The 72,089-nt window shown below is 36.4% G+C and overlaps 5 protein-coding genes and 1 long non-coding RNA gene across 6 annotated transcripts; 2 read left to right on the top strand and 4 right to left on the bottom strand.

Moving 5' to 3' along the window:
- Positions 1-4,829: 4,829 nt before the first annotated feature.
- Positions 4,830-6,817, top strand: LOC127854658 (uncharacterized). Its single transcript, XM_052389751.1, has 3 exons — positions 4,830-4,901; positions 5,147-5,273; positions 5,630-6,817. Exons 1-3 carry the CDS (start codon positions 4,894-4,896, stop codon positions 6,815-6,817), a joined length of 1,323 nt encoding a protein of 440 aa, XP_052245711.1. The 5' UTR covers positions 4,830-4,893.
- A 3,236-nt stretch (positions 6,818-10,053) lies between these two features.
- LOC127867258 (uncharacterized) lies at positions 10,054-11,770 on the bottom strand. Its single transcript, XM_052408281.1, has 2 exons — positions 11,553-11,770; positions 10,054-11,352 (listed from the first exon to the last, which is right to left on the bottom strand). Exons 1-2 carry the CDS (start codon positions 11,734-11,736, stop codon positions 10,760-10,762), a joined length of 777 nt encoding a protein of 258 aa, XP_052264241.1. The 5' UTR covers positions 11,737-11,770; the 3' UTR covers positions 10,054-10,759.
- A 6,343-nt stretch (positions 11,771-18,113) lies between these two features.
- LOC127851855 (hemagglutinin/amebocyte aggregation factor-like) lies at positions 18,114-23,716 on the top strand. The gene is made up of 5 exons (XM_052385813.1): positions 18,114-18,387; positions 19,693-19,930; positions 20,184-20,315; positions 21,339-21,462; positions 23,449-23,716. Exons 2-5 carry the CDS (start codon positions 19,702-19,704, stop codon positions 23,495-23,497), a joined length of 534 nt encoding a protein of 177 aa, XP_052241773.1. The 5' UTR covers positions 18,114-18,387; positions 19,693-19,701; the 3' UTR covers positions 23,498-23,716.
- A 2,414-nt stretch (positions 23,717-26,130) lies between these two features.
- On the bottom strand, positions 26,131-29,434 carry LOC127868054 (serine protease inhibitor Cvsi-2-like). Its single transcript, XM_052409636.1, has 3 exons — positions 29,302-29,434; positions 27,828-27,938; positions 26,131-26,308 (listed from the first exon to the last, which is right to left on the bottom strand). Exons 1-3 carry the CDS (start codon positions 29,339-29,341, stop codon positions 26,202-26,204), a joined length of 258 nt encoding a protein of 85 aa, XP_052265596.1. The 5' UTR covers positions 29,342-29,434; the 3' UTR covers positions 26,131-26,201.
- A 13,249-nt stretch (positions 29,435-42,683) lies between these two features.
- Positions 42,684-50,996, bottom strand: LOC127868114 (uncharacterized). The gene is made up of 2 exons (XR_008043889.1): positions 50,909-50,996; positions 42,684-42,863 (listed from the first exon to the last, which is right to left on the bottom strand). It is a non-coding gene; the product is annotated as an uncharacterized LOC127868114 (long non-coding RNA).
- Positions 50,997-66,612: 15,616 nt separating this feature from the next.
- LOC127851843 (serine protease inhibitor Cvsi-2-like) lies at positions 66,613-70,804 on the bottom strand. Its single transcript, XM_052385794.1, has 3 exons — positions 70,638-70,804; positions 67,282-67,392; positions 66,613-66,795 (listed from the first exon to the last, which is right to left on the bottom strand). Exons 1-3 carry the CDS (start codon positions 70,675-70,677, stop codon positions 66,686-66,688), a joined length of 261 nt encoding a protein of 86 aa, XP_052241754.1. The 5' UTR covers positions 70,678-70,804; the 3' UTR covers positions 66,613-66,685.
- Positions 70,805-72,089: the final 1,285 nt, after the last annotated feature.

The following is a 72,089-nucleotide window of genomic DNA, read 5'->3' as shown; positions in this document are numbered from 1 at the left end:
TGCTTTCATGTTCTTAAGTTCATTGCCAATTTTTTCGGTCCAAACTTTCAATTTAGGTTTAGAGTTCATAGGTTTCACTTTTCTTGTCTGGTCTTCCATAGATTGCTTTATTATCGACATTATTTTTAAAGAATAGTTTTCAATCTGTTCCACAGTGTCTAACTCAGTAGGAGCGAGTGATAAAATACGACGTCTAAGTGTTTCAGAGTAGAGATCTGTATCAACCTTGTTCCAATTTGTCTTCAGTGTATTTGTGGTAAGATCTTTAATTTGTCGCTTTCGCCTAAGTTGTGTCGCCACAGAAATCTGCACAGGGTGGTGGTCCGAGATGTTAACGTCTATGTTATTTAACACTACTTTTTTAGTGTATTTGTCCTTTTCATGGGTTTTATAAAAAAATAATCGATCTCCGTGCACTCAACACTTTGCGAGTTTGTGAATGTTTTCCCAGAATTGTCATAATGTAGGTCAAAGTCAAAGATCAGTTCGTTTAAGTATGCTGTTCTCCCTACCATCGGCGCTTGTGTTGATAAATCTGTATTCATGTCTCCTCCTATGATGATTTCATGCGATACGCTGTATTTAACTATAATTTCTCTAAGCTGGTCCGTACATTCTTGGAATTCTATTTTTGATTGATGAGTGTTTCTTGAAGGCATATATACTGATACTACTCGGAATCTATTATCTTCTGTAGCTATTTCGACACATTGTATTCTCTATTACCCTCGTCCAGTTTGGTGACAAGATGATCCATGTCCTTTTTCCACAGGATGGCGACACCTCCATAACCTCTGGGTACTTGTACTGGAGAGATAGGTTTGTATAGATCCACTCCCTTAGCCGCAAAACATAAATTTTGACCTATTTCGCTTAATTTATATGTATTACATTCAAAAAGCCACGTCTCCTGAAGTAGTAAAAAATGTGCATTTTCCAACAGAAACTAGTTGGTACGTCTTTACAATTAAAAGATACAAAGCTCAGTTTATCAATTTCTTCGTGTTGTTGTACAACTTTGGCTATGTGAGATCTATGCAACTGGCGCTTCTGTACAAAAAAGAATGTTGCTTGTTCTGGTTGTTACTTGTAGTTGTTTTCATATTCTCGTCCAATGAAGGTTTTATATTATTTATGCAGCTGTCACTTCTATACATGGTTAGATTTTGATTGATTTGTTGGCAATTGACTATTTGTACTCTGTTTGATTCATAGTCTTTCTTTGTGGAGAGATCCAGTGGTTCACAACTGTTTTCATGTCTATTATTCACAGTGTCCTTAGTGGAATTCTTGCTTTCAGGTGCATTTGAGTTATTAAAAATTTCCTGAGTTGTAATGTCGGGTGCCTTAAGGGATGCCTTAACACTAGTCTTACTTGACTCCCTTTGCGTCTGTGTCTTACATATGGGTCGACCCTAGGTTGTAGCATACACCTGGTCCCTGGGGACTGCCACGTAACCTTCTGGGAGTATGATGTCGCCATGTAGCCTGTTCTCGCTATTCCTCTGATGTTGTGCTCTGTGGTGTCCCTTTTCAGCACGATCTACAATACTGTTATTAAAATTGTGTGCATATCTACTTCTAATGTTATTAATTCTAAAGATGCGCTCGGAAGAATCTCTATCTTTAAATGGTTCATTATTCTGTACATGTGATGTTCTTGTTTCGTTATCAGAAGTTACTGTGGGGGACACACCCTTATTCAAATCGAGATTTTCGAATTGCTTATCAATCTGTTTTAGAATAAAGTTGGTGACTTTACTATGAATAGAGTCCATGAGCGTTTCATTCTCTGTCAAAACTGGGTTAGAACACTTATTTGTACTTGATGATACGGTTGGTGCTGTCTTTTTAAGAGTTTCAATTTGGTTCTTTAAGAATTCAATTTTATCAAGTAATGTTCTGTTAAATCTATCGAGTTCTTCAGTTCTGGCCTCAAGTTTCTTAATATGATTTTCTAATTTTCGTCTATGCTTTGCTGCTTCGCTTATTTCTTTCTCCCTTATCTTTAAATCGGTTTCTAATTTTTTCAACTTTTGTTCTTTTTGTTTCAAACCTTGAGCTGCCTTCAGTTGGTCGCCCTGATTAGCATCTGGAGCTGTTGCCGTTACAGATTGGGTTCTACCATCATTTACTTGTTCCGCCATATCCTCTTGGGACGCTGCCTCTAGCTGTTCAGTTGTTCCTATACATGTGATACAGGTGACTTTAAGATTTAACGAGTCATAATTAACACATTCAAGGTGACATATTGCTTTACATATGTCACAACATGTTTCATTCGAAAGAATTGTTTTGCTGCATACATAACAGGTTTCAGTTATTTCTGGGGTTTCATTTCGATTTGATTCTTCCAGCACTAGTGCTTTCACACTATCCTCTAATGCAAACCTTTTTCTTGAAGGGATTACTAACAATTGCTGATATGTTATTGGGTTTGTGTCATTACCTGTTTTCTGGGTACCATTAGTATTTGTCTTTGTATTGCTTGTGGAATTAACAGAATTCTCAATATTTACCTGTGACTCCATATGTTTAATACACACCACACAAGTAAAGGCAGTCTCTTGGGACTGGTTCATAAGGTTTTTCAATTCTTCTTCACTCACACCACCACGTTTCAAACAGTTATAATGAATCCAATGACTTTTCCCTGTATGGTTCTTAGAGCATTCAACACCATTTTTTACATTTATTTTGCATTTAATACACGGCCATTTTTCTTTAACTTTGTCTGTTGATAAAGTGTTATCTGCACTTTTTTTTAGTGTTCTGGTTGACACAACCTGCTGGTTTACTGACTCTCATCGCGCTCTCAATGCTTTCCGCCAACTGCTTGTTGGTACTGGCAACGTCCACTGGCCTGCCATCTACTCGAACCTGCTGAACCAACCGCTGAATCTGTTTCAAATGATCGTCTATAAACAAAGGTACATTCTTTCCATTTATCAGAAATCTACTACGTGTGTTATAGATGTTCAGAGTATAACTAGTATGCCTTATGGCGTACATGACAACGTTCTTTCCAGATTTATCATATGTTGTATCAATGGTAGTTTCATTTTTGACCCCTGGTTCGTTTCCATAGAAGTATAATGAGACAGTTTTCAAGAGCTCAAAGGTAGTTAAATAAGCTGTTATGACAAAGCCTCCTCCAGTTACTTCATATTCAATACTTTGAGTGCGATTCGCAGCCTCTAACTTTTTTGCTAAGTTACCGTTCACCGTGAGGTTGTATTCAGTGGACCTCTGCATGTTGCCCGGTGTCTGACCTCCAGGGGAGTTGCTGGGAGACTGCAGCCTCTTACCAATCGCAGACCTTGAGCCAGTTGTCCTTTTCCTCTGGGCTATACTCACAGTCTGCGCCATGCTTGCCATATCAGCAGGCGAGAACTCCACCACAGAATTATGCACACAATAAGCTAAGAAGCTTAGACAGAGATATAGATAAAAATACGTCATTGAGTGTTGAGTATAAAATTATAAAATACAAGCCTGCCTATCATTAAGTGACTTTCAGGTTTAAAACCCAATAAAACTTTTCTAAAATAACTATTTACAGTAAAAGCTGTTAAGATGACAGCTGTAAAAGTGCACGTACTCCTTTGTTTGCTATGCAAAGTTCTATAAAGTCTAGACAACGTAACAGTTTATGTCCAAGGTTAAAAATTAAAAATTTCGTAAAAACCGCTAGATTTTTCTTAAAAGTATTGGAATGTTTCTACTTCCCTATAATCAGTCGTTCATTTCATGCCTACATCCACTTTGCTATTCACAATGTCTATTTTTGTTTGAAAATTTTCCAGTTTTTCAAGATGGCTGCCAGGCCTCGCCGCCCGCGACAGACCAAGAAAGTCTTATTTCACACTTTATTACCACGTTACTACTCGTTGTTTAATAAGAACACTGATTTAAAAAGTAAAACAGTTATAAATGATGTTAGCGGCAATAAAAATTGCCTAAAAGTCAATAAATCTTGTTAAAAATTCAATAAAATTCTCTGCTAAATTTTCCACGTCCACTCTCATCCGTGGCGTCTCGCATCCATTGTTTACATTAGATGAACCGCATCGTGATAAGGTCATGGAAGAAAAAGTACGGGAAAATTTGTCAGACGTGTCGATTTATGTGAAAGGGTTAGACACTGAAGCCAGATCGAGGTATTTCTCTAAACTCAAGTACTAGAATGGTCTGAAATCACTTCAAGACCCTTACAAAATCCCGATTGAAAAATGGAGCAGAGATGTGACCAACTGGCCGATTATTGAGTTCGGACAGATCTACATGTACCTAATTCTCAACCCGACATCAATGCGAAACTACACAAGTTTGGAGGCTTACAGGTATTTAATTAAAGTTATTTGTTTATATGTGTTAGTGTTACATAAATGCACCTAGTTAGTTTGGCACCTCGATCACAATTCAAATATTACTTATAAATGTACCTAGTTAGGCACCTCAATCAAAATTCAAATATAACTTTACATAAAAGATCAAGCAAATTGTTTATACTTAGTTTATTGATTAAAAACATGCTGCATAATGTCAAGTAATTTGCAGCTTACATAATCTTCTTTTAGTTTTACTGTTAACTGTGGCATATGATTAACTTACTATACTGTTCAACTCTTGGCACTTGTTCTTACTTTGGCTTTCTGTGATAAGTTGTTAAGTAAGTTCAAATATTGTGTTCAAATTATCTTAATTGCATATTATCAGGTATGTGGAAAGCGGTCACGTGCAAGTGGTGTACTACTATGATGTCGCAGACAGCCCGTATTGCTTCCTTCGTGCAGCTGTCACGCCATCAATGAGAACTCGATTGAACCCAACTTAGCCTGGGTTTGCCTGAAGAAGGATTCTGGAGATGTTTACTGCGCTCATTGTAATTGCATGGCAGGGTAAGTTAAAATGTTGTCCTTGATTTTTGGTGTTTCAGTAACCTATTCAGTATTGTCTATGTTCTTTTTGGGACTTACATTTTGCAAAGTCAGCCAACAGTTTATTGTATCCATAAACCTTTAGTATAATTATGGTCTCATACTGTTTACACGTGGTATGTTGCGAGTTGGATCCATGAGCTAAAGTTTGTGTATAAATAACACATTAATATTGAACTATGCAATAACAAGTATTTACATTTTAGATTGGGAGAAACATGCAGTCACGTTGCAGCGATACTATTCAAAATGGAGATTGCTGCGAGATGGAAGTTTACGGAAAAGTCTTCAACAGATGTGGGCAGAATGTGGAATCAGCATTTCAAAGAACAGGTGCAATTACTGATAATTATGAAAAATGAATAATCAACAATCATTTCACGGATAAAGAATTTTAACGGTCCATGTTTTTCATCATAATGTTTATGGCCATGTTAATCATCATTTACTGTGAAATTTGAGTAAATTATCCCATATGCAATATTGTTCTGACTGTCTATTGTCAAAAAAAGAATAAGAAACTAAGAAATGCACAAAACAACAGTAGTCATTATCATGTGTCAGTGTGTGGAGCCTTGGGGAACTATCATGTACCTTGGGTCTTGAAGAACAAGACTCATCATAAGTTTATGCAACTAAATCTTGCAACATATTTAGCTTTTCGGTTGACATATGTTTTAAATTTTCAGGTTGATCCTGCTCCGGTAACCAACATGCAGCATCTGTTCGGAAACAGAAAGAAGACGGTTGCATCAGTAACACCATCCGGCAAGGACCCACTTCCAAGTGAAGAGATACTGATCGCATTATATCAGGCTTGCCCCAACGCGTCCTTCTTCAACCTGATTCCCGAGATGTTCCCAGGGCAAAGGAAACCTCCACAAGCTAAAGAAGATCCCCTGCCATTTATGCCAATAAGCTTGTACAGAGAAGAGGGTAAAGAGATGACACCAACTGAAGTCCTTAGGGCAGTGGACGACCTGATTGCCAATACCAAGGTAACTCAAGAACAGGTCATCGCTCTATACAACAAGACCAAGACCCAGAACATTTCTCCACTTTGGTACAATCACAGGAAGGGTCGTATAACAGCCTCTAAAGCCCATGAAGTATTGACTTTGAGGGAGTCAACCTGCAGAGCCAATCTGGTCATGCGGGTCATTGGGTACAAGACTTACAACTTGAGCAACAAGGAGAGCATCAAGTGGGGACTGGACAATGAGAGCGTTGCAAGGGACCTGTACACCAAGCACCTCCAAAGTCAGCATACCAACTTTGATTGCGTGCAGTCGGGTTTTATGGTGTATGAGACATGTCCCTTTTTTGGTGCTTCAGCGGATGGAGTTATCAGCTGTAGCTGTTGCGGAACAGGAATCCTAGAGATCAAGTGTCCCTTCAAGCACCGTGGAGCCACAATACAAGAAGCTGCATTATCAGACAAGGACTTTTGTATTGATAGAAACATGCAGCTTAAAACTGGACACAAGTACTACACACAAGTGCAATTCCAACTGTTCGTGTATGAGGTACAATTTTGTGACTTTGTCATCATGACACAGCCAGCCTCTGGAAACTCGATGCTAATTGTACGCATTTTCAGGGACAATGTGCTCATTGACAAGCTTCAAAAATGTTGTCAAGATTTTCTGAAGAATCACCTTGTGCCCGAGATATTCACTCAGTGCCTTAAAAACAAGGAAACAACTGCTATTAAACACAAAGAGAGTGATGTGCTTTGGTGCATTTGTAATGAACCTGAATATGGTAAGATGATAATGTGCTCCAATGAAGAATGCCTGAAGGGTTGGTACCATTATGGTTGTGTAAACATTAAAAGAAAGTCCAGGGGCAAGTGGGTTTGTGCTCGGTGTAAATAGTAACTTGAATAATGAATAGTCGTATAAGGCACAGAAGTTTAGTTATGATATGAGTCTTGTTCTGCGAAAACTGGGCATAATGATTGTGCGTAAAGTGTCGTCCTAGATTAGCCGGTGCAATCCGCACTCTTTCCGCTTTTATGACATTTTTCGTTTAAATGAAGTCTCTTCTTAGCAAAAATCCAATTTAGACGGAAAGTGTCATCCCTGATTAGCCTGTGCAGACTGCACAGGCTATTGTGGGACGACACTTTACGCACATGCTATGCCCAGTTTTCTCATAACAGGACTCATATAGTCATGTAACTAAATTGTTTCGTTACATTATTTACTCAAACTGTGATAAGCCGTGGTCTGTACATAATTGTTTTGTTCTATTTTTTTGTGTGAAAATTGTGATAAGCAGAATAAATCTGTCTGGTGTTTGTCAACCCTTTCAATATGAATACCATTTGACTTACATTATATTATTAACAGATTTTGTTCATTTATTAAATTATTAATTTAGAATAAATTGTGGTTTATTCTTGTACTAGAAACAAGTTCCAACATAATTCAGGGCTCAAGCTAGACTCCAATTTTTGGGAGAAGTCACTTCTACCTAAGCTCTGGAGAGGGAGAAGTGGGGCAGTTTTAGGGAGAAGTGGATCTTTTGCGATCACCGATGGACCATTGTGAACCATGACCTGTTAATGTGTATGAATTAAAGTAATAAAATCATTCCTTTTAATAAATTTATTACTGACAAAAATATATAAGCATAAAAACATAAGAAAATATTGTTGAAAAATTAGTTTTATAAGCACTTATTTATCAGTTCAATTTCATACATAATATGACACAAGAGCAAAGCATAAAAGTCAATATATACATGTATGTTTGAATTTTAGCACTTCAGCTCAGTACAAAAAGCACTTTTTTACTTATAGTACAGCTTGCGGACTTTCAAGGACTTCTCAAGATTTATTTCGGGTAAAAATTACAGACAATAGGAAAATCAGCGTCAGTAAAATTGCGACCCCATCAAATTTATTTCCGAGTCTGTGACGCTTTAATAATGTTTAACATGTTAATTATATTAAACAAACCCGATATAAAAGTAGATAAAATAGTATAAATAATCTAATAAAACACTGCCGTTATTTACGATATATGCGTTTAGGAATTTTGTAAACACGGGCGTCCGCCATAATAATTTCGGCACATCGGAACTCAACTTGCGTAAAACACTTGCTCAATTAACCGTTAAACTCCACCTCCGTTCTCTGCAAAAGATTCGAAGGCGGAGCTATGCACGTGCTATTATTTAATTGGACGATTATCAATGAGGAACAAACACACGATTAGTTCGGCATGTTGATAGCTAGACAAAGGAAGCCAATTTTGTCGGCGAGAAATTTGTCGCATTATTGCTTCAGACAGGAAGCGGCTATCCTTTGTTGACGTCAAACTGTCAATTCACACGGAGTGCAAATTTTCCGAAAACTTTAACCGACTCTTTGTTTACAATTCAATTAAAAAACAAACACTTGCTAACATTAAACATTAGATTAAATCAACGAGTTTGCATGACAATAACAACTTTCACAAACATTACCGCAACGATGCGGGAATTGATCCACCTACATTTTTTTCGCAGTTTTAAATCACTCTTTCATTGCCGCGTCATGCGAAAATGGGTTTGATGCGTTTAGGCCAGTATCTTAAAGTATTATATTCGATATGTGTTCGTGTGTTGTATGAAAGAATCTGCACTAAAACTAAATTTACGGTTGCGATAGACAGAGGAACTGTCTTTTTTTTAAGGATCGGAGTTAGTGTTCGTGTGTCGTATGAACGAATCTGCACTAAAACTAAATTTACATCGTACATGATCAGTTGTCAAACGAAAATAAACTTGATATTAAATGCATTATTTTTCTCTTTCCGGGATATTGTTTTAGTATGTTGATGCTAACAGTCCGAGTTAATTTTGTGTCAACAGTCCGAGTTCTCGATTCAGAATGATCATGACCAAGATAATGAGTATAAAGATTCGTCATAATTGGGGACATACGTTAATTGTTCGCACTTTCGTCGGCATCAACTTATCTTTTCCCGTCCTGGACCATTTTAAGCCATCTACTACTCGCGAAAAGCCAGTTTTCACGGTTTGAAAAACGGACAATACGGGCGAGGAGCATAAAATATACATACCTGTCTACCAAGAACAGATACCAATTAATATATAGAGACCGACATTCTTTTAATCCACATTGTTTTTGGGACATTGAATGCGATAATTGTCATCAATTAACAAAGTGGCTCGCCAGGGGTCGACATGTTTTCTATTAGCCGAAATGGAGTTTGTAACCCACGCTCTGATTAGTCAGGGGAGAACCCTGCCAAATACCTCTATGACGAGCGCTGTGAATGGTTGCTTATCAATTTTCAATATGTAATTTACTACGCCAGGGAGCGGAGTTTCGTCGATTCGGTCAGTTGATTGACGTCGGCGTGTATTCGGTAATAAACAGAAGCAACTTTGATAGCGCTGCGGATATGATAATTGCCAGATTTTAGGGCGAAGTGGTTATAGCCGGTGCTGTTGATCAGGGCGATTAGATTACAGGAAAGCCGCGGCGATATAATCGCCCGAGTCGCCCAGTTGCGTGAGCCCTGTAATTCTTATACTAATGTACTTTAAATCTGTTTTCAGTTCAAACATAGGTTTAGTGATTGGTATACCTATGCCTTGCACTTAGCAGCATTGTTAATATAACCCATATGACATACAGTTTTCAAAATATTTTATTTATTTATGCATGAAATTAGATAAATGTAAATTATGATGTGTATATGTGCTATCAAACTGTTTGGATATTTCACCATACATTGTATTATGTTAAGCAATCGTATATGAAATAAACTATATATGTTCTTATAATATTTGTTTTTATTTTAATGTAGTAAAAAAAATCTACCTATCGCTGTTTCATCAATGCAATTACATTATACATATGTAGCGCACATAAAGGCTAAGAATTTATTTTTAAAGGGACTTGTTTACAAATTGTTATGCAGCCGTATGTATAAAATTATTACAAAAGACAGCTAACATTTGCATAAACAGCTTAATTTAGACATCTGTACACATGCCTCTTCAAAAAATGTGCTAATATCTATAAAAACCCATTTTTCGTGTCTTTAAAACCGCACTTTTATTTCAAACAATCGTATGAGACAACAAAACAAAGTATGGTTAGAAGCACATGCACAATACAGAGCATCCTTTTATATTCCATGCAATTGTGAAGAACATAATTAAGATTTATTGTATTAACAAAGCATGTGAATCAAAGTACATGTATTTTAATCAATTTGTTAGATCCTTGTGCACATCTTTTTGGGCTGTCTTATAATTTAAGCAGTCAATGATTTAAATTAAATAAAAACTGCGTGCCCAACAGATTTTAATTATACCGCTTCAGTTGTAACGTTAAATCCTTATTCAATACCCTAGTACCCTAGATACCAAAGGTGTTCTCTTGGCTTTTGCAGGTCAGTTTACTAAATTTGGATGCAGATTGACCAACGCAGCACAAACTGTAAATATACTGTCTGCATGTGGAACCAGATTCGAGTGCATCTTGTCTGACAGGATTCGAAAGTTTTTTAGTCTTTCCATAGCCCGTTCAACATGTATTCGTACGTTGGAAATCTTCCTCCCCCTTTCAACCTCTGGCGCACTGAGTTGTGTCTTTCCACGAGTAAATGCGGGTATCACAAGCTCTGCACCAAGCTCATTCAGTTCATCCGCAATGAGAAACCCGCGATCTGCTAACACAACATCACCGCTCTCGATGAAGTTTAAATATCCACAGTCATTTGTCAAGATCTTGTCTGACGTTTTTCCAGGGTAGCCTTTGGACACAAACGACACACTTCCAGCTGGTGTTATACTCAGTAACTGACAAAGTATTTCAGAGTGTTGTTGTGTTTATACGTACTGTACGTAGCATTCCTGGCTTCAAAGTCAGCTGGGGCCTCAATGAATATCTCCGTGCAATCAATTACTGACACACATCTTGGAAATGTTTCTTTAAAACATTGTGGCCGACAAGACATAAGTTCTTCTTTACCTGGCCACCTCACTAGAAACACTAACTTTTTAGCAAGGGCAGATATAGCGACATCAAAGTAAGTTGTTAATGTTGTATCTGAGATCCCGAACCTGAATGCAATGTCCCTCTGTGGCGGGTTGATTCTTATTTTCATAAGAACCAGTAGAAGAACATCCTCACTTGTCAAAGAATTTGATTTAGGGAGAACGTCTCTTACATAGCTCACAAGCCACACAAATGCCGCACTGGAAGGCAGTCCTGTGTAGAACTTGATTTCCTCTTCGTTCAGTCGTGTATACCTGGTGCAAACCCTCGCTGTTTGAAGACTGTGGTTTTCAAGAGTGAGTCGGTTGAGCTCTTGGGTCACCATCTTGACCTTGATATTTGCTTCGGCAAGCAACTTGATGAATGTCTCGTGGCCATTACCTTGGTCTGAAACAAGTCAGAATCAGAGATAAATAATTACATTAAAGAATTTTGCTAATGTGATTAGTTTTAAATGCATGATATGTTATTTAAATCCATTATTCTTTGTATAAGTGATGTAACATAACATAACACACCTGGGATGTTATTTTCTCACACATAAAGACAACTGAATTTCAACACACATACAAAAAAAGGATGTTTACCATTTTCATCTGGGGATGGGGATCTTGAAGATGACATTTCTAGCAGAGCCTCTGCAGCGGTTGTATCTGTTGCCCGGCTTTGTGAGTCTTCGAAGGGAAGTTGTCGCTTGACAGGCTGCACTGATTTGCGACCCAGGAGTCTGTTATACCAATCCAGGCTTCGGAGTGGTGTGTGGTATCCCATGTTGACAGATGGGACATAATCAGGACTCTTAGAATCATCACTTTTCCCTAAAGTATTAAAAAAGAAAACCTGTTTAAATACTCCTGCATACATTTAAAGTTGTTATAATAGTATTTGCTTGAGATATTTTACAACATGAATGAGCAAGACCTTTTTGCCCCATGTAGGCATTTTACTATGTGCCATTCGAGCGGAAATTTCATGTTCATGATGTCGATATACAGCTACAACTTCCATAGCTAAAGAAACTTCAGCGCACAGTTTATATAGTATTGACAGACCTGTACGCGCCAGTCAAAAATCATAAAAAGCGACATTTAAAGTTATGGTAGCCAGAACTACAACTTCCATAAAAATATTGAAAAGCAAGATTAGTAATTGATTAAATTTTATAGAATCAGATATTGTTAACGAAAGAAAATTCTTTACTTTACCTTCAATAAAGTGTTCACTGCAAACACGCGCTCCATCATCCCGTGGAATCCAAAAATGCAAAATTCTCCTGTACTGGGATTTTTTCTATTGATTGCTTGCAACCACAACTTTCGTCTTTATTCCTGCTTTGGAAGTCTATGAAACTTCAGGCCTTCCTGCTTATCAGTGTCTCTGTTAGTACAGCCAACAACAATACATTCCTTTCCCATTATGAAAATGCGTTAAAAGTGCCAACAATGTACAATTGATTTGTGAAGTGTATGCAGTGCAAATGGCCGCGATCGAGAGGATGACGGCCAATCTATTTTTAGTAACGGAAAACCCTTTCCTGTGACGTCACACCAAAACCTCCTATTTGAATGTAAGATAAAAATTAAGGTCACGTATGATCAGTCTTAATTGTAATTATATCAAGTCTTATTTCCGAAATATATATACTAGTATTATTTCCTATTGTATTCTTATTATTTTGATGCAATCGTGATACATCGGCTATCTCGGATTCCTCCGTAAGATAGGCCTCGTGGCTAACGGTCGCCATATTGCCTTGTATTACTACTTTACTACCCAAAAGGTTGTCAGTCTATTGTTATGAGGCTGTATACATGCGCGTTGAACTAGCGCCAAACTTTTTACCGAAACTTTGATATTAAGAGCTCTATTAACATTCATTTGTATTGCATTTTGACCTATTATCCAAGTGATTTACTTTTCCATTGTATTTAATCACCCTATCATCCAATTTTTAAGATGAAATTACGGTGTTTACAAAACCAAACCGAAAGTGAAACTTGATGCATTACGTTTCGCGATGTAAACATTAAATATTTGTTCAGTTTGAGGAAGCGAATCGCTAATAGACGTTGGAATATGTATGCAATACAGACTATCATTGCCGATTGTAGTACTGGCTAAAAAATACCTTTTATGACAGGTCATGTATAGAACGTTAATCAAATAGTGACCATAAATCACTACAAATGTCTGGGTTGTTCATTAATATAATTAATGCACGTTTCTGATCTAATTGCCTGTATCTAGTTGTAATTACCATGCTATTGATAAAATTAAAACGTTTTTTTCATAAATTAACATTACATGTTTTATTTTTATCAAACTTGGTAGAGAACTATAACATGTCACTACATACCAAATTTGGTAGCCCTATGCCATATGGTTAAGGACAAGAAGAGTTTTAAAATTTTCACAAAATATGCACTATATTAGCATATAATTGATTTTGTGGCCCCCGGGGCAGGGTCAAATTTGACCCCTGGGGCATAATTTGAACAAACTAAGTAGAGGACTATACAATGTCACTACATACCAAATTGTGTAGCCCTAGGCCTAATGATTATGGACAAGATTTTTTTTAAGTTATCACAAAATAGGCATTATAGAAGCATATGTTCAATTTTGTGACCCCCGGGGCTGGGTCAAATTTGACCCTAGGGATTAAATTTGAACAAATTTGGTAGAGGACTATTAGATGTCACTATATACCAAATTTGATAGCCCTAGGCCGGATTGTTATGGACAAGAATTTTTTTTGAAGTTTTCTCAAAATAGGCCTTATAAAAGCATATGTTCAATTTTGTGACCCTCGGGGCAGGGTCAAACTTGACCCCAGGGGCATAATTTGAACAAACTTGGTAGAGGACTATAAGATGCCACTACATACCAAATTTGGTAGCCCTAGGCCCAATGGTTATTGACGAGAAGATTTGTAAATTTTCACAAAATATACCCAATATAAGCATATGTTCAATTTTGTGACCCCGGGGCAGGGTCAAATTTGACCCCAGGGGTATAATTTGAACAAATTTGGTAGAGGACTATTAGATGTCTCTACATACCAAATTTGATAGCCCTAGGCCCAATGGTTATGGACGGGAGATTTTGAAAGTTTTCACAAAATAGGCCTTATTTAAGCAAATTTTCAATTTTGTGACCCCCAGGGCAGAGTCAAATTTGACCCCAGGGGCATAATTTGAACAAATTTGAAAGAGGTTCACCCCAGGAACATTCCTAAGAAATTTCATCAGAATTGGACCAGTAGTTTAGGAGAAGATGTTTAAAGGAAAAGTTTATGCATGGATGCACGATGGACACAGGACCTTTGGCCAGTGGAGCTAAAAATCAAATTAAACATTTAGTTTTGATTTAAAATCAGTTTTTATATGCAAGTGTCTATTTCACTTATAAATTAAAACAGCATATTATTCATTATTGAAAAGATTATTCCAAGCTTGATGTCGTATTTCAACTTTGCATAGTGTAGTTAATTGAACATTGTATTGAACTGTATGGGCAGCTATATTTTTTAATTTATGTATGTTGTATTATACAAAATGCATTACTTCTGCCACAAGTAGACCATATAAGGCCTACTGCCACTAAATAGGCACTGGTATGAATTTGACACTGTTTTTGGTGCTCATACAAAACTTTTATTATTACTACACTTTAGTATATTAAATATTTTCAAGTTTTTGTTCAACATTTTTTGCAAAAGAAAAGAGTGTCTTAATGCATTTAAAAATATACTTATAACAAACTAAAAATGCATTTTACCATACCTTTTTCCTGGCAAAGTGTATTTGGGGTGATAAAAAATACACTTGAAGAGTATTAATGCTGGAAAAATGCAGAAAAAAATACATTTGTTTCTGTTAGAAGTGTGTCTTGCCTGCATTTTTAAGTGTATTAAATGCACATCAAATGCAGATAAATACAATGCCAATACTGTTACATGTATTTGAATGGACATAAAATGCACTTGTTCTTGTAATTAAATGCTTTAGTGAATTAAAATAACCTTTTATAACGTTTTAACAATTAATAATACCTTTTTATATAAATTTTCTTTTGAAATGTGACACTTAAATTATTTTTGAACCACTAGTAAGAGATATAATTTGTGCTCATAATGCTTTATCATTACACTATATAATATCATTTGTTGTATGAAAATTACCTGTAAAATTCATGTGAAAGCTCAAGAGATCAATAGAAGCGTGCTATACCCTGCTCCTTTTTACATGACTTGATGGTATTTAGTCCCCAATTCTACATGGCTAAGGGAAAATTAATGCGCAGATTTGACAAATAAGTCTTAACTGGGATCCAATAGGCAGACTTTCATATTACTTGTATTTAATTTAAATCATGATCTGAATTGCTCTTTGGCAAATCTTTGTTGGTCACAGTATTCAACTGAATTTTGTTCACTTTGTAGTGATTATATTTTCTATATTTATCAGACAACATCTTTCTTCAAAAGTTTAACATGATTGCTTGGTTAATTTAGAAACAAGATCCATGCATCATAACATAAAATGAAACAATGTGTAATAGTAAAAATGGCAGCAAAAAAGCACTAGATTATCTGCCTTAAATCTGAGACGATATGTTGATGTATTGGAATTTCTCATAAATAATGTGTTCCGTAGTTGTATAATTGTATAGTCGCATGCATGAGTGGTGTCAATGTCACAATACCAATTAAAGGGGCCTTTTCACAGATTTTGGCATTTTTTTTAACTTACTCATTAAATGCTTTATATTGATAAATGTAAACATTGGATCGTAAAAGCTCCAGTAAAAAATCAAGAAAAAAAATAAAAAGGAAAAGAACATTGCCCGGAGCAGGTTTCGAACCAGTGACCCCTGGAGTCCTGCCAGAGTCCTGAAGTAAAAACGCTTTAGCCTACTGAGCTATTCCGCCAAGTACACATTCTTGACGTATTTTATACCTTATATAAGCAATATTCGTAGTTTCACAAAATTTAACGACAAAAACAGAACTCTCCAAATTATTCAATCGTTTCGCGTTGCAACGCTTTATAATTTTTAGGTTTTAAAATCGTCAAAAGATGCATATAATGGCTATATTAGAGCATGGTTAATGTTCAGTATTACTGTTTCCTCACAAATATCATAACTGAAACGAAAACTTACGAATCTGAAACAATTTTTTTCAATTTTGTCAATTTACCAAAGCGTGAAAAGATCCCTTTAAAGCCTATAATTTACTAAAACAATTTGAAGTTTGATGTGAGTTTTTTTCAAGATCTGTTATATATAATTATATATACATGTATATATATATATTGTTGAAAAGTTAACATGCAATAAGTTTACTGTAATTAAGTGACAAATAGTTTAACTGATTTGGTTGGATGCATATATGCAGATATATCATGGTTTGTGCAGAGGACAGTAGCAAAAACAAGAGCTGTCTCCGTAGGATGACATACGCCCCCGATAAACGCTTTAATAGAAGTTATGAGCATTTTTCAAAACTTTAAAGCCGACCCTAAGTTCAAGGTCAAAGGGGTCAAAATTTGTGTGTGTATGGGAAGGCCTTGTCCATATACACATGCATACCAAATATGAATGTTACATCTGAAGCGACATAGAAGTTATGAGCATTTTTTCGAAACCTAAATGCAAAGTGTGACGGATAGACAGACGGACAGTGCGATCACTATATGCCCTCCTTTGGGGGCATAAACATGTGTTTCACATTGTTTTGGTAAATTAGTAATGTAGTTAAAAGAACAGAATCATCAATTATAAAGTTATTGATTATAAAGTGTTGCTGGCATATTTGATGCATTCATCTAGCTATAAGAAGGTCCCTGTTTTCTCCCCACTGGCACTGAGTGAGGGTTCTCAAAATCTTTAAACAATATGAATAACTACATATAGGGTCGAGAGCCTTGTTGATATGGGGGCTAAACACCTGAAATCAAAGCGACCCAGGTTAAAGGCAGAGGCCAAATAAATAAACCAGAGGCCGCATGAGCCTGCTATACTCTGAACAAGTATTGTTTCTTCTCAGAAAACTGGCTTAAGTGTCTTACTAAGCTTTAGACTTTGAGTTTCAGTGCAATCAATCTAAAATAAATTTATCAAATTAAATAATAATTTGTAAAAAATAAACATTCTGCACAAATTCAATTATTTACTTTACCTGTGTGCATGAATCATTTCAGTCTTGATGGTTAGTGAACTATGTCAAAAGCACCATATCTATGAAACACTTGTTTTTTGAATAGTGCAATGTTCCACAGAAATGATGCTGATGATTATTCTACACGATGATGAATTATTTGATATATTTCTAAATTCCATTTCCACCAACAATTCGGTTATTCCACTACCAGTTCACATGCTTCATACACAGTTAAAAATAACACTATTTATCCAACAACCGTGACACATGTACTCAATTTTTTAACTTTTCGCAATTAAAATTGTCTTCTACTGTTATTGTTGTTGTTGTACTTTTGAAAGTAGTTCGAAAGATGGCGACCATTAACCCAGAGATTGATTTATGAAATAAATCGTCTGCTGATCCAGAGTGATTTTGATGGTGTCAATGTTTCGTCACGATAAGCTAGTGTTTACGATTTTTAAAGTAGCAAAATAACAATACTGAGGTCAGGCAAATAACATTTTAGTGTATTGCTACACGGATCTAACTGCTAAGTGTTTACATATTTTTTATATAAGACAGGTCATTGTTGTACTAAGATGGCAATTATTGATTGTTGTATCTAAAGAGGAAAGAATCGAAATATACAGAGTGTTTTTTCCTATGGATATCCGCACAAATAAACCACTTCTAGACATCCGTTGTATTTCGTTTGACCTTGCAGTCAAGGATAACCCATGAAAGTGCAAGAAAGTTACTTAAGAAATAATTCGTGTACGTTATTGTTTGTTGTCGAATAACCCACGGCCGGAAGTTTAGATGCGAAGGGATCGCACTCTTGATTTGAAACCACGCATCTAAACTTCGACGTGGGTTATTAGTCAACAAACTATAACGTTCACGCATTATTTTGATTTTAACACGGTTTTTACTAAAGATGTATACAATGTATCTTATTTTTCGTGTGTACTATTTTATGTGAAGTTCCGCCAATAAAAGTAACTTTCGGCTGTTCTGTCGATCAGATCTCCGCGACTTTTATTCATAAAATACCGGATTATTACGCTGGTGGAAAATGTATCGGCATGTTTTGTTCAGATACAGCGCGTGCTTTCAGTGTATCAGCTCCGCCCATAATTATTGCAGGATAACCCATAGACGATTTTCTTCTTTGTTTATATGAAATTTGGCACGTGCCGTGTCAGAATTAGGTATAAAAAGGACAAGATCGACGTTGTTTTTTGATTGATTGCAGATCATTTCTGACGTATAGGGTGAGTGGAATCTTTGTGTGTATGCATGCCATTTTTAAGTTCTTTCATTTTTTAGATCATATATCGATAAACGTTTTTTTTTATTTGAAAAGATTTTATTCCGTATTTCGACACTTTATTGATGATAACATTCTGTATTTGTTAGGTGATATATTTTCGGGACTTTTTTTAAACCATTGCCACTACTAAACACACTACTTAAATTAAAATGTACAGATAATTATATGTTCTGCCATATAATTCATAATTTAATCAGTTTGCATGGTGTGAACGGTGCCATTCTAAAAATTAAAATGTAAGTTATTAAAATTTACGTCGTATCTTTTGAGATTATTTTCGATTATCTGTACTTATTTCAGCTTTGGCATAAACCTCGCGAAAGGTATTGAAGTTTGTATGAAGTTTGTTTCACAACTTGAGAGTTTTCTTGTTATTTAAGTGTTATTTAGATACATGGAACACCTGGCAGTGTTATGTTTTTAATTTATTGCACACCGATGGTTTTGTATTTCGCACCCAATTGCTCTCGTGTTCACAGTATGTACTACATATCAATCATACGTGTAAGCAGTTCATGATAACTGTATGTGGTTTGAGATATGTTTCATAATTTTATATAATACATATTTTGCTCGAATGTAGAGCGGTTATGGGTAATTGGATTGTGGCAATCGAGCGTGTCATTGCAAGTTAATATGAAGTTTACGATTTTTACGTTGAAAGTTAAATATTTTTCTTTTCTTTTTTTTCAATCCAGAATAAATCAAAGAAAACTTTAATGGTTAAAGTCTGACATTTCTTTATTTGAGAAATTCTTTAAAATAAATTGGTAAATAAATGGCGCAGAAAGTAAAAACAGATTGAAAATATGTTTCAATAAAATAAATAATCGATATTTTTTAGTTATGTTTTGGATCCAGAATACCATTACAAAAGAAAATGTGCGAACACAAAAAAAAAAAATCAAAACGTCGTATTGCAGTTCTAAAATCACAAAATTTCTGTTTTTGTATCATTCATGTCTGTATCAAGAGTCGTCTGTATGTTAAGGCTCGGCCGCAGACAATTTTATGAAACATATTTAGCGGCAGCTATTATAGCTTACACATACTGTTATAATTTAACCAATTAACAAAACCCTCGGACACAAAATGTTAACGTCCCTTTATTGTATATTATACGTACACTGTCAGCTCTGACAATGCTTTTTCGTTCCATTTATTTTATTCGTGTTTCCATTGCTATGGGCTGCAAGCAATTTATAAAAGCCGTATTTATTGCTTTAATTATTGTTTTATTTTCCAGAGCCAAGCTATGCATTTGCTCATACGTCTGGTCGTGTGTACTTTCGTCGTTCAATGGAGCTCGTGTTGGAACAACGACTGGGACGGGCCACTTAGGATCAATTGTCCAAGCTATATGTTCGTTGCAACCGTAAGGAGCGAACATAGTAATACCCATGAGGACAGACGGTTTCTTTTGACTTGCCGAAACGTCGCACCGGGTCTGCACCCAAATAAAGGATCATGGTGCAAACATTCAGGTGTGTGTAGACGCAAGACGAAGTACCTTTACTCTTTACGTACCAGATTCAAACTTACATGCATGGTGTCCGTTTAAAGTGAGTTATAAGCGTTATGCGCATGATTTTTTCATTACTACACGTTGACAATGCTTAAGTTATCGCCCCTTTTATAACTCGGGATTCTATATCATTATTGTTACAAATTCCTAAATATTACGAAATAATTCTTTGTCTGCATGTATATGTCACCTCTGCACATTTTGTTTGACAGGAAATGTCAATAACTATGATCAAACTGTGAACTACCAATGCGAAGGAAATGGGTACATAAGCGGAATGGAAAGTGTCCACAACAACGGTCACGAAGACAGGATATGGGGTTACCGGTGCTGCTGGATGCGCGGTAAATATGTTCAAACTAGTATAGCCCTCTTTTCTCAACAGTCGAAGTATGCATTATATCACGGTGTTTGAATGTGTTATTTTTTTAAATGTTCCAGGTTGGTAATGGTGATTGACTGCTATTTTATTTTTACAGTATAATCGAGTGAAATAGCTGTTTGCGGAAAACCACTTTTCGAAAAAAGCGCATATAAATATTTGAAATATGTATGGATGATTCTTGTTATGCCGGGTACCTTATATGTTTGTATTTCATTTTTACATATTATTTCGGTGTTTTATCTACAGATACATTATCAAACGTATCTAATAATGAGAAATAAGTTACCAAACACTGGCGCAACATCCCTTAATTGATGTGAATGTGATACAGATAAGAACTGCGCAGAAAAGACTTCCGCGAAGATCGCATTGGCATAAGTGATATAAGTGATATTCTTTCACCAATACAAAACAACATCAAACCCGTATATATTTTAAAAATATATTTCAGCTTCGTGAAATGCAATCTTTTTGGTATGCATTGTGTGTGGTCACATACCGATATGGTACATTACTTGTCAATCAATATTATTTAAAACTTCAAGTATTAAATTTATCATTACACCAATATTAACTTCATTGATATAAAGTATAATATCGTAATGATGGCACTGAAGCGCTCTTCTGAGTTCAAGGTACACCAATTGTCAAAGACTTGACCGGGTGACATAGTTTTTTACCCAACATGTCAAATATTCGAATACGGCATTGATATTGTCAAGATGATTATTCTGACAATGTTTCATCAAGATTGATATATAATTGTTTTTTGTGTTGAATTTGATTCATTTTTACCGAAAATGAACACTTTATCGTTGATTCCGAAAAAATATGTCGTTCCTATAAACATTGACTGATATAAACGCCTATAAACCTAATATAGAAATTATATTTAGCACCATTTTATCAAGTCGATATCAACGTTGAAGTATACCAAAACACTTTTTATGTGTCTAAAAGGCATTAATGTTCTTAACTGCAGGTATTAGCATGGACGGATGCTATAGTACGGGCTGGACCAATGAATGGGATGGCGTACAGAACTACCGTGTGCGCGATGGCTATGCGATGGTAGGCGTGCATTCGGTGCATGACAACACTAGAGAGTAAGTATCCATTCAGCTTATTGACCAGTAAAAGAAGAAAGATCTGCCTCTTTCAGAGGTTGTTTGTTCTATGATTTTTAGTTAAGTGACTGGATACTTCGATCATTATTTACCACTAAAATACAATCTTACGTTTTCACACTTGTGTTTTATCTATTCATAAAGCAAGGATTTGAGCCCTCTGCTAAAACCGGCTTTAATGCATGTGCGTTAAGTGTCGTCCCATATTAGCCTATACAGTCCGCACAGGCTAATCAGGGACGGCATTTCCCGCGTATATGGAATGTTTCGTTTAAAGGATGTCGATTCTGTACAAAAATTAGGTCTAGCGCGCGAAAAGTGTCGTCCCAAATAAGCCTGTGCGGACTGTAATAATAATAAACGGTTAATACGCTATGTGGTTTTGAAAGGAGTTCAAATGTTTGGTCTTTGTGTGTAACCCTAAGATAAGTGAGGTTTTCGGCAATCCAGCCCGTTTCAAGTTTAAGTGTATTGGCTTAACAACGAGGTGTCTATTTTGATAGGTTCAATCCATTCATCAATGTAGAACTTAATTTGTTATCGGGTGTGTCTGGTCAAAATATTAGTGGACGACCATTTATATCTGTGCCTTTCGGTTTGTATGAGACATACACACTGCTACAATCGCATTTAAATGATTGTTTGTGGGGTGTGGGTGGGGAAGTCGAAATCCCGATGCGCTCTTGTTTAACAACTAATCAAGTAAACACGTCAAGCCATAATAATGTACAGAGACGTTTCTTTATGCATGTTGTTTGTATACGCAATAATCCCACATACATTAGGTCTACGCATGTTCTTATGTGTTTGGTTTTAAATGACAATTTCCATTTATTAGCTCACCTGAGAACATCGTTCTAATGGTGAACTTTTGTGATCAAATATTGTCCGTCGTTCGTCGAAGGTAGTCAGAATTAAACACTGGACATCACATGTACAGCCCAATTTTCATGAACCCTGGTCGGAACATTTGCACAAATGATATCTCAGAGTTTGAACTAGAGTAAGGTTCAAGTCAATTGAAAATCATAGTTTCCAGGGGGGCGGGCAGTTTTGCCTATTTTAAATTAGTGAAACCATATGAATACGCGTACAGTCACATTTATGACAAATTATCACGAAACCTGCTCAGAACATGTGTTCTAATGATATCCGGTCGAGTTCGAAAAAAGTTCTAGTCTTTTGAAAACATGACCACTAGGGGCGGAGAAGTTTTCCTTATATGACGATTGTGAAACCTTATGTACACTTTAGAAAAAAAATCACACTTTTGTCGAATCTTCATGAAACTTGATCAGAACATTAGTTCTAATGATATCGCAACCGAGTTCGAAGATGGTCCCGGTCCGCTTAAAAAAACATGTCCGCCAGGGAGTGGGGCAGTTTTCCTTATATTGTTATATTGAAAACATGTACGCAATTTTGGGTTCGCATTTGTTTGGCCATTCATCATGAAAGTTTCTCAACAATTTTCGCTATGATATTTCAACCGAGTTCGAAAATTCTTCCGGTCCGTTGAAAAGCATCGAGGTGGGACAATTTTCCTTTCATGGCTTAAGTAAAAACTTTTGAACACTCGAGATACCACATGTTTTGCAAATTTGTTATAAACCTCATAAAATTTGTTTATAATAATATCTCAGCAACGTTCGAAAATGGTTCTGGTCCGTTACAAAACATGGAAACCAGAATGGGGGGTCCCTATATGGCTTTAATGAAACTTGTTTTCGTGAACACCTTAGAAGTCACATATTTTTGCCCAATCATTATGAAACGTTCTCGGTCAAGTTCTAAAATGGTTCAGGATATATCACAAACGCTGTTCAGAACAGTCAACTTTCTTCGGGTCTCAGGTGAGTGACTTAGGGCATATGGATATCATGTCTGTTTGTGTTGTTTGCGTGTTTTAATTCAAATGCTTGTTTGTAAATCAAATTCGAGAACAATTGTTTTACAATTTTTCAGGGACCGACGTTTCGAGTACCGGATTTGCAAAATTACTTACGTTGCTTAATTGCTTCTACGTTGGATTTCTTTTTGTTAAAACCATACATTGGAATTGGCTACAAGAAGAAGATCCATAAGAATACAAACTACGAAACAAAATATTTCAGACAATGCACGAAATTACTGGCATACTTATTTGCGTCCAGGTGCCTCTTTCTTTTCTGTCCTTTTGTAATGTCTGTATGTATTTAATGTATTTCCCAGCAATAAACAAGTTTCTTGAAAATGTAGTTATTTCAGTTGTAAGATTTTCTTTTGACCGTTAGTAAAAAAGTATATTGTTTATTCCATATACATGTGTCTGCATGTATGTATTAAGTTTCATGATTTAATTGTATGGACTTTTCGAGTCATTGCAGTATTTAGTTTAAATATAGAAAAAGTCACCTGGCAGTTAACCTCTGGGGACATTAAAAAATTAATATGTATTTCATGTTTCGTTTCATGATAATATACTACTTATTGAGTTATTGCATTGTATGTACAGACATATAGACAGACAGATGGGTGAACAGATCGGCGCTTAACAGACATACACATGAACAATCTATATACCTATGTGTATACCAAGCTATAACACTATTAACTTCTGATCGAATTTGATAATAATGTCTCGAACTTTGATCGTTGGTAAACAAACACAAACGGTCGTGCATTACCCTCACATCGCCTTTTATCAGTATACTAAGTTTCAAATAGATCTTTGTAATATATGTATGCCCCCACTTGCTGTCAAGACGTGCAGTTATTCAATGTTCAATTTCATCATATTGTGTAGTATCACTTTGACCTCTGCTGAAAAACCGAAAGTCGTGCATGATTCTTTTTCAGTATACCAAGTTTCACCCAAGAATCAAAATGATTTTGGCAAAACATATGCCCCGACGTGATTGTAGCGATGTGTGATCAATATTCAATTACCGTGTGACCTTTGTCTGGTGACCTCAAAATTGATATGATCTTCATTCCATAAAGACTAACCAGCTTATCAATTGATATTTTTTATAGCTTTAACCGTTTTCTATATAGCGTTGTCGAAACGGTTTTATGCTTCATGACCATGCGGACTTGACATCAGACTGGTTGACCTCAATATCGATAGGCTTCTTCCTCTTCTGACATGTAACCAGCAAATTAACTTGTATTGTCGTAGGTAAAATCTTTGTCGGAATCAAGCATGTCTATGGAGAAAACAGTTTCATGTTTAAAGTCTTTATCCTAATGATCTTTGAACTGTTAACACAAAAATTGATTGGCGTCGTCATGTCCTCGCGGGTAACAAGCAAAAAATAATAAGCTGAGCCTCTTTCTTAAACAAACGGGGTTTAATGCATGTGCGTAAAGTGTCGTCCCGGATAAGCCTGTGAAGTCCGCAAAGTATAATCAGGGACGATATACTGGATTTTCGCGAAGGGGAGACTTCCTGTATTCGAAAAATATCATTAAAGCGGTGAACATTATTACGCTGCTGGTCAACGTTATCACTCGTGCTTGTATCACTTAAACTAGCAGCTAATCAATTAAATGACTAAGCCGGCTGACTTTGGACACTTTTCACTTGGCATACATGCAAGGTGTTTTGTTTTTCTTTATTTTAAAGTTTTGAGGGAAAATACACCTAGCTGTTCGTTCTGATCATGCGATAGGAAATATTTTTAAATATTATTTTTATCGTTTTATTTTTGTATTTAAGTCATTGTTTACAATAACGATTTTTTTCTGCATTGCTCTCAACATTTTGCAAAACAATTTCCTTTCAAAATTATTTCGCTGTTCTTGGGATAATTCGCAATGATCAACATTACAGCATGCATTACGAAAAAGTTGTTTCCCTTTAATTCGCCATTACCAACCTCAAATAAATAGACGCAACAGAGCTGCTTCTCTTTGATAGAAGCAGCAAGTACGTAGGCCCTTACGCGACTTACAGTTATATTTATTATTTGAGTCGTGTTCTGAGAAAACTGGGCATAATGCATGTGCGTAAAGTGTCGTCCCAGATTAGCCTGTGCAGTCCGCACAAGCTAATCAGGGAAGACGCTTTCCACCTAATTTGGATTTTTGATAAAAAGAGAATTCATTTAAACGAAAAATGTCATAAAAGCGGAAAGTGTCGTCCCTGATTAGCCTGTGCGGACTACTCAGGCTAATCTGGAACGACACTATACGCACATGCATTGTGCCAAGTTTTCTCAGAACGCGACTCATTTTAACAAATTTGTATGGAATCCTACGGTATCCGTAAAGTGAATAATTAGTGTCGCAGTCCGAAGTCGACACACGGCATTGAAAGTTACGCCCGTAAACACGATACGAATCTCGACGTCGCACAACGACTGTCGACAATTACGACTGACATTCAATTTTGAATTAATACGAACGTGATCCATTTACTTTTGATCTAGCCTGTGAGTGAATCACACGAAAACTATAGACGATGCAACGTTCGACTAATTAAAAGAATCGACACTTTCCGCTTTTAGTCTTTTTTCGTACGAGACATTCATAAAGCCCCCATTTCCTAAAACATGCCTCATCAATTCTATAAAGTGGCAACTCTTTGAAACCGTGGCGATAATGTTCAAGTCCTTATCGTTTTAAAGTTTGAAAGCGGATATATGACAATATGCAATATAAAAATCGAAACATTTAATAATTACATTGCTCGAAACAATTGCATATAACAACAACTAGACGTGAGTTAAGGTCGCTTATTTTCCGCCGATACCCCATCCACATCGGCACTTAGAGTCGACGCAGTGCCACCCAAATCGACAATCTCCGGTACAGTCAGCAGCGGCGGCGCAAGTCTTTTCCACTGAAAGAAAGAGAGGACGAATTTAGCATTGTATTATAAAATGGCGATTTTCTTTATACGTACAGTGTTTAAAAGCAACCTTTACGTAAACACTTTTTCTGACAACTTAGCACGTTCCATTCTAAGTGACGAATCTTGCTTTATATGATATTGGAATAATTCCTTACATGGTAAAATCGTAGTCGTCTTTCAAAATGAAATTAGACGCAAGCGTTTTTTTGTGCGAAGAAATCGACGTTGAAATATAATGTATACTATTTTAAACTTCGTGCATATTACCCATTTATGCCTAGCTTCTAGAAAAAAGGCCTTGGCAAACAGCGTAGACCCAGATGAGACGCCGCATGATGCGTCGTCTCATCTGGGTCTGCGCTGTTTGCTTCAAGGAATATCTGTAAGTAAAATTCTAGATATAGAAATAAATATGCTAGACATCCCTTATTTTGGAAATAAATTGATCCAATTTAGAAGGAAGGGAGAGTCCACTAGGCATAAATGGGTTAATACTATGTATACGTTCCACATCCCAAAGACTGCAAGCGGACACACACGACACACACATTATTGCCTTAAATAGCCACGTAGAGAGTTCTATGAAATCGGTGAAACACGACACACTAATTACTGCCCTTTCAAACTGTTGACATGAAGTTTCGAGAGCGTGTAATATACAACTCGTTTTGACATTTTTTAAGCATGCTAATTAACTGGAAATATATGTTTAAAAGTGTGGACAAATCATGAGGTTCTTTGGCCACTAATCAAAAAGTTGGCATTTACAGATGATCTTCTTATTGAACATTATTACATAGTGACTGGTGTGGAACGCTTTACATTCGAAGTTAAAAAAGAATGGTAAAACATCTGCAAAGAGTTGTGTCAGAATATTGTACGTTAAATTGAGCCTGGCTCTGAAAAACCGGCGCTCACTTCGTGTGCGTTAAGTTTCGTCTCAGGTTAGCCTGTACAGTCCGCACAGGCTAATCAGGGACGACACTTTTTGCCTTATCTAGATTTTCGCTAATATACGACTTTCTTTTTTTTTAAACGCAATAAAAGAGAGTTTCGTCCTAATCGGGGACGACAGTCTTTGCACATGCATTATTCCCAGTTTTTTCATAACACGATTCATATTTCACGTCAAATGTATGAGTCGTGTTCTGAGAAAACCGGACATAATGCATGTGCGTAAAGTGTCGTCCCATATTAGCCTGTGCGGACTTCACGTCAAATGTATGAGTCGTGTTGTGAGAAAACTGGACATAATGCATGTGCGTAAAGTGTCGTCCCAGATTAGTCTGTGAAGTACGCACAGCCTAACCAGAGACGACACTTTCCGCCTAAATTGGAATTTTTGCTAAGAACAGGCTTCATTTAAACGAAAAATGTCATAAAAGCGGAGAGTTTCGTACCTGATTAGCCTGTGCGGACTGCATAGGCTAATCTAGGATGACACTTTACGCACATGCATTAAACCCAGTTTTATCAGAACGCGACTCAAATGTGTGATAAAACTGACCATGGGTGCATGTGCACACGTAGTTATGGCACTCCAAGACGTAGTCATTCTCCGGACAGGTCACGTGGCCACAATCTTGAATGTTTCGGCACTGCTCGGCCATGACAGCAGCTATATATAGACGGACATGAGAGTAAATAATGATTCTCGATCCTGGAAAACGGGATTAAATGCATTTGTGTTAAGTGTCGACCCAGAGAAGCCTAAGCAATCCGCATAGGCTGATCAGGGATGCCACTTTCCACCTTACTTGAATTTTGCGATGAAGATTCTTACTTTCTTTAAACGAACATTACGATAAAATCGGAAAATGTCGTCCCTAATTAGGAGTTGTGAATTGCACTTGCTAATCTGGGACGACACTTTAAGCAAAAGCATTAAGCAATGTTTAACCGGAGCGAGTCTAAAATGATTTTTGTTTTCACATTGATATCGATGGCTTAAACTATAGCTGTGTAAAGGCTTAACATAAATGAAATAAAATGCATAAGAAGTACAATAAATTTAAAATAAAATGAAACGTTACTTCAGTACGGTCCTATTTGATAACTTTGGGCAGGAATTGTACTCTAAGTTATTGATTTTGAAAAGGGGATATTGTCGGCATAGAGGTAATTATATATCAACGTCACATTGAAATTCCAATTTATAAGACATCAATACAAGAATTGCACTTTGACTACGAAGCGGTAAAGTTTTATGAAACATGTGGAACGTTGATGATGAATGTATATATTCATTATAAATTTAATTCGTTTTCACACAATCGCTCGTCGTAAAGTAAACGTTAATGTGCATAATGTAGCCAGCGATCTCGAATCTATGCCAAAAGATGGAATAGTGTCAAATTTGAACTCGGCGAGCAACAAAATACGAAGAGCAGAACATAACAATTATTACGCTTCATCGAGTATTGAGCGCATATTATATATTGAAATACTCCGAACAGCGGTTTAACATTATATAAGTATTGTGTAAACTTGACATTTCAAGCATACATTCAGCACTGGTAACCCATTCCTCCAATACATGTCATTTTATATGTTAGGCTTAATGACGGTTCACAAAATTTATTTATTTTAGCCCTTCATATTATGATATTTTGGTGCCGTTTTATCAAAAAAATACAACGAAATATTATATAAACAATCGGTCCATATGTTTATATATGACTTGAACAACAAATACATAAAACGTTTAAGTAAATTGACATAAAGCAAATGGGCCGCGCTTTGTGACAATGGAGTTAAATTCGTATGCGTAAATTGTCGTCTCAGATTACCCTGTGCGGACTGCATGAAACTTTCCGCTTTTATGATATTTTTCGTTTCAAGAAAGTCTCGTCTTACCAAATATCTAGTTAGGGCGGAAAGTGTCGCGCCTGAACGGCACAGGCTAATCTGGGACTACACTTAACCCACATGCATTAGACCCCTGTTTCACAGAGCGCGACTCAAATGTAAACACGTCATACCACAGAAGCCAAGGACCATCAAACAGATCACAGCCTTCATGATCGTTCACAGACGACGCTGTCGAAAACAAGAGGCAGATAGAATAGCATTGCCAACATTTATACGGTACAAATCACGTGTAATACTGTTGTGTAACCTCTAAACATAGAACAGTCAATCATGTCTGGAGTTATACAATTATGGAACAGCGGCGTAGCTTTTCTGACACAATCCCTTATATGATAAAATCTACTCCTTAAAGAAACTTGTGAAAATATAACGGTACATTTAACAAAAGGTGATTCGATGGTTCATCTTGAAGAATTAAATCACTGCGACATAAATGGTTAACTTACATAGTACTTTTATGCCGGAATAAGTATGCATTGCCAATAGGAGTGCTACCATGTAAAGAGAATACGTGGTTACTGTCTAGTGATTTCAGATTAACATTAGACAAGTCATTAATAACATCATTTTAGCACAAATGTCAATAAACAAAACACTGACGCGAAAAAAGGAACGTTTCGTGTGATAAAGCATATTCAAAATTACATATCCTCATTCATCTATTAACACAGCAAACACTAGTTTACATAACAGTTGGATTACACAAGTTTACATTAACAGTTGGGTTACACTAGTTTACATGAACAGTTGGATTACACTAGTTTACATTAACAGTTGGGTTACACTAGTTTACATGAACAGTTGGATTACACTAGTTTACATTAACAGTTGGATAACACTAGTTTACATTAACAGTTAACAGTTAGGCTACACTAGTTTACATTAACAGTTGGGTTACACTAGTCTACATGAACAACAAGGTTACACTAGTCTACATGAACAGTTATGTTACACTAGTCTACATGAACAGTTAGGTTACACTAGTCTACATGAACAGTTGGGTTACACTAGTCTACATGAACAGTTAGGTTACACTAGTCTACATGAATAGTTAGGTTACACTAGTCTACATGAATAGTTAGGCTACACTAGTCTACATGAATAGTTAGGTTACACTAGTCTACATGAACAGTTAGGTTACACTAGTCTACATGAATAGTTAGGTTACACTAGTCTACATGAATAGTTAGGTTACACTAGTCTACATGAACAGTTAGGTTACACTAGTCTACATGAACAGTTGTGTTACACTAGTCTACATGAATAGTTAGGTTGACCTGGTTTACATGAACAGTTGGGTTACACTAGTCTACATTAACAGTTGGGTTACACTAGTCTACATGAACAGTTAGGTTACACTAGTCTACATGAATAGTTAGGTTACACTAGTCTACATGAATAGTTAGGTTACACTAGTCTACATGAACAGTTGTGTTACACTAGTCTACATGAACAGTTAGGTTACACAAGTCTACATGAACAGTTAGGTTACACTAGTCTACATGAACAGTTAGGTTGACCTAGTTTACATGAACAGTTGGGTTACACTAGTCTACATGAACAGTTGGGTTACACTAGTCTACATGAATAGTTAGGTTACACTAGTCTACATGAACAGTTAGGTTACACTAGTCTACATGAACAGTTAGGTTACACAAGTCTACATGAACAGTTAGGTTACACTAGTCTCCATGAACAGTTGTGTTACACTAGTCTACATGAATAGTTAGGTTGACCTAGTTTACATGAACAGTTGGGTTACACTAGTCTACATTAACAGTTGGGTTACACTAGTCTACATGAACAGTTGGATAACACTAGTCTACATGAACAGTTGGGTTACACTCGTTTACATGAACATTTGGGTTACACTAGTTTTCATGAACAGTTCAGTAACACTAGTTTACATGAACAGTTGGGTTCAAAAGTGTGAAATGTTAAAACAAACCAAGAACACGTAATATTCTATATCACGAATTCCACATTAAAACCACTACAAGTCTTAATAATGAATCTTGACTTTTGACGCGATAAAAAGATGGTATTAAATATTTAAATAATGACGATTGCTCTTGAAAGTCGGGACGATATACTGGGTGGGCAAATCAATTGCATTATGATTTTTTGATACGTTTTTTTAAGTGGTTTTGTATTGAAATTTAGGAGACAATCGCGGAATTAAAAACAGTACTTTTTTCAATTTATTACTGATTAATTGAACTGTGAAGCAATGAAGAAATCTTGCGGTTGAATAATTGCTTAGCAATAGATTATATTGGTTAGGATCAATGGTCTATTTTAAGCCGAATGAGCGGCTATATTGCAAACTAAACTTTATATAATACATGGTGAAAGACCGTCACAATTTACAGGCCAGACTGGCCTATCAGGAAAAAACATTCACAGGCCAGATGAAATGTTCACAGTCCTCAATTTTAAGCGTTTGACTTGGGATTACATAGAGCCATTAGTCTCGACATGGCAAAGTAAGTTCACAAAAAGGCAAACATAAGCATGAAAACCTGATTTGGAATTAATGAAGCGTATTAGTTTCAGTTTGTTGATATATTTACGCTTTACACATATATACTTGAGTGTTTTCGATGTATTTAGCTAAGAGTAATTAATATATAAAATAAGTTTACCTTTAAATATCCATTTCACTAACATGCTATTACAGTAAACTGTATAGTGTTGCAAACATAATAAAGCAGAATATGCACATGAATCTGATTAAACACAGATCCATTGACATATTAATCGAGTCATGTTCGCCTTATTTGCATTTTCGAACGATAATCCTGTAACTGTTAAATGTATTTGTCTTCGCGAGTAGACTGCATTCCAATTTTCAAACACTTGTTCTGTGACATTCAGAACATTTCCAAATAAAAAGTATCTAAAATGTATGCTCCGTTGTAGAATAACAAGCGCTTTTAATAAATCCATACTAATAATGTGACGTCTGCATTAATTCGATTGTTATTTGTCTATTTCTCCTTTCGCTGAGCATCGTTATTTCTTTCTATTGTCCGCCATCTGTTCTGTGTTCTTCTTGAACCCCCTTTGTAGGTCACATAACCCCAAACCGGAACTCCTGTTTTTAGGGTTACATGCAGTCAGTTTGATACTTAACACACATTGTTGAGTGCATGCTGCCTAGGATTTGTAAAATACATTGCAAATGGTTAGTTTTGGTATCAACTTGAAGGTATATTTGTAAGCAATAAGAAAATAAGCCATTTTTGTGCTCTACTTTTTGTGATGATTCCCGGCTTTGAAAGTAGGTCATACTATTTGAGCCGAAAATGGTTGTCTGCACAGCTGTCAAAACCGGTTTGCCTATTCTAAGGTAAATATTTTGAGTTAGCACAGATAGAATTTAATGACATGCATTTTTTTCAAAAGATTATGCATTTATCTTTCCAATGATGTATGATTATATAGTGGGTATGCGCTTGATCATGGTAAAAATTGATATCGAACGTCAACTATTTTATATGTAATATAGAAGGAAATTAATTGCGCATGCGTAACCTTGTAGAGGAACCAAGCAATCGTTTGTAGACAGTGAATAATCCTCCACCGAATATAAACACTCTATATTACACATGCACGCTATTCACTCATTAAATCACACACCTTTCACTAGAATATAAGTCTATCCACTAATCGCGAATAAATGCGACTTAGAACTGTACGCGCGATTTTTCATTAGTTGTTAAAATATTAAATGAGATAAAAAATAAAACATTAAGTGAAAGTTCATTTACGGAAGGTCGGAGAGTGCTTCTACACATACATTAGAATTGTATTGCCTTGAATAAAAATACCCAATAAACACTATTGCCAGTTTAATTAAGAATTATGCCCTTCTTTAGTTTTTGTGTGTTTGGTACGGGGGGGGGGGGGGGGGGGGGGGTCGCTGGCTTGCATTGGTCACTAAGAGCAACTGACGTGTCCTGTCCAGACCGTACAACAACCGTCCACAATGCTTCTCAAACTCGTGAAATTCTGTAGACAAATGGGTTTTCAGGAAAGTCTTTAAAGTTGGCCAACTGTTGATGAGTATGTAGATCTGTTCGTCTACGCGTAAAGTATTAAAGGAAGTCTCTGTAATCGCCTCCCACTGACGTTCTATGTCTACCATAATTGACAGACTAACACTATGTAGGGCACTACACTTGAGCACAAAATGTTCTGCGGTTTCATTTTCTTCACCACACATCTGACATGTTGGGTTAATATCATACTGGTTAAAGTTCTTACGTTTTCTTTGGAGCATGTAAGTCCCTGTCAGTAACCGTACCTTTGTTTTTAACCGTTCTGACTCTCTGGCCGTATATTCCAATGAGAGCAAAGGGAGAATCTTACCAGGCACATACTTATCTTGTCTCAAGAAAAACAATGTGGAATATAAGGGTGTTAAACTGTCTATTTGATCACTCCAGTAGCTATGAACCGCCTTTAGTACACGTGTCTTCCATTTTCCCTTCGTGGGTGTGTTGTCAGCTAAGTCAGCAACAGTCCCCAACTTCCACATTATATGCTGCACTTGTATGAACCAGGATGAGCTTTCAACTGATTTAAAGCTAATCTGACGTACAAGCAGCGCCCACTCAATACTGTTTTTATCTTGCGAGCATATAGTATGTAAGAAAGTCAGTGCCTGTATGTGAATTTGTGCTTCGATCGGTAAAAGTCCGGATAGAAGATATACTGCCGCATTGGCTGTGTTGTCTGGTAGTCTAAGAATTTCTTTAACAAACTTTCTTTGGAATGCTTCGAGACAGTTTATAATGCGTTCAGGAGGTAATAACAGTTCCAATCCATATAAAAGCACGGGAAGAACATAAGATTTGTAAAGATGAATAATGGACAGTACATTTAGTCCCGCTTGCCTTTTGTAACCACTAACGAATATACTATATGCTTTTTTTTGCTTTTTTTAAATTTTCATCCACATTAGCTTTTTGGTTGTTCAGCATAGAGTCAGTTCGTATAATACCGAGAGGTATAGCTCTTTGCACACATGGAATTTCGTCATTGTTCATGAAGAGGGGAGTAGACACGCCCTTTTTACGTTGGTGACTAACATGGATATGCACGCTCTTGGTTGGTTGTAACAGGTATCGCTCCATATTGGCGAATTCTGCTGAAATGTTTAACAGTTCCTGAGCTTCATTGACCGTCTCGGCACATAAGCATATATCGTCCGCACAAGCACTGGCCGAACATTTGACGTCACCGATAGTGGATCCCACCCTGGCTTCTTGTAGGCGATCAAGCGGCGGGTTAACGTAGACCTTGTAAAGGTCGGTGCTCTGTACTCCTCCCTGTCTAAAGCCCTGCTGAACACTGAGCTCAGCCGAGACACGCCCCTTCCACTTCACTGCACTAGTGGAATCCCTATGGAAGCTATCGATTAAGGACCAATGTTTGTCGGATACTCCAATGTGACCCAGTCGTCGCATCATTCACTCATTAGCTCACAGAAATCTTTAACAACCTCCTCGATATTATCATCATCAATTTCTGTTTCTAGGGTTACGAGACCGTCCTTGACCCTAATGGAATATACGTGTTTATCAATAGTTCTCCAGTTCACCCTAGCGCTTATTACGCTCTCTTCTGGCTTTATATTTAAAGTAAAATTACACAAAAGTTCAACCTCAATAGGATAGTGATCCGATGTATTTGTCCGCAGGTCATTAAGTACGACCTTTCTTGAAGTGATTAGCACTGACGGAACGTTGTACAGAAAAAAGTCTATCTCAGTGCACTCATTGCCTCGAGGGTCAAGGTATGTTTCCCCGGAATTCTCAAATTTAAGATCAAAGTCATTTACCAGTTCTTTCAAGTAATTAGGTCTTCTAGATCCATGAGCCCCTCCAAGATTTTCATTTAAGTCACCGCCCAAAAAGATATAATTGTCAGTGTTATATTTTAAAATGATTTCCCTTAACTGGTCCGCATAATCGCAAAACTCAGTCACATTACCGCTCAACCCCCGACAGGGCATGTATACAGACACTATGACAAGTCCCTTATTGTCCTTGAAGTTAGAAAGTCGCAGGCATTGAATTCTGTTTCCTCCGTCGTCAAGCACGGTCACTTTTGGATCAAGTTCTTTCTTCAATAAAACACCTACCCCGCCAAACTTGGATCACGTTAACAACATGTGTGCAACGAACGTTTCTCGTATATGTCCGACTACTTTCGCGAACCAATAGATGTCGTTCGGCGAGACGTTTCGTTGACGTTTTGAATCACTTTTGCAATCGGGACTCCTCGGACAATTCCGCCATAACGGCGATCGTCTGTGGTGTAGCCCACTGTCCGATGCGTTCAGATTGTCACTTTCGGAATATATCGATGCAGATTGTAACGAAGTTCAACGTCCCAATCTCCACGCAGAGTTGTCGTTCCTTGCTCTCACATACAACTCTGCGAAAGGCTCAGCCCTCCATATTGTCTATAAAATAGATAAAACCGAACAAACGCATTCAACGTATATTTGATTGGATTTTTAAGATCGCATGCATTAAATTAAGAAATATGACTTTTAAATGTACGATAAATCGTGCAAAAACTTGCGAGTTTTAATGCAACTCTTTGGAACTAATTTATTGCCCATTTACGCAGATGGAATCATTCCACGCACTTCACAAATGTAAACAATTGAACATATTTTTTTTGAGTGACGTGAGGAATTGCTTCGACGTGTGTTTGTATGTTGGTTTCTTAACATAAAAAACCCCATATCAATTTTATAATAATAAATTAAGACTGATATAAGATATCATGGTATGAGATGGTTTTCGTTAATGCAGTCAATGCAATGTAACCGTCGTGCAAGAGATTGTTTAGTATTCTGTAACCTCAATGATGAACGCTTGGAATGATCATGACATTAATGAGACGCTTTCATAACAATAGTCCGTTCTGAGCCCAACACAGAGGTGAATGTAATGAAACCGTCGTGCAAGAGATTGATTATGTCCGGAAATCAATCTCCACGCAGAGTGGTCGTTCCTTGCTATCACATACAACTCTGCGTAAGGTTCAGCACGCCATTTTGTCTACCAAATAGCTAAAACCGAACAAACGCATTCAATGTATATTTGAGTGGATATTTAAGATCGCATGCATTAAATTAAGAAATATGACTTTTAAATGTACGATAATTCGTGCAAAAACTTGCGAGTTTTAATGCATCTCTTTGGAACTATTTTATCGCCCATTTACGCAGATGGAATCATTCCATGCACTTCACAAATGTAAACAATTGAACATACTTTTTTATTGAGTGACGTTAGGAATTGCTTCGACGTGTGTATGTATGTTGGTTTCTCAACATAAAAAACATATCAATTTTATATCATAATGAATTAAGACTGATATAAGATATCATGGTATGAGATGGTTTTCTTTAATGCAGTTAATGCAATGTAACCGTCGTGCAAGAGATTGTTTAGTATACTGTAACCTCAATGATGAACGCTTGGAATGATCATGACATGAATGAGACGCTTTCATAACAATAGTCCGTTCTGAGCCCAACACAGAGGTGAATGTAATGTGACCGTCGTGCAAGAGATTGGTCCGGAAATATCATGACTTTGTAATCACGAAATAATGTAGTTGTGAAAACTTCAAGAGGGTTACACTCTTTTGAAGCAAAAATCGCAGGCCAGTAAGGCCGACGATTTTGCATTTAACCGTCGGCCTTTTTTGAATGTTTGTCGGCAATGGCCGACAGGCCGACGGGCTTTCGCCATGTCTGATATATATCTTGGGCCGCTATATAACTTAGTAAAGAAAATACACAACGTTCAACTACTCGTACACATTTTAAGTTTTGACTTTAAACGCTTCAGCTCTATGTTGAAACTGTATTTCTAGCATTATGTTATAACAATAATGGCGATTTTATTGATACGCCCATGTGTGTTTGCAAAGCAACAATTACATAAATGCGTTTTTGGATAACAGGTCATGTGTAATTCTGCGAGTTTCCTTTAAATGATACTGAAATTATTCCTGATATGGAAACATTGTGGTTGTCTTATAAAATGAACTATCGTAGCGGTCAAATGCCTCTTCCATGTACACCTTCATAAATTGTCTTTTTGGTCACTTCGGAACATTTGACTAAGTTTTAAAACATTTCTGATCTGGGTCATGTGAGGTTAGTGGTCGCCATGCTGGACAGGCATGGTTTCAACCGGGCACTCCGGATTAACCATAAAGCGCAAGACCACTCCAAAAGAAAATACATTTGATTTAAAAATTAATAGCTGGAAAGTCAAGCTATATTCAAATGTCGTCACATCTTTGGTGTATGTACATGAAGTAAGTTAATATGGTAGGACTGCTGGGGCACACTTCGGGTCTACACATAATGAAGCCTCATGCGCGGAAGGTTCTCATGAACTTTTAAACAATCACCCATGAGTCGCCTTTGGGCTGTCCGCTGAACGTAGTGGTTGGTAAACGCGCCTCTAAACTAGGTGACTCAGGTTAAATCCTAGTTCCCGGTAGCATATGAGTGTGGTCAGTGCTCACCAGACCGGACAGGTGGGGTTTCTCACTGGTTCCACGCTTCACCAGACCGGACAGGCGGGGTTTCCCACTGGTTCCACGCTTCACCAGACCGGACAGGCGGGGTTTCCCACTTGTTCCACGCTTTCCTGTTCTGATGCTTTTCTTTAGAAAATTAATACAATATAGCTTTAAATTGCAGCTACATGTACATTTTAAATTCGCCCGATTGTTCGCGAGTTTATGGCAATAATTCAGTAAGTTGGGAGTGTGGAGACACACTCCGGGTCTTCAACTTATGCAACCTCAGGCTAGGAAGAACCTCATTAATTTGGAAACTTCACACACTGTATGGTAGGGTTAGTAAAGTAGGCTGTACACTCGCTTTTCATCTAAGCGATCCTTGTTTAATCCGTATTTACGGGGACACGCCTTGGGGCTGTCCGCTTAACGTAGTCGTTGGTAAATGCGCCCCTCATCTAGGCGACTCGGATTAAATCCCCTTTCCCGGTAGCATTTGAGTTTGGATAGTGGTCACCATACCGGACAGGCGGGGTTTCGTCCGTTACCATTAATGAACAATCAACTTCTTAAAGAAACTACTTCAAAGATAATGGTACATTAAAACGAATGTCATTCGATGTCTCGTCATTAAGTATAGAAGCATTGTGACTAAATATGTAACTTTAAAATAAAACAACAGACCTATACATGTAGGCCGGAAAAAGTATGCATTGCCAATTAGGGTTCAACGATATGTAGATATAAAATTGTTACTGTCTTATGATAGGAAACACCCACGCACACACTTAACATTTAATATAACGAATTCCAAATTACAAAACACTGTCTTTATTGTACAGCCTGTCATTGACTTTTTATGCCATGAAATAATCCATTAATTTTTTAAATACTGACCATTGCTGTAGACAAGGTTTGAAGTATATACTCACTGGATGGGAGGAGCAAACATTTACGAATTGCATTTTAAATTTTTGTCACGTGTGTGATGGTTGCTTGTAATGAAATTTAAGAGACAATCACGAAAATAAATAAGATTAAATTTAAATACTAATTACATATTGATTGAACTTTGGAGCAATGTAGAATTTAGAAATCTAGCAGTGGGTTAATTGCATCCCAATTATGTATTTGATACGGATCATTTTTAAACCGAATGATCGACCACAAGTCAACTTCATGTGAGCCGTGCTCTATGAAAAGGGTGTTTAATTCATGTGCGTAAAGTGTCGTTCCAGATCAGTTTGTGCAGTCCGCACTGGAAAATCAGGGACGACACTTTCAGTTTTTATCACATGCTATGCCCTTTTTCCAATGTAATACAACCATTACATATTTTTTTTTATATAACACATGTGTAATACGACATTTTAAAGCCTTTTCATTGGTTTAGTTATCGTTAATTGACCGATTTTGTTATTTTTCTGAAATGACGTTGCAACGTCAAATGACGTCACGAAATGTAAACAACATTCGGGATTTATCATTATGTTTGCGTGAATATTTATTTAATTTGCTCATTTAAAAGCATGTGATAAAAAAGATCTGACACTCGTTGTCATATCATACCATATGTTATTAAACTGGTCCAGGAAATTCTTTAGTAAGCTCGCCAAAGGCTCGCTTACTAACAAAATTCCTGAACTCGTTTAATAAAATATGGAATGATATGACAACTCGTGCCAGATCCTATATTTATGATACATTTTATTTGGAGAACGTCTCTTCTTAGCAAAAATCAAGTATATGCGGAAAGTGTCGTACCTGATTAGCATGTGCGGTCTGCACAGGCTAATTTGGGACGACAGTTTACGCACATGCACTAAACCCTCTTTTCATAGAGCACTGCACAAATATATCATGGTCTATATAAATAATCACGGAATAGATTGGCATTCCCAATGTTCAACTTCTCGTACTTATGTTGTGTTTTGACTTTAAAAGCTTCCGCTATATGTCGAAACTGTATAGTGTGTAGAACGTAAAACATGGCGATTCTATTGATACGCCTATGTGTGTTTGTAAAGCAACCATTACATAAATGCAATTTTGGACAACTGGTCATGTGTCATTCTACGTGCCGATTCTTTCTTTTCCTGATACTAAAATAATTCCTGATATGGAAACATTGTGGTCGTCTGACATGAACTATCGTAGCGGTCAACTTCCTCTTTCATATACATGAACCTTTATGAATTTTCTGTTTGGTCACTACGAAATATTCGAGCCAAGATTTAGTACTGTCCTAATCCCGGCGCATTTGAACTAGGTTACTGGTCAGTAAGCCTGACAGTTGTTGTGTGCTTTGGGTACACACACGCGCGCACGCACGCACACGACACATACAAACGCACACACACAAACACACACACATAAGTCGCATTGATGCTGGTTGGTTAGCGCAATGGTTGTTACACGAGCCTCTCACCTAGGCGACTAGGCTTTAATCCCCGTTCTCGCGAGAATGTGAGTTTATTTTGTGGTCCCCATATCGGAAAGGAAAGGTGGCGTTTCTTCGAGATCTACCCGATTTACCCGCACAACACACTACCATATAAAAATTTAATGGTTTCTGGTCAGTATGCCTGACAGGTGGGGTGTGCTTTAGGTACTCCGCCCCCCACCCATCCCACCCACCCCCTCCCCCACCCACCCCCACCAACACACACACACACACACACACACACACACACACACACACACACACACACACACACACACACACACACACACACACACACACACACACACACACACACACACACACACACACACACACACACACACACACACACACACACACACACACACACACACACACACACACACACACACACACACAGCGCAAGGCCGCTCCGCATTTAACAAATAAATCGCTTGAAATCGCAGCAATTTTCAAAATAAGTCGCATCTTTCGCGAGTCTTTAAAAAAGTATTAAGCAATAATGTAGAAGAGCCGGGAAAAACTCGGGTGCTCACACAATTCAGCCTCAGGCGGGGAAGGACATCGTTAATTTTTGTAGTACACTGAGCGAGTTGCAGGTTTGGCTGGTCGGTTAGCAAAGTGGATAGTTTAACTCGCTTCTCATCTAGGGGACCATGGTTCAATCCCTGTTTCCGGGCATGTGCAAGCACGGTTAGTGGACACCATACCTGAATGACGGGGTTCCCTTTCCTTCACCCCCACCCCCATACCACATACAGCACTAGACCACTCCAAAGTAAAATGCATTCCATTAATATGTAAATAGCAAAATTCAAAATTGGTCCCAACGTTCGTGAGTATAGATAGTTAATTAAGTAGAATTGCTGGGTCAACACACGGGTACTCATATGATGCAGCCTCGAGCGCGGAAGTACCCGCCTATGTTACAGGGTAATATGGCTGATACAAATCAATACTTGCAGATGTTAAACATCTGATATAGTAAATGTTAAGAAATACTGATAAATCGGTATTTCATTTTCTTACGTTTATCTCTTACGGTAGAATTATTAGAATAATTAAGAGCTGTCTCCATAGGATGGCATATGTCCCCGATAAACGCTTTGATAGAAGTTATGAGCATTTTTCGAAACCTAAACGCAGATTTCGAAACCTAAACGCGGACCCTAAGTTCAAGGTCTGTCAAAGGGATCAACATTTGTGTATGTATGGAAAGGCCTGGTCCATATACACATGCATACAAAATATGAAGGTTACATCTGAAGCGACATAGAAGTTATTAGCATTTTTCGAAACCTAAACGCAAAGTGTGACGGACAGACAAACGGACGGACGGACGTAGGACAGACGGACGGACAGTGCGATCACGATATGCCCTCTATCGGGGGGCATAACAATGCATTGTTAAAACATCAACATATGTGTCATTTTATTACAACCGTCGTTAAGGTGAGCATATGACCTGGGTATAACTAGACAGAGAACTGAAAACATTATCGTTCAAAATGCCATGTTCTCGGTGTCCTCTGGTCAAAAAAGGTGTTGTATTGCGTCACCTCATTTTTCACATATTACGTTGGCCGCTAAATGACCGTTTTATATGTTAAAAGACTCTGCGATGTCATGATAATCAGTAGTTGATAATAGCCAAATTTTAGTAGAACACAAATTGTGACTCTATGGCGTATGAACGAATCTGCTCATACTTATGTGGATTTCTCAACACTGTATATGAGCCGTGCTCTGTGAAAAAGGGGTTTAATGCATGTGCGTAAATTGTCGTCCCAGATTAGCCTGTGGAGTCAGCACAGGCAAATCAGGGACAACACTTTCCGCTTTTATCATAATTTTCGTTTTGAGAAAGTCTATTCTTAGCAAAAATCCAGTTTAGGCGGAAAGTATCGTTCCTGATTAGCCTGTGCGGACTGCACTGGCGAATCTGGGACGAAACTTTACGCACTTGCATTCAATCCCATTTTCACTGAAAACGGCTTAATATATGTCTTGTATAACTGCAGCAAAACGATATTTGCAATTGAAAACAACATGGTATGGTTCTACTTTTTCAAGAATGTTATCCTTATATTTTATTCATTAAAGTTTTATCTGTTTAAAAAATGAGTATTTTTACCATGCAAAACAACCCTTATATAATAATTTCAATAGGGTAATTTACGGTTTGTGAAGACGGTCACTGTGGTATACTATATACTAGTGTTATTATGGTTTATTTAGGTATTTTTTCTGAAAGAGAGAACTTATTTTCATCGCGCGTTTATTTTCTATTGTCAATGTGTACAAATCATATTATTGCAAGATGGTACTTGCGTTTAAATGCGTGAAGTGGGAAGTTGGAGGTTATGTTTTAATTTCTAGTTGGAGGATATTTTTTAATCCTTATCGTTTTCAGGCTGGACAACGACAATATATGATAAAATACATAACCACGTGGCATATTAAAACATTAAATAACTATGTATAAAAAGCAACAAACATGTAATAAATACTCGAAACAACAACATATAACAACAAGATGAATTGAATGACGGTTGTCCGAAGGTCGATTATTTGCTTTGCCAAAGCCACATTTGCACTTGGAGTCAATACAGTGCCAGCCCCAGAAGCAAAATCCGGAACAAGCACGGCTTTCATTACAGGTGACTGCAAGTAATCAAAACACGACGCATGAATTATATGGGCATTGCTCTGTGAAAAGGGCGTTTAATGAATATGCGTAAAGTGTCATCCCAGATTAGCCTGTGTAGTCCGCATAGGCTAATTAGGCAGGACACTTTCAGCCTAAACTTGACTTTTGCACGAAACACTTGTTATTGTTCATGCAAACTGTTGACCTTAAATATGTTATTAATATACAATACGATTTAATATTGTTGAAGCATGCTAATTTAATCACTAGAAATCCATATTTAAGTTTATGGACACAGCGTTGTTTTGCAACCAATGTAAACGTTGGCTCCAACAGGTGGTCTTTTTGATTGAACATACAGATACAGTTACTGATGTATTACATTTAAAGGGGCCTTTTCACAGATTTTGGCATTTTTTAACTTATTCATTAAATGCTTTATATTGATAAATGTAAACATTGGATCGTAATAGCTCCAGTAAAAAATCAAGAAAAAAAAATAAAAAAAGGAAAAGAACATTGCCCGGAGCAGGTTTCGAACCAGTGACCCCTGGAGTCCTGCCAGAGTCCTGAAGTAAAAACGCCTTAGCCTACTGAGCTATTCCGCCGAATATACATATGTGACGTATTTTATACCTTATATAAGCAATCTTCGTAGTTTCACAAAATTTAACAACAAAAAAAACTCTCCAAATTATTCAATCGTTTCGCGTTGCAACGCTTTATAATTTTTAGGTTTTAAATCGTCAAAACATGCATATAATGGCTATATTAGAGCATGGTTAATGTTCAGTATTACTGTTTCCTCACAAATATCATAACTAAAACGAAAACTTACGAATATGAAACAACTTTTTTCAATTTTGTCAATTTACCTAAGCGTGAAAAGATCCCTTTAACACAGGAAACAATCAGATATTCTAATAAATACAGATATATAAATAATTTGCCAAAAATCTGCGGACAGCTGTACACGTAAATTGTACGTCAAATTTAGCATTGATCTGAGAAAACTGGGTTTAATGCATGTGCGTAAAGTGTCGTCCCAGATTAGCCTGTGCAGTCCGCACAGGCTAATCAGGGACGACACTGTCCGCTTTTAAGAAATTTTTGTTTAAATGAAGTCTCTTCTTAGAAAAAATCGAATTAAGGCGGAAAGTGTCGTCCCTGATTAGCCTGTGCGGACTGCACAGGCTAATTTATGACGACTCTGTACGCACATGCATTATGCCCAGTTTTCCCAGAACACGACTCAATTTATCCTGTAATTGACCACGTTTGCAGCTGCACTGAGAGTATTTGCAGTCACGCGTGTAGTCGTTCTCCGGCAGGCAGATCACGTGCAAGCAGTCTTTATCGGTTCGGCATGGCTCGGCCATGGAAGCAGCTGCAAAAATTAATGGGCTGTGCTCTGTAAAAAGGTGGTCTCATGCATGTGCGTAAAGTGTCGTCCCAGATTAGCCTGTGCAGTCCGCCCAAGCTGATCAGAGACGACACTTTCCGCTTTTATTGATATCTTTCGTTTAAAGAATGTCTCTTCATAGCAAGCAAAAATCCAGTTTAAGAGCAAAGTGTCGTCCCTGATTAGCCTGTGCGGACTACACATGCTTATCTGGGACGATTATTTACGCACATGCATTAAATCCCCTTTTCACAGAGCACGGCTAAAATGTCTTTTCTGTTCAAATAATGATATCGATGGCTAACACTATAATTGTGTAAGGGAATGGCATGCATATAATTCACATAAATTAACAAAATACGGCAACAAAATACTAAAAGAATATTCATTCAAATACGTGAGACGATAAAAAGATCAGTCTTGTGTAAACTTGGCATTGCAAGAACTCATTTTAAGTAAGGACTTAATAGTTTATTGTGCTCTATTCTATTATTTTTAATTTTCGTTTATAGCCTATCTTTTACTGATCAGCGTTACAGCTAGCTCGATTTGCTATGCCCAGCTAAGTGTGAGTTTCATGTAACAGAATACTGAAAATTTCCTTATCAGCGTTTTTGTTGCGAAAAAAACATGCAGCTCGGGTGAACTATTTCTTCATTACATACATTTCCGTACAGTTGTTTAACTAATTGCCGGATCAAAGTTTTGATTAAGTAGAGTACGACATATTATGGATATCTTCAAGTACCGTTGTTATTTTATTAAAAATATTCAACGGAATATTATGCAAACAGTCAGCCCATATTTTAAAAATCGTAATATACCGCGAACAAAAATTACTAAATTCACATAAACTATATGTGAACACGTCTTACCACAGAAACCAAGCACTATCAAACAGATCACAGCATTCATGATTGTTCACAGACGATGTTTTCGAATCCTATTGGCAGACAGAATAGCATAGCCCACATTTATACGGTACGAAAAACGCAAACAACTGTTACATCAACTGGACATGTGTGTGGACATGTATTTTGCTTTACTTTGTACTGGAATAATTCATGGACACATCGCTGTCATCTTACAAAATGAACCCTCCTGGCGGTCAACTCCCTCGCTGATGGTCGTCGGGCATAGCGAAGTGTCGTGGGTGTCAACTGCATCACTGGTGGTCATATGACGTCATGAACTGTCTTGGCGGTCACCTACCTCTTCCATAGTAATGTACCATTGTGAACTGTGTGTTGCGTAACATCGGATTATTGGAACCAAGACAAAGAACTTGTCCCGATAAAACAGAAACGACGCTTACCACTGCTCAAGATCCGAGCAGTTTCTCAAATTCAGGCTTCGGATAAGCCACAACCGCATGAACCCACTACCTGTTCACAACGTTCAGTATTGACTTGTCAGACCAGTGCCGCTGTCAGACCTGCAGCATGACAACAGAACGCTTGCTGCACTCGGCCCACTCCACGACTTCCTCAGGCGCCAGACCAGTGCCCCTATCAGACCTGCAGCATGACAACATAACACTTGCTGCACTCGGCCCATTTCACGACTTCCACAGGCGCCAGATCAGTGCCTCTGTCGTACCTGCAGCATGACAACAGAACACTTACTGCACTCCATTTCCGTTCCTTTAATCTGTTTCCTCAAACTGGTACACGAATAAGGTATGAATTGCTCGTTTCTTTTATTTGAAGGTTGTAGGATGACAATATGGCTAGCGCAAGGTAGATGTTACACACGCAGACAAGACAACCAATGATGTATGTTGTATTTTCTGATCGAATACCTTGTTATTTCTTTCTGAAGATGCCCAATACAGTTTCTGTTTAGGTAAATAGAGAAAGATATAGCCGACTGAAAAATATATACAGGGATCCAGATAAGGTTTTGTGAAATTTTTAACGTTACTACCAGATTTTCAAAAAGAATTCTTAACTCTGAAATTGTATTCTTAACGTTACTACTAAGTTTTGGAAAATAATTCTTAACTTTTCTAAATGACATAAAAATAAATAATAATGGTTATCTTCATGCAAAAAATCAAAATAAACATATTAGCAACTTAATTTAAACGAGTTCAACAGTGTCTCTTCAGTATTATACAATTTTATTTTTCAAATACCTGCATATGCCCAAACTGTGCTTAGATTGCAAGGTTTCGGTGAATTTTTACATATCTCACAATAAAACGGGTCTCCACTTCAATCTTTTCAACGATTGGCCACGGGAATTGTCCCTTCCACTCGTTCAATGTTGTTTTTGTGTTTAAGTTTGGACCCATCGTGTCGTTTTTTTTAAGCTTTTCCGACTGTTTCGGCAACTGAACATACAACATCGTATACGATCTTTTCTATAATGTCTTTCTTAACATTCAACATCGGCTAACTTTGCGTACAATATGTTAAAAGCGTGTTTTTGCACGCTTTGCAGTGTTTTAGGACGCTCTCTGGTCACCGCCATTGTTTTTTGACAGATAGACTGTACACGCCGCCTTTTTTGGAAAAAAATGCGCTTTGTTAAACAAAAACCGATAACCATTTTAAATAAGCACCGAAAAGATCTTTAATACGCGAAAAGAACTCAATAAAAATCGATACGAACCGATGTAAAAATAATATTCGTAACTGGATTTTGCAATTCTTAATGGTAAGACAAGATTTTAAAATAAATGCGTAACGGACTTGAAAATAATTCGTAATTACGAAAAAACGACCCTTATCTGTAGCTCTGAATTATACCTTAATGAACAATTAAAACCCAAATAAACATTGAAAGCCTTAATGAAAAATATTTGACTGAACGAAATGCAACAAGGCAAATTATTTCTCCATTATTTCGATTTGCTATATCCACTCTTTAAAATGCTTTATTATTAATAACTTTAATGTTTTGTTTTATTATACTAATACTTTCTGAATGTATTTTACCACGTGTGTGCATTGCTTCAAATACATATAAAGATTATTTGTATGATTGTATGTTTATATAATTTAATATGACTTCCTAATTGATATTCTGAAACAACTAGTTGAGTCGCGTTCTGAGAAAACTGTGCATTATGCATGTGCGTAAAGTGTCGTCCCAGATTAGCCTGTGCAGTCCGCAAAGGCTAATCCGGAAAGACACTGTCCGCCAAAATTGGATTTTTGCTAAGAAGAGACTTCATTTAAACGAAAACTCTCATAAAAGCGGAATGTGTCGTCCCTGATTAGTCTGTGCGGACTGCACAGGCTAATCTGGGACGACACTTTACGCACATGCATTATGTCCAGTTTTCTCAGAACGCGACTCATTTTATGACCGCGTAGCTCAGTTTTGGGTACTGACGCGTCTCAACTCGGCTACTCGGGTTCGATCCCCTTTTCCGGTACCACGTGAGAATGGTTTGTGGTCACCATAAGGGTAATAGGTGGGGTTACTCCGCACAGCACAAGACCTCTCAAAAAATGTATGCCTTTCATGAAACTACTATTTTCTTTAAATGAAAGGCACATATTCAGATCTACATCTGTATACATTTTTTGTATTATAAATTGTTCCGACCTTAGTTTCTTGAGCTTATTAAGTTTAAAAGGTAGGAGTGTAGGGACATAACCCGGGCCCTCACATAATCCAACCTCATGTGTGGGAGATAGGTAAGGAAACACACTTAGTGGAATGGTGCGCGGACTGCACAGGCTAATCAGGGACGATCCTTTACGCACTTGCAGTAAGACCGGTTTTCCCAGAACACGCAAAATCGCCCGAAACGTCTTGTTTTTTGCCAAAAATGTAAAATCATGTGTTGTATTTGGTCACCTCCTTTTTCACAAATGTACATGTTTAGAGGCAATGTGGTATCATGACAATCATGAGTTTGTAGTAGTCGATGAAATTCATGGGGAAATGCATTTTGTCTCACATATATGGACACGTTTGTTTTGAAACATTTGCAATCTTTGAATGTTGTATTATGGCATTGATAAGACAATAAAGCAAACATATTTGAGCCGCGCTCTGTGAAAAGGGGGGTTTAATGCATGTGCGTAAAGTGTCGTCCCAGATAAGTATGTGCAGTACGCACGGGCTAATAAGGGACTTTATTTTTGCTTAGATAAGACTTTCTTAAAAAGAAAAATATAATAAAAGCGGTAAGTGTCGTCACTGATTAGCATATGCGGACTGCACATGCTAATCTGATACAACACTTTACGGAATTGCATTAAACCACCTTTTCACAGAGCACCGCCCATTTGTTTTTAAAAACTTCCGACTCTAGATAAAATTTCCGTTCTTTAATCTCCCTGTTTTTACTGATGGTCCACATGGTAGCCACGCTGATGGGTATTGGCTCCATGTTCTTACTGTTGGTCCACATGGTAGCCATGGTGATGGGTATTGGCTCCATATTTTTACTAAAGGTCCACATGGTAGTCACGCTGATGGGTATTTGCTCCATGTTCTTACTGTTGGTCCACATGGTAGCCATGCTGATGGGTATTGGTCCACATGGTAGCCATGCTGATAGGTATTGGTCCACATGGTAGCCATGCTGATGGGTATTGATCCACATGGTAGCCATGCTGATAGGTATTGGTCCACATGGTAGCCATGCTGATAGGTATTGATCCACATGGTAGCCATGCTGATAGATATTGGTCCACATGGTAGCCATGCTGATAGATATTGGTCCACATGGTAGCCATGCTGATAGGTATTGGTACACATGGTAGCCATGCTGATAGGTATTGGTCCACATGGTAGCCATGCTGATGGGCATTGATCCACATGGTAGCCATGCTGATAGGTATTGGTCCACATGGTAGCCATGCTGATGGGTATTGATCCACATGGTAGCCATGCTGATAGGTATTGGTCCACATGGTAGCCATGTTGATGGGTATTGGTCCACATGGTAGCCATGCTGATAGGTATTGGTCCACATGGTAGCCATGCTGATGGGTATTGGTCCACATGGTAGCTATGCTGATAGATATTGGTCCACATGGTAGCCATGCTGATAGGTATTGGTCCACATGGTAGTCACGCTGATGGGTATTTGCTCCATGTTCTTACTGTTGGTCCACATGGTAGCCATGCTGATAGATATTGGTCCACACGGTAGCCATGCTGATAGGTATTGGTCCACATGGTAACCATGCTGATAGGTATTGGTCCACATGGTAGTCACGCTGATGGGTATTTGCTCCATGTTCTTACTGTTGGTCCACATGGTAGCCATGCTGATAGATATTGGTCCACATGGTAGCTATGCTGATAGATATTGATCCACATGGTAGCTATGCTGATAGATATTGGTCCACATGGTAGCCATGCTGATAGGTATTGGTCCACATGGTAGCCATGCTGATAGATATTGGTCCACATGGTAGCCATGCTGATAGGTATTGGTCCACATGGTAACCATGCTGATAGGTATTGGTCCACATGGTAGCCATGCTGATAGATATTGGTCCACATGGTAGCCATGCTGATAGATATTGGTCCACATGGTAACCATGCTGATAGGTATTGGTCCACATGGTAGCCATGCTGATAGATATTGGTCCACATGGTAGCCATGCTGATAGGTATTGGTCCACATGGTAGCCATGCTGATGGGTATTGATCCACATGGTAGCCATGCTGATAGATATTGGTCCACATGGTAGCCATGCTGATAGATATTGGTCCACATGGTAGCCATGCTGATAGATATTTGTCCACATGGTAGCCATGCTGATAGGTATTGGTCCACATGGTAGCCATGCTGATAGATATTTGTCCACATGGCCGAGTGGTCAAAGCGGAAGACTTTTACTCTTGGACTGCAGGGGTCACTGGTTCGAGCCCAGTTGAGGGTTACTTTTTTCTTTGTTTAAATTGTATTCTTGTTGAGGGTTTTTCTGGAGATTTTTAGGTTCAATGTTTATATCTATCAATATAAAGCATTTAATGACAAACTACAATGCATGCCAACATCTGTGAAAAGGCCCCTTTAAAAAGCACAACAGGAGGTTACATATTGACCTTTGTTCCCAAGTTTTGGGCAAGCGAGTGCAATATATAAAAAAAAACAAGAAATTTCTTATTTTTTAAAGGTTATTCGGTTTTGATGTCAACATGTGTTTGTTAGTTAAAATCGAACGGCAACCGAAAAATCAAGGCTATACAAATTATGCCTACTGTCGCGCATGTTGTTTTCTGCACAATCATAAGCCGCAATTTATCTGCGTACATTTAAATTAGTCCGAACGTACTTAACAATCTCTCCGGAGACCCTTATCCGAGAATGTAAACGCAAAATGAAGGCTAGTATTTGTGAAAACAAGATTGGAGATGAAGATTTGGTTTGTCCCCTATTTATCCATCGCCCTGTCCTCCATAAAAGTTGAGCGTTCCAGATATGAATTAAACATTTACCCAGCCACTCGATGATCAACCGTGTATAATGGTGGTGGCCGATCAACATCCGTATACGGTGTTAATCACGAGGCATGCTTTAAAGGGAGCTGACTGGGTTTAAGTGCGGTTAGTTGGAACTTACTTCAAAAATGGCGTCGTTTTGAACATTTTCGCTATTTTCAATCGATAAGCCACTTAATATTTATATTTCCTTCTAAATGAAACATACTCTCTTTCGGATCAACGGTTTCCATGTACCTTTCGCTTTCTAACGCGGTACACACTTAGTACTGCTTTCTTTTTTACTATTGGCATCCTCAACGTCTATAACTGGCGTCTTGTTTCCTGAAAAAAGTAAGCATAGGTATTCATTTTAGAAAGCAGAGTATTCTGTTTAGGCAAACATAAGTTTGTTTATATGTGTAAAAATAAGCATGTAAAAACTGTAACGAATATCGTCAAATGCCTTTTATCACACACACGTCAAGATGTTAGTATTAACTATTTGAGAAAACATTCAAATCGATGTGTATGTCACCTTTGAGCTAGTGACTTAAAGCTTAAAAACTGCAATAGAAAAAATATTGTCCTCTAATGAGTAAAAAAGTTCTTAAAAAATTCGTATCAATGCGGAATTCACTCAGGACAGTTATGTGTAAAACCTTCAAGAAAATATAACAACGTATCGAGAAAAAAAAACGTATCGAGAAAATAAAATAATCGTGAAGTATGTTACATGTTACATAAAACATGCGAAAACACTGTTTATTGCAAGAGAAAATGAAAATCGTTAATCAAAAATCTCGAAGGTAAAGTAATTAAACAACAAATTTCTTTACAGTTTTCCTTCAATAACTTTTTTATTCCGGTGTCTGCGATCTTCATACAAAAAAACGAGGGACGCACAAACTGCGTACGTCCTTTATACTGCAAATCAAAGATAGTAAACCAGTTTTCTTACTATGATTGAATACTTTTTGAAGTCAAGGCAGACCATTTTTCTATTTTTCTTAGTTTAGGTATTTTAAACAAATACAAATATCACTTTTGTGACTAATGTTAGGTGCAACGCGTTGAAAGTCGGCTTGCTCTTTACTACGCTAAGAACGATAACCGCCGCTATTCATAATCTGAAGCTATAAATAAATTGAATTCAAAATAGCAAACTTGCAAATGAGGGCAGCCTATCCAAGCGTTTAGGAACGATTTCCAGACGTGCTGACCGAGTACGGTTAACTTTTGTGGTTGGATAATTAAAAGATTTTCCTCTTATCGTGACACTATACTATTTGTTTTGTTTCTCATCTTGAAAGCAAAACTGTGTTTATCGATAGTTAATTATATATTCCCCGGTCGATTTAGTAAACGAGTACTGACCCTGAAATTATGATTTTAACGCGTAATTGTAACTGGGCCACAATTTATGTCGTTTGAACATACAGAGAGGAGTCCGGAATTCCTTACACTGAATAGTAATACATCCTTTGCGCTTAGCACAGACACAGTGTTGTAGCCAAAGTTCAGAGGTTTTATCTCGAATCAGGGTATGAAATATTTGCATATATTCATGCGTGTCTGCTGGCGTTATGTTAAAGTCATTTAAGGCGAAAAGCTGGGTAAAACAGCTACGCCGAAAAAGCGCATTAGTGCTCTATACCCATTTTAAGGTCAGAGTTGTTAACACCGTGTGAACTGCTAGTGTAACAAGTAATGCATAAACAACAAAGTACGGGTCAAAAGGGCTGTCTTTATGACTCACTAATTCGTGAGCATAAAGTATTGCTCGCAGATTTATTTTCTATTTATTTTCATCAATTATCTTATTGTATATTGAGAATTTGTGTATGGTGTTAAAATCAAAAGTTTTGTACACGGAATTTCCATTATGAAATTATATTTTCAGTGAGATAGGTATTCGATATTTCAACAATATTCATTTAATATGATGTTGATTGCAAATTGACTTCATATTCAGTTCTCATTACCATTTTCATCATACTTTCTATACTTTCTGAATGTCAAAAAAGGACCATGTTGTTGTTATTTTGTCTGAGTTAGCTCTATAAAATTAATAGGATGATAAAAAGGGCACACACATCTCGACCCGTGCAGGAAGACACACTCTTTATACATTTGAATGGCTTGTGTTGATTTAAAACTTGCGATTAATTTGGAAAAATGTGTTGCATCTTAAATTATTCAATAGCGAGCAACTCCAATGCCTTCAGCGCTTTGATTTCATTTTGGAGGGAAATTTCTGCAACATTTTCTTTAGGTTTTGATAAAGATCAATCAGGATGAAACGCTTGAGTTGGACAACTAACATACAAAAATTGCGTTTATCATCAATCTGAACGCATCGGACAGTGGGCTACACCACACCGTCTCTCTGATGTACGAAGGCGGCCGTCATATTGGATTTGGAACTACTTTTGAAAACAAGATGGCGGCCCCCTCTGTTCAAACATGAATGAACAATAATACAATTTAAAATAAAGTTGGTCTTTTTCTTTTAAGAAAAGCTTACGCTTTAATATCGACTCACAAACTTTCAATTAGCTGTATGTGTCTTTACGTAATTAGCAAACAATTATTTACCGAATCGGGCCTTTAATTTACCGACACGGGCCTTTAATGGCCAATTAGTAACCTATTAGTAAACAACTCACCGCTTTAATCATGATACAAACTGTGTAATTCACTGAAAGAGTAAATAAAGTAAGTTGAAACCACAGTATATAATACCGTCAGACGGTACGAACGAAAGGTATTTTTTTTTACAAATATATAGAATAATAAAGCAATTTATTATTTACGCTTGATAGTTATAATTTAAATATTATCTTATAAAAACTAATATATCATATTTTCGTTGGATAGTTATAATTTAAATATTATTATATATAAACTAATATGCGTCATAGTTCACAACATATTTCTATTTTCCAGGATGGCATCGCAGAATCAACGGTCGAGCAGGGCGTCCCGACCTAGAGTTTTACGTGCTCGTCCACCTGTTGCGCCATGAGGCAGAAACAGTGGATCTGACAATCCGCCTTGTGTCGGAGCACGCCCTGACTCGGGTACACCGGAAAATCTTAAAAGAAGTGCACGGGCGGCTCTTCGAGATCTGGGAGAAGTACGAAGATGATGACATGACAACTTCTCAACTGCTAAGAGCGTGCAGCCATATCATCGGGCTGGGACAGAGCACAACCCAGGATGACATCCATGATGAGGACTTCTGAAATGCAATACATTGTATATATGATTTGTGTATGTGTATGATAGGAAAGTATGCTGTTGTATTTGTGTTTCTATATTTGTGCAATTTTGTATATGTGTATTAAAACAATGTTTGAATATATTTATGTAATCAATCTAGATATTGTTAAAATGTATGCATGCATTCACTTCTGATGTTGTTAATGTCAAATTATTGCAAATGTTTGTATATATTTATGTCATCTCTACCATTTTTTTTAAATGTATGTATGCATTCACTTTTGATGTTTTAATATATTTATGTAATGTATTGTTAATGTATTATATGAAGCATTTAAATTGACTCTTAAACAATCTTGAAATAAAACAATGTTGTTTTCCCATTGAACAGATGTTACAATCAAAGGTGCGAAAGTTTGATTTCACACCTATACGGTATTATTCACACCTATCCGCCTATATATTATCAGTGGGACGAAACGTCCAATGTTCTCGGGCAATGGTTTTTAACCGAAGTCCCGAGGGTAAATAACCCCATTAGTCAGACGTCCAATGCCAATGTAGCGGATCCGTGGTCTAGTGGTAACACACTGGCTTCACAATCCAGAGATCGCTGGTTCGATCCCCCGCTGCACCTAACCTACTAACTCGTCTTTCGCATGAGACGTTAAACCGAGGTGCAGTTTACTAGGTGCTATACACCGGGCACTAAAAGACCCAGGGTCACCTCTAGAACGGGGTGTCTCCTGTATCTTGCACTATCCCCCGTAAACAACTAACACGTCTTTCTGGGGGCGATGGCCATATGGGAGACAATCCCGGTGCACTCGATAAAAAAGAAAAACAACAACAACGTCCAATGCCGTAGCGGATCCGTGGTCTAGTGGTAACACACTGGCTTCACAATCAAGAGATCGCTGGTTCGATCCCCCGCTGCACCTAACCTACTAACTCGTCTTTCGCATGAGACGTTAATCCGAGGTGCAGTGTACTAGGTGCTATACACCGGGCACTAAAAGACCGAGGGTCACCTCTGGAACGGGGTGTCTCCTGTATCTTGCACTATCCCCCGTAACCAACTAACACTTCTTTCTGGGGGCGATGGCCATATGGGAGACAATCCCGGTGCACTCGATAAAATACAAAAAACAAAACACGTCCAATGCCCTCCTACACAAATATCAGTGGCACGAACCCGACGTAAAGATGAAAAATTAAAATGTGTTTTTTGTAGCTCGTCTGTTGCAATATATCATTCTTTAAATAATAATAAGTGTAGATCTATGAATTCTCACAACTTACAAAATTGTTAAAATTTAAAGATGCCATTATTGACATTGAATTAATTTTAAAGCGACTGTTTTCGTTATATTTTGTGACGCTACGAGGATTGCTTACATAAAGTATAAAATACATCACTCATAATCATTGTATGAGCATGGATGGCTGTGTGGTCTAAGCGGTAAACGGGTCAATGGTTCGAGACCAGTTGAGGGTTACTTTTTAAATTGTATTCTTGTTTTTTATTGAAGCTTATCCAATGTTTACATGTACATTTATGAATATAGCATTGAATTACAAAAATATTTTGGGGAGTTCTTTTGTTTGATTTTGTGACATTACAAGGATTGCTTATATAGGTATAACATAAACCACCGACGATGTGAGACATGATGGCCCATTGGTTTAAGCACTTGATTTTTACTCCAAGGGTAAGTGACAGCTATATACACATACAAGTTATTCATAGATTACAAGTGTATTGCCACTCAGTACAGAGTTATAAGAGACAGCTCTCTATCTAAAACATAGGTATTTAATACTTTATACATAGAGAAATAGAAAAATAATAAAAATTAACTAAAAAAAAACATAAGCATAGCATAAAATAAAATCAACTTAACAACCAGATAGGTTATGAGCTCCAGTTGACAAATTAAAACACATGTAGTTTCTAAACAGCATGAGAGATAACATTTATATATATATATATATATATTTATATATACACTATAAAATCAACTAGACACCCAGATACTAAGGTTATGAGCTCCAGTTGACAAATTTAAAACAGCATGAGAGATTACATATTATATATATATATATATATATATATATATATATATATATATATATATATATATATATATATATATATATATATATATATAAATATATATATATATATATACACACATTATATATAGGATTTTTTTAATTGAACTCATCAACAGATAATTTACAAATTTATATGTGAGCATCACTAAAATCTGATAAAACATAGGTCTTGCTAAAAGTTAAGAGAAGGCTTAAAATGCTATTTATACAAGAGTTGTGTTCGTGTAGTTAAGATCATATGGCAGGTCTTGGCACTGACTTTTACCATGTTTTCATTTGAAAGTACAAACACTAGTTTATCATTATCACAGAGCGAGTTAAAAGATCTGTTTATCTCATAAGCTTTAGAGATAAGGTCAATCCTAACACAGTTGTAGGCATCACAGTGAAACAAAACATGAGATTCATTTTCAATATCTAGCTTACATAAGGGACAGATACGCAGATTTTCGGGAATATTCTCATACCTTCCAGTCTCTAATCTAAGTGGAGCAGTTCCACATCTAAACTTAGCGAGAGCAGATCTATGTCTTAAGGGTAGTGTAGATGTAACATACGTTTCTACAGCAAATGTTTCTTTAAACTGTCTATACGTTCTAAGTTTATTACGCCCCCTACCAGATGGCCCAACTTCAGCATTAACATTATTTGTCCATATGCTAACATATTTATGCATGGTGTGGGACAACACTTGTTCACAGAAATCTCTCAGGTTTCTGTCTCTACAGTCATTCAATGGATTTAACAAACAGATATCATTAAAATGAGTTTTACATTCAAACTGCCAATTCTTACAAGTTCTGCTACTTTTGACGGAACAAAATAAAAATACTTTTTGATTCATTCTACCACTGTCCATATTAACAAGTCTACACCAATGGTGTGCAATAGATTTCCACTGTTTAACATGTGGTGGTTGCCAGGCAGTGTCGCCATACAAAGCATTTATAGGTGTGTATCGGCCTGTACCAAGGAAGAATCGAATAGCTCGACTTTCAACTGCATTAATACACGAAAATGATTTAGTGCCCCAAATGGCCGCACCATATGAAATTATAGGCCAGACAGTCGTATCATATAATTTGGTAAATACTTTATATGGCAAACCGCCTGCTGATTTACATTTAGCAATTAAAAGACCAAGCGCTCTGCCAGCACTTTGTGCCACACACTTAGCAGTGGCACCAAAATGTAAATTCTCATCCAATAGGATACCAAGGTACATGTACTTGTTCACAACTTGTAAATTGTAGTCACCACATGTAAATGAGATTGTTGTTCTATTTCTACAATTAGGTCTAAAATGCACTATGTGACTTTTACCATGATTCACAACCATACAATTGAAAGAACACCATGTATTTAAAACATTTAACATAGATTGTAGATCCTGCTCATTATCAGAGATAAGAACAATGTCGTCTGCATAAAGTAATATACATAGTTTTTCATTATCACTTATGGATATTCCTTTATCCAGGGCTTTAATTGCAACAGCTAGATCGTTAATAAACAGATTAAAAAGAAGCGGTGACAGGCCACAGCCTTGTCGAAGGCCACATTGAACCTCAAACTCTTCGGTATAAAGGCCATTAATTCGTACACATGATGTTACATTATTATATAACGATTTGATAGCTATGACAATTTTTCCATTAACACCTATCACTGAAGTCAACTTATTCCACAAAATGCCTCTTTCTACGAAATCATACGCCTTTTTAAAATCAATGAAGGCACAGAAAGTAGACTGCCTTAAACGCTTTCTTGTTTCAATAATATTAGTTAGAGACGACAAATGATCAATTGTACTTCTATTTTTCCGAAAGCCATTTTGCTCATCAACAATGACATCATTATCCTCAGACCATTGTGATATTCTGTCATTTAGAATGGAGCTATATAATTTATACATGGAACAGGATAATGCAATGCCTCTGTAGGACAGGGGGTCTCGTAAATCAGTTGTACTTGATTTAGGAATGGGACTTATAATTATTTTACCCCACTCAGATGGTACTATGCCAGAGTTAAAACAAACATTAAAAAGAATATGTAGAAAAGAAACACAGTCATCATTTGTTAACACATCTACAGGTATTGAGTAATTACCACATGCTTTGCCACACTTTGCTTTAGTAATGGCCTTCCATACTTCAGATAGAGTAATATTTTCATTTAAACTTTCACAATTTAGATTGTTCCCAACATTGCTATTTCCTAACCATGTTTGATATTGAAAAGAATTGTTTCTGTTGCAAAACAGACTGCTAAAATCATTCTTCCATTTTGACAAAACTGTGTCAATATTATCTGAAATAGAGCCATCATCACAGACCACTTCTAAAGGGATAGCTTTATTTTTGGATTGAGCAACACCAATTTTTCCAATGGATTTCCAAAACTCTACCTGATTCTCTTCACATTGAGAGGCGAGATTAGTTTGAAATGAGACCCAGTATGCCCGTTTACTTTTCTGAACTTCACGGTCAAAAGCACGTCTTGCCGTTACAAATAAGTATTTGAGATGATTTTTGGCATTGGCCTCTTTACAATTTAACCAATCCTTTTCTGCCATACATTGGGAATTCCATAAGTTAGACAGTTGTTCATTCCACCACGGTTTGCCTATTCTTCTTTTCTTGTTATCTTTACTAAAAAGTATATTAACTTTTTTATATTCTAGTTTGCTATACATTTCTTTTCTAATAACAGTGCATATATCAATATAGGCTGAATCGACATCTGTTTGCAATCTGATACTCTGTTCTAATTTAAAAACAGTATCATGTAATGACTTGATCACACTGTCTGCCGTAAGATATTCATTATTAATATTATCTACATTAAATCTATCATATGAGGCATTACGACCTGATTGATGGTCATCAGTGCAGCAATTATGTGCATAAAATTGATCCTGGCCTTTTAAAATATACGTCCATGACAAAATAGAATGATCAGGAACAGATGAGGGTAAAATACCAAATTGAGCATGTAGCTCATTTAAAAGCATTGTGGGAAACAGACTTTTTCCAGCATGGCGCTGGTAATCATAAAACACATAGAAGTGAAAAATGGTGATTAATTATATATAAAAAACAGGCTACAGCAAACGCGGTTAGCTATAATATATTCTTGGGTGCGGTTTGTGCTTCAAAAGGAGCCACTTTTCATGCCAGTCTATTGTTGGAATATTCACTGAACACGTTGCAATGACTGTTATCTTTGAAATCATAAATTTAAAACCTGCTGAATTTTGTGGACTTAAATGATTCAAAATAAAACACTGTGAACATTGCAAGGAAACTTACAAGGAATGTGGTAGGATTATTTAGGGATGAAATAAAATAGAGTCCGAAGGATTCAACTTTTGGAGGAGGACGTTATGGTATCTTGGACATTTGGCATTTTCATATATTTATTTATCAGTTGATACTGAAAATGCTGAATGTGCTAATCGCAACATCAAAGTAAAACTGGTGAGATTTTTACAGCTTAATTATTTCTTTTGACATAATATTGTATGTTTTCCATTTAATTTATTTGCTCATTTTTTATATAACTAAAAAAAGTATTCATAACCAGAATAGTTGATGCATGTATAAATAAAAAGATACACGAACAGTATGTTTTACTTTTTTATGTCTCCCACCACTTATATATGTTCTAACAATTATTTATAACATATAAATTAACATGCAACAGGAAGCATTTCAAAAATGCCAACAACTACTACTACTTCTTCTATTTAACTTTTACTACTACTACAGTGCTCCAGCTGGGATTTGAAAAGGGCAGGGGGGCTTTTTTGTCAAAAGGGCACTTTCGACACGCAGTATTTTGTGAAAAGGGCACTTTCGAGCGGGGGAGCATTTCTGGAATGCTTCTTGAGTTCCTGTTGCATGTTAATTTATATGTTATAAATAATTGTTAGAATGTATTATCTCATTATTATTAAACCAATCAAATATAATGTTTAAAATAAGGATTAGAGTAATTACAATGTAATAAGAGATTTATAAATTATCATATGTAAAAACAACAAATTTATATGATGGGACTTGGGTGTAGGAAAATTTGTGAGGTTCAAACAAGAAACCTGCTGGATAATGAAACCTCTCATTTTATGACAAAAGAGCTAGATCATAGAGTATATTTTTAATAAGTATAAAATTGTGAAAGTTACCATACAAGGAGCATGTGTTCCCATTGTTGTGCTCAGAAATGCTTCTGGATGGGCATACACCAATGAATACTTTCCTTCAATTATTTCTTCTAAAGACACATTTAACACTTTTCGCCCTAAGCAGGAATTCCAGACATTCCCCCATCTCCCAAGATGTTTCCTCCTCAGACATCCCCACGACATTTCCTCCACAGACATTTCCCTTCCCCCATTTAAGTTTTAGTGCGCACGCCCCCCCCCCCCCATAAATCCATAAATTCATAATTGTTTTTAAGTATAATCTTGATTTATTATCAAAATGATTTTTTTGCTTATGTAATCTTTAATTAACTTTATCTAGGAAGCATATTGTTTGTTGTTTTCTTTGGATTAAGAATTCATTTTTTGTGTTAAACTGTTTAAGGACTGCATGTAAATCATTAGTAAGTGCATGTTGGTATACTAGTGGAATAAATGGAATATTCTCAAAATCTTACTGAGTATCTGATACATGTTGTTGTTTTTAATCCACTTAAATAGGATCAATTGATGAATTATTTAATTTTGAATAACTTGGGCTGGGTTGTGGAACTGTAGTTATTTGTTGTTTTTAATCCAATTAACTAGGGTCAATTTGTGAATTGAAAAATGGTAAAATCACATTTATATTATTAATTTCAAACATGTTTTCATTGTAACAGTTAAATATGATAAATAAATAAACTATGTAACTGTCAATTTTTTTCATTGATTCATATGTATATAATCAAATTATTGGATGCCACTGATATTTTCATTTTTACTTATAGCTAATTTAGACTTATTACAACAGAATTGCACTTTTCTTGCAAATTATTTCATTATTAATAATATAATCAGCAAATGTCAAAACATATTGATATTTTAATAATTTAACTTAATTTAATAATTATAAATATTTATAGTATTTAAATTTGCCCCAAAAAACTAGGGTAGGTAGGGAATTTCATTTAATTTTTTTATTTTGAAATTATCTGTGTTGACAGTGTAAAATATATTTCTAGCTTCTTCAACATCAGTTTTACATTTAATGACCTGCAACAAATTCTATGCCACTTTATTTTACTGTGGTAAGTCTTTAAAGTGTTATTTATTTTTCAACTACAGAATGTGCTTATCTCATCAAATGAATGACTATCCCCACTTTAAAGATGTCACCTAATCTAAATTCATTAATACAATAGTTATAATTGTTATATTTGTAACATACTATTCTACTAAAAATGACCATCAAAGAACATCAATGCTGTGCTTTTACTAAATTTTTCAATGATCTCAATTATTTAAAGAAAAATTTCTATTAGGCATTTATAAAAACAATTATTATTCGATCTTTTTAATTGGTAAAATTTGTTAGAGGCTTCCCTAAAAACAACCATCAAAGAACTTTAAAGCTTAGTGCTTTAACTCATGTATCCATATTTTCCCACTTACATATTATTTGTGTTAATTTGTTCGTAATAAGTTCAACTTGTAATTTGTCGGTACAATTAATAAATTAATATTTTTATGCCCCCAAAGGTGGGCATATAGTGATTGTACTGTCTGTATGTCCGTCCTTCCGTCACACTTTTGTGTTTAGGTTTCGAAAAATGCTCATGACCCTTGACATATTACCTTCATATTTGGTATGCATGTGAATATGGGCAAGGCCTTTGCATACGTACACAAATTTTGACCCCTGTGACCTTGACCTTAGGGTCCAGGTTTAGGTTTAAAAATCTGCGTTTAGGTTTCGAAAAATACTCATAACTTCTATGTCCCTTGAGATGTAACCTTCATATTTGGTATGCATGTGTATATGGACAAGGCCTTTCCATACGCACACAATTTCGACCCTTGTGACCTTGACATTTAACTTAGGGTCTGCGTTTAGTTTTCGAAGTCTGCGTTAAGGTTTCGAAAAATGCTCATAACTTCTAGCAAAGCTTTCATAGGGGGGCATATGTCATCCTATGGTGACAGCGTTTGTTTTTTGAAACCTTCACTTTGGGAATTTTAAGATCCCATTTGGGGAAAATATAACTTTTTATGCCCCTGAAGGGTGGCATATAGTTTTTTTAACTGTCAGTCAGTCTGTCCGTCCGTCCGTCCGAAAACATTAACATTGGTCATAACTTTGATGCATTATTACTTAAGTAAAGTTGAACTCGATGACTGGGGTACTGAATTTTTCATGTTTGTTGCTTACAATTTACTGAACATAATGCAGATGAACAAATGCCTTGTCTCTGTACAGCGAGATGGTTTTTTTTATAAATATCCAGGTTATTTTGTATAAATAAGACCTCAGAACATATTTATATAGTATAAAATGAATTATTATATAAGCTATACATTTATGATGATGACATTATGTGTTTCGCTGTAAAATAAAATCTACAGAGAAAATAGACTACAGCCGTGTCAGCTGCATGTCACAAGAGTTGTAAATGGCATTTTGACAGTATTGCCCCTGACTTTCGCCCATTTTGAAACATTCTTATAAAAAACTGATTCTTTGCTTGGCATGCATAGGGGGTGGAGGAGCATTTGTTGATGCCTTTTAAAAAAGTTGTTTCATAGTGTGGAAAATTGAGTTTTAAAATGTATACACAATGCCTAAAATGAGGCAAATTCCAACAATGTCTGTGTTTTTTCATTTAAAAACAAGAGACGTGTTTGTCAGAAACACAATGCCTCCTATTGCGCTGTTTTGAAGTAATATATTTGACATTGAAGATTGACCTTGACCTTTCACCACTCGAAATGAACAGCTCCATGAGATACACATGCATGCCAAATATCAAGTTGCTATCTTCATATTGCAAAAGCTATGGGCAATGTTAAAGTTGTCGGACGGAAGGACAGCCGACAGACAGACGGACTGACAGACAGTTCATAAACTATATGCCACCCAGACGGGGGCATAAAAAAATTGTTCTTAATTGGTTTATAGGTGTAATCTGTGTCTCCACAGTATTGAAATAACCAATTTACACTTAAGGCTAAAACATGGCTGATCCATTATATCCCCGACCACGTTCATTCCAATACTAATTGGTGATATGTGATCTTGAAAGGATTTTTAATTGTTTAATATGTCATTTTTGTAAGCACATATAAGTTGGTTTTACAAATTTACTGAGTGTAAACTTTGGGCACATAAATAGCTCAAAGTGACCGGGAAAAAAGTTCTTATGTTCTGATTTACATACAAGTATTAACACTTTCAAAATTCAAAGTTTAGAATGCTAATTGTTCTCTTATTGCCAACAACTGCATGGATCTTAACATTATAAACTGATTGTTTTGTCTTTATTACTACTTTTGTATATTCTTTTGTATTGCCCTCTTTATATTATATTTCAACATATATATCCAGTAATTGTAGATCTCAGATGTTCTGTGATGTAAATGTGTATGGTTCTTGTCACTTGTCACACCCATATCAATTTCATAATGCCGTAACACTGATATAGGATATTAGTGTATTTTTATTATTTTTCTTTAGAACAGTGTGTTGCCAGACATATTACAGTAAAATTACTTCATGTCAGCAATGGCTGTCAGGGATGGAAACTAACTTTTTACAATTGTAACAATTTTGTTGCCTGCACGGTCGACCATATTGAGTGTTTTGGTTGCCCAGCAAAATTTAAAGAAACAAATATATATTTAAACAACACCATTGCTGAGTATTAACATTTCCACTACAGTATGTCTTATTTTGAGAGGCCATTCTGAATCGAATTCATTTCCAAGAGCAAAGTTATGCCTTAATAAATGAATATTACCAAACTGAACATTGTTTTACTTTCGCTAATTTTAATGGCACTGGATTGTTTAAGGCGTTAAAAAGCTAGTTGCCTTTCCGGAATAACAACATCTGGAATAAAAGTTGCCTAGGCTGAAATATAAAAAAAATCAGAATTACTGTATGGTTGCCATCATCAAATGCAAAGAAAGAATCGTTTTTTCAAATTCAATTGAGCTTTCCACTCATTCCATCCCGCAAAACCCTTAAGGTGTCTCAATACTGGTAATAGTAAATCCCACTGAGGGCGATATTTCTTCGGTCCATACACAGTTTGTGACTGCCTGGCAGGTCACTATAATGCCATCGGGACCAAGGTGGAGTTAACTATTTCTTATATTACAGCGAAGAGTTTTCCCTGTACCACTGTACAGTGTTGTAGGATTGTTTATGGTTTAGAACCTAAACATACGGATAAAATCTCAAAGTTTGTCGCCCTGCAGAACATCAGCAATGTTGTAATTAATGTAATTTAAGAAATACTGGTTCTTTTAAGTTTGAATAATGTTGTTATTTTCACTTAAGGAAACAACTAATTGGCTTTCTAAACGTTTAATTAACATTCGGATAATTTTTGTATGTAATGACAACTAATGACAAACAATAACAGAAATAAATATTATATTATTTTACTCCTCAGAGATATTGGTCCTTCTATGTCTATATTATCGGTCAATTTAGTGCAAATTTATTGGTGTGTAACCCGAACTATATTTCGGTGTAATATCTTCCGCCTAGAGGCGTTAGACATATCCTTCCACCAAATACACGACGATCGCCGATATGGCGGAATTGTCCGAGGTGTCCCGATTGCGTTTTTCATGTGTCGACATTATCAGAGGCAAGCGCGAGGCGCAAAATAATACTAGTGGTTACGCATGCGCAATTAATTTCCTTCTATATTACATATAAAATAGTTGAAGTTCGATATCAATTTTTATTATGATCAAGCGCATACCCACTATATCATCATACATCATTGGAAAGATTAATGCATAATCTTTTGAAAAAAATGCATGTCATTAAATTCTATACGCGCAAACTCAAAATATTTACCTTAGAATAGGCAAACCGGTTTTGACAGCTGTGCAGACAACCATTTTGGGCTCAAAGAGTATGACCTACTTTCAAAGCCGGGAACCATCAACACAAAAAGTAGAGCACAAAAATGGCTTATTTTCTTATTTCTTACAAATATACCTTCAAGTTGATACCAAAACCAACCATTTGCAATGTATTTTACAAATCCTAGGCAGCATGCACTCAACAATGTGTGCCAAGTATCAATCTGACTGCATGTAACCCTAAAAACAGGAGTTCCGGTTTGGGGTTATGTGACCTTTAATAGTTATTGCATACATATATGTTGAACTTTTCGCCAAACGCATTCGCCTTATAAAATGCTGCCATTTTTTACTATTATCTGTTTTACAACAAATAAACAGTCTATATGTTAAATGGCCGTCCAACAGATTTCACGTTTTGGTTAATTGACATAAAAAAAGTTGTTTCAGATTCGCAAATATTCGTTTAAGTTATGATATTTTTTAGGAAATAGTAATACTGACCATTTACCATGCTCTTAAATATCTATTATATGCATCTTTTGGTGATTTGAAAACCTTAAAATTATAAAGCGTCGTGCGACGCGAAACGATTGAATAATTTGGAAAGTTCTGTTGTTGTCGTTTTAGTTTGTGATACGACGAGGATTGCTTTTATAGAACATTATAAATCCGCTGGTAGCATGAACATGAGTGGTCGAGTGGTCTAGGCGGGAGACTTAGTACTCCAGGACTCCAGGGGTCAGTGGTTCGAGCCCTATTGAGGTTAACTTTTTTGCTTTTTTTTTAAATTGTATTCTTGTTGTTTTTTTACTGGAGATTTTTAGATCAAATGTTTAAGTTTATCAATATAAACCATTTAATGACAAGCTTCATTACATGCCAAAGTCTGTTTGACGGCCCCTTTAAAATATTTAGGTTAAACCAAATGAAATCAAAAAAAATCATTAAACAAATAGGATGCTGGGCAAAATGTAAAATGTGGGCGCAAAAATATGTGTTTCATTTAACGAGTTTAATGTGAGAAAAATCGATTGAACATTTAATTAATTTGTTATAACCATAGAAGAATAATTACCAAATAGTGTGTTTCATTCAATTAATGCCATCAGTCTTTAAATATTGTCAGGATTTTGAATATAATTATAATTATACATTAAAGAAATTATAAATGTACGAAATGAATTTCGTTCAAGGATATAAATATATATGTATAGTTTATATTAAAACGCGCGAACGTACAAAGATCGTTGGTTACTAAATGCGACTATCAGGGCTTGTCAGGGACGACACTTTGCACTTTTATGAAAGTTTTTGTTTAAAGAAAATCTCTTCTACTAGTAATTGAAAATCCACTGTAGGCGGAAAGTGTCGTCCCTGATAAGCCTGTGTGGACTGCAATAATTATAGTTTCCTAGAACGAGGCTCGATTCATATGTTGAGTATTATAACGACGTATGTTAACATAGTGTATCCTTTCAAGCAGGACAATATTCATATATTATAAAAGCCAAGCCATTGAAGAGGAGTTTTAACTAACTTAACAATGCGGTAAAATTCACATTTTTAATATCTTCAATCAATAACATATATAAACAAACACAGTTTCCTCGAATGGACGTAGCTTAATTGCCACCGCCAAAGCCGAAGCCACATCGGCAACTTCCGTCAAGACAGTGCCAGCCAAATCGGCAGTCTCCGGTACAATCGCGGACGGCGGCGCAAGTTTGAGTGACTTGAAAAAGAAAAGATCATCATTATGCAAGAATTTTTTGCACAAATAAATCATATGTGAATTATACTGCATCATATTGTGGACTGATTGTATATTAACAGTATGCTTTTCTTGTTTGGTGAGGCAAATTGAAATAATAATCAGGTACCTGATCTTTACTCTGAAGTACTTAAGGTCTGGCAGCAACCTACAGTAACACTGTTTTAACACTGTATGGCGACATAGCAGGGCTTAATGCATGCGCGTCAATTGTCGTCCTACATAAGCATGAACAGTCCTCACGGGCTTATCAGCGACGAAACTTTCCGCTTTTATGGAAGTTTTCGTTTGAATTATGTCTCTAGACGAAGATCCAATAAGGCGGATAGTGTCGACGCCGATTATCCTGCGCGCACTGCACAGACTAATCTGGGGCGACACTTTACGTGCATGCACTAAGTCCCTTTTTCCCAGAGCGAGGCTCATAAACCGTATTCTGTTACTCACCATGGGTGCATGTGCACTGACGGAGGTAGCAGTCGACGCGGTAGTCGTTCTCCGGACATGTCACGTGAGCACATTCGGAATCCTGGCGGCACTCCTCGGCCATGGCCGCAGCTGAAAACACGGAACGTCGATATTAAACAGTGGAAAACCGTTCAGGGATAACGGGACTTTGATTAGCCTGTACAGTTCACACAGGCTGATTATGACGGCACTTTCCGCTGGTATGGTATTTTTCGTTAACAGGAAGTCTCTTCTAAACAAAAATCCGGTTTAAGCGCAAAGATTCGTCACTAATTACCCTGTGCGGACTATACAGGCTAATAAGAGACGACACTTTATGCACATGCATTAAGTCCCATTTTCCCAGAGCATTGGTCAAGTGTATTAGCCCAATCAGTAACGTCGACCCTGAACAGGGTAGCGCTTCATGTAATAGAAATTGGCAATAAACGGTGCATCAGAAGTGTATTTCCATATATGAAAACTTAATTTAACATAGCAAAAAAAATAATTATTTCAATAAAAAAAACTTTAATAAATGTAGTCTGTTTTTAATGACTCTTATAATGTAAATGATGACCTTAAAGGCATAAACACAATTAAATTAAACAATGCACACTCTCAATCATTAGAAGGCCTTCTTACACTTAAGGAAATATCAGTTACTTTAAAAAATATGAAGCATGACAAAAGCCCAGGATCAGACGGTTTCACAGAAGATTTTTTTTTAAATTTGGAAAGATTTTGGCCACTTTATAGTGAGAAGCCTCAACTATGGTTTTACCTCTGGATCCATGTCGGGTACTCAAAAACAAGGTATAATCACATGTATACCTAAAGATAATAAACCCAGACATTTTCTGAAAAACCTTAGGCCATTAACGCTTTTAAATGTAATGTACAAGCTTGCATCTGGGACTATTGCTAACAGATTAAAAACTATCCTTGAAATTGTAATTTCTAATTATCAGACAGGCTTTATTCAAGGCAGATATATAGGTGAGAATACCAGACTTTTATATGACATTATGAAATATACAGAAGATAACAATATCCCTGGACTCTTGATGACCATTGACTTTGAAAAGGCGTTCGATACCCTTGAGTTTGATTTTCTAGAAAAAAACATTAGATTATTTTAATTTTGGTACAATATTGAAACAATCGATTTCACAATTCCTCGACAGCTATTCGAATCAATGGGTCTTTATCAGAATCTATTACAATTAAAAGAGGCTGCCGACAAGGAGATCCAATAAGTTCCTACAGTTTTATTCTTTGTGCTGAAATTTTGGCAATTAAAATAAGAAATTGTAATGCAATGAAAGGTATAATGATAGACAATATTGAATATAAAATTTCTCAATTTGCTGATGATACGTCTCTCTTACTGGATGGCACCAATATTTCTCTCAATGCTATCCTTGATCTTTTTAATAACTTCGCCTTATGTTCTGGTTTAAAAATCAATTATGACAAAACAAATCTTATATGGATTGGCTCCAAAAAGTTTAGCATACACTCAATAAAAACTAAATATAAATTAGTCTGGGCACAACAAACTTTAAAATTATAGGAATATTATTTGATGTTGATTTTAAAAAAATGATAAACTTCTCAAGTAAGCTTGAAAAGCTGCAAAATATCATACATTTTTGGAAAAGAAGATCTTTAACACCTCTTTTTAATGTGAAGAAAATGTTTAATTTAGGAAACAATTATATAGAAAAAAATGTGATAAGTTTAACAAATAGTTTTTGGAGAGATGTCCTTACATGTTACATCGAGTATATCAATAAACAAAATGTTAGTAAGTGTGGAGATATCCTTGATATGCCTTTATTTTATAACCACAATTTTAAGATAGGTATGAATATTGTATATAATAAAAATATGTATGATAGGGGAATTAGATATGTAAGAGATATATTGTGTACTTCTGGAGAATTTATAATTTACAATCTGTTATAGAAAATCTCATTGGATTTAAAATTAACTTCCTATTTTATGAAGGTTTAATCAGAACTGTGAAGGCATTTATCAGATTATCAGGACTTCCATTCATAAAAAAGCCAAATACACATTGTGCATTTATATCATTTTACTTGAACAACATAATATTTTGGTGAAATGAAAACAAACTTGTGTATACATGTTTTAGCTTTAATACAGAAATACCCACTTGCCATTCAAAATGGAATACACATTTTAATGACGTTGAATGGACAAAAGTGCATGCACTTGTTTTTATTATATCCAGAGACACATACACTCAGTGGTTCCAGACAAGGATTGTTCACAGAATCTTAGGAACCCAATCTTTGTTATTTAAAATTGTTCATTGTTCATGATAAGTTATGTTCCTTCTGTAGTGAAAATGAAGACACCCTATTACATATATTATGGGACTGCATTTTTACAAAGAGAATTGTTAATTATGTTGTAGAATTTTTAAGATCACATAATGTGCAAGAATGTACTGAGATTTCATGTCAAACAATGTTATTTGGTTGTACAAATATTAACATGACTGATATTAATATTCTCATCCTATAAATTAAAAAGTGCATATTTATATGCAAGAAAAAGGGTCTATTACCTTCAATAATAGGGCTGAATAATTATCTTAGCAAAGCATGGGAAATCCAATCTAATACAAAATATATAGAAAAAGAAGTACTAAACTGGCAAATTGTTAAACTTTTTGTAGATCAATAGAATAGTATTATCGTAAATAGTTGTTTGCTTAAAATATTTAATAAAATTATTAAATTTGAACATTTGATTAATGTGTATAATTGTCTGAAGACTAAACGTCTGATTTAAGTTAATAATTTTCTGAAGTCCAAAACTTTTCTTTTCTTCTATGATAACATGGCATTTTTTTGTATGTGTCTGTGTGTGTGTGTGTGAACTGTTTGCATGTCTAAATATATAAGGAATGCATATATTTTATTTACCTCTATTGTATCAACCTATTGGAATTGTTAAAATAACGCTATTTTATGGAGGTGAATAAACGCTATTTATTAAAAAAATAAAATAATTGTAGATATTCACTTTATTTCCGACAATGATGTTTTATTTCCATTCCATTCATTACCGTTGTTCCAAACGCCTGTAGTGCGCACATAGTTTTGCGTTGCATTTCCTTTACACTATTTGCTAGTTATAAATTGTTAGTCGTTTTATGGTTTGACGTAAATTCTAACAAATATTTCAAGTGCTCTTTTTGTGTTTCTGTTCTCATATTTAATAAAATATTTATAAAAATTACAATATGCTACAAGAACAACAAATAGTTGGCTCATTTTCAAATAAATAGCCGTCATAAAAAGAATTGTCAATTATCTTACCGCAGAAAGCAAGAACCACGAGACAGATAACAGCCTTCATGTTTATTCGCAGACGATGTTGCAAACTCAACTGGCAGATAGAATAGCGCGGCCCACTTTTATTTGGAACCAGGCACGTATACTGATATCTTCTAACATATAAAGCCAGTATGTATTTAATCTGCTCGGGAATGTAAAATAAATTTAAATTATGTGACAGAGGCGTAGCGTTACTTTATTACCTCCCAACCCATTCATGAAAATCACACAGCTTTTGGCACGTATTAACGTATGGCATTCGATGTTTGAACTTGACAAAAGGCCACGCTATTTTTTAACGTCTTTAACAAGAAGAAAAGCGAGCCTCGTTCTGTGGAAAGTGCGCTTAATGCATGTGGGTTAACCCTTTACAACTTAGATACATAGTTAATCCTTTACCACTAAGATACATATTTTTACGCATTTGTAGTCCCTTAGAAAGTTATATTTTATTTAAGACCTTTCTTACTAGATTCAAGTTTTTAATGCTTCATTTCCACCTTAAATACTGATGAGCAGCAAACAGCATAAAGCCTGAACAGACTGCGAGTTACTCGCAGGCTGTTCTGGTTTTATGCTGTTGGCACATAGCCATTTCCACTTTGCCTCTGAGTGGGAAAGGGTTAATTCTCATCCCAGATAAACATGTGCACTCCGCTTTTGAGGAAATGTACGTGTATATGACGCCCTTTCTATACGAAGATACAGTGTAGGCTTATTGACTGGATACGTCCCTGTGTTTGCAGGCAACCTTTACACCAACGCCGTATTTGAAACAATGGTCACGTGTCGTTTCATGTTCTGATTCTTGTTTGACCTGATACTGAAAGAATAAACATTCGCAGCGGTCAACATCCTCTTTCATATGGATGTAACTATATGACCACGCGCAAATTCACTTCGGAATTTCTTGACGAAGATACAGAAACTGCTTTATCACGAGGCGAAAGAAATAGATTATCGAGAGTGTTTCTTTAATATGGCAGACAGACAGACAGACGGACGGACAGATGAGCCGACTGACCGACACACAAACAGGCAAACAGGCTTTTTTTCTAAAATAAATAATAAACAACGGGGTACACATAATGGTATTCATCTTCTATCCCTTATTCTCATAGTATCGGCCCTCATTGTATCGTGTCTTTGACAAAAAACCCTCAAGAAGTGTTGGACAGTAAATCATTTTCCATTTTTAGAAGTTTTAATAATTTGCTGTTTATTAATGACTATGACAACAATGTTTATCACGATTTCCGGTTTTCATTTGAAAGTAGGTCATGTTTATTCCAGGTCGATATTATGCTTACACATAATTCTGTTAGTTTGTTGTTGGTTTAAAAGTAGGTTTATCAAATGTTGTATAAGCCGCTTATTTGTGAAACATATAAACATAATTTAAGAGAAACAAGAACAAGAGTTTCATTTTTCCAT

This window comes from Dreissena polymorpha, chromosome 1, assembly GCF_020536995.1.
Source record: "Dreissena polymorpha isolate Duluth1 chromosome 1, UMN_Dpol_1.0, whole genome shotgun sequence".
In the NCBI taxonomy this organism is placed as follows: domain Eukaryota; kingdom Metazoa; phylum Mollusca; class Bivalvia; order Myida; family Dreissenidae; genus Dreissena; species Dreissena polymorpha.
The sequence above is the reverse complement of the archived record's forward strand: the minus strand, read 5'-3'. Positions and strand labels throughout refer to the sequence as shown.

Excerpts from the sequence above, each read along its gene's own strand:
- LOC127854658 (XM_052389751.1), top strand. Across the intron at positions 5,274-5,629 it reads ATCAGCATTTCAAAGAACAG|GTTGATCCTGCTCCGGTAAC; the intron begins GTGCAATTACTG and ends TTAAATTTTCAG.
- LOC127868054 (XM_052409636.1), bottom strand. The coding sequence starts at position 29,341 with ATGAAGGCTGTGATCTGTTTGATGGTCCTTGGCTTCTGTG. Across the intron at positions 27,939-29,301 it reads GATGGTCCTTGGCTTCTGTG|CTGCTGTCATGGCCGAGCAG; the intron begins GTATGACGTGTT and ends GTCTATATATAG. Across the intron at positions 26,309-27,827 it reads CGTGTGCACATGCACCCATG|TGGAAAAGACTTGCGCCGCC; the intron begins GTCAGTTTTATC and ends TCTTTCTTTCAG.
- LOC127851855 (XM_052385813.1), top strand. The coding sequence starts at position 19,702 with ATGCATTTGCTCATACGTCTGGTCGTGTGTACTTTCGTCGTTCAATGG. Across the intron at positions 19,931-20,183 it reads ATCATGGTGCAAACATTCAG|GAAATGTCAATAACTATGAT; the intron begins GTGTGTGTAGAC and ends TTTGTTTGACAG. Across the intron at positions 21,463-23,448 it reads GTGCATGACAACACTAGAGA|GGACCGACGTTTCGAGTACC; the intron begins GTAAGTATCCAT and ends ACAATTTTTCAG.
- LOC127867258 (XM_052408281.1), bottom strand. The coding sequence starts at position 11,736 with ATGGGATACCACACACCACTCCGAAGCCTGGATTGGTATAACAGACTC. Across the intron at positions 11,353-11,552 it reads CCCATCCCCAGATGAAAATG|ACCAAGGTAATGGCCACGAG; the intron begins GTAAACATCCTT and ends GACTTGTTTCAG.
- LOC127851843 (XM_052385794.1), bottom strand. The coding sequence starts at position 70,677 with ATGAAGGCTGTTATCTGTCTCGTGGTTCTTGCTTTCTGCG. Across the intron at positions 67,393-70,637 it reads CGTGGTTCTTGCTTTCTGCG|CTGCGGCCATGGCCGAGGAG; the intron begins GTAAGATAATTG and ends CCGTGTTTTCAG. Across the intron at positions 66,796-67,281 it reads TCAGTGCACATGCACCCATG|TCACTCAAACTTGCGCCGCC; the intron begins GTGAGTAACAGA and ends TTCTTTTTCAAG.